Source organism: Vicia villosa, unplaced genomic scaffold, assembly GCF_029867415.1.
Source record: "Vicia villosa cultivar HV-30 ecotype Madison, WI unplaced genomic scaffold, Vvil1.0 ctg.001908F_1_1, whole genome shotgun sequence".
Taxonomy (NCBI): Eukaryota; Viridiplantae; Streptophyta; class Magnoliopsida; order Fabales; family Fabaceae; genus Vicia; species Vicia villosa.
Window position 1 is genome coordinate 61,164 of NW_026705772.1, and position 72,089 is coordinate 133,252.

Here is a 72,089-nt window from a genome sequence, read left to right on the forward strand (position 1 = left end):
GACTTTTTTTTTTTTGCCTCTTTTAAACTATATGGATGGCAGGATCCGCAAAGCTCCTCTCTCTCTCTCTCTCTCTCTCTCTCTCTCTCTCTCTCTCTCTCTCTCTCTCTCTCTCTCTCTCTCTCTCTCTCTCTCTCTCTCTCTCTCTCTCTCTCTCTCTCTCTCTCTCTCTCTCTCTCTCTCTCTCTCTCTCTCTCTCCCCTAAGCTAATGTTTTATGACCTTTCCTATCTATTTTGCCCAATCTGTTCCATTTTTTGGCGGGTTTTTGTGGGGTGACTTTAAACAGGACGATTATGTCAATTTTCTACACCTAAACCACACCACACTTACTAAAATATAAAAAGTATATAATGATATAATAATATTATTGAACACCTCTCAAATTCACGTTTCATTAATAGGAAATATCTGTAAAGAGGAAGAGACAAACAATAAAGTAATTGTCTGATGCAGAAGATGGTGACTAGTGAAGTGACAATCAATCTCAATGTGCGTTGTGTGTTCATAAAATACTAAGTTGTAAAAAAATTTGAATGACAATATTGTTATCAGAATATATTGGAGTTGGTTTAGAAAGAGGGACACATATGTTAAAAAGTAATCAATGCAACCAAATTATTTGAGTAGTGGTGGATGCCATAACATGATACTCAACTTATGTAGAAAAGTGAGATACAATATCTTGTTTATTACTGTACTTTTCTAAGAAATAAAAGAGTCTCCAAGAAAGATATAAAAACTTATGGTAGACTTACGATCCGTGGAGTCACCAACCCAATCAACGTCAAAATAAACACATAAGTCCAATGACTTTGCTGGAATGTCTGAGACTTGTGTTTCGATGAAAAAGGAAGTAGCAAATTTGTATGAAACTCTAAGTAAATTTACCAAGGAGAAAGAAAAACTTGACTTGATTCTATCAAGTCAAATTCCTTCATTAAATAAAATTGGATTAAGGTTTAAATCCGATATAGCATATAGTAAAGAAGTAATTATGAAGAAAATGAATCGACCTGTTCATAAATGCTTGCATTGTAATATATCTGGCCACTTAGAGCCCTTTTATTTTGATGAATTAAAAATTTCTAAAGGTAATAACCCTAGACCCTATAGAATCATTAATGCACCGAGACCCAAGAAAAATTGGATACCAAAGGTGAAACCTTAGTATGTTTTATTAGGATGTTTTGTAGCTTTTAGGAAGCCTTAGCGCATATCAAGTGAAGTTGTGAATTGCAATGAGTATACTCTCAAGTATATAGTAGGGTTTGATTTTAAAAGTCTTTAATCCAATGATTATCCTTGATGGTGTATATAACCGATCATGATCAAAACATGTCTCTTAGTAGGTTGGGTATTATCTATATTATTGTTTAAACAACTCTCGTATTCAACAATCCGTAGAGAAAGACATGTCACATTATGTTGGCATTCCCTCAAAAAGGAAAAGCTCTATCAAGATTTCTTGATGATTAAGGTAGAACACTATTTTAAAGTTGAATGATCGGGAAAATCCGATAAATCCTTTAAAATAGTACACTTAATTTTTTACTCATCAATTAAAATATTTTTGCTAATTCAGTAGACCAGTTCTATAGTGTTTTATAGAAAGAGGTGAAAATAAGATGGCCAGAGATGCAAAAACTAAGAGAACCAATGCCAAACCCAATTCAAGGCCCAAAAAGAATCAAGAACGCCAAATTTGAAAAAGTCCAATCAATTGGAGCTTTGGAGCTTCAAGTTAACCAAATCCACACATTGATGAAAATTGCTCAAGATCTCTAGAGATCTGATCACCCAATCGATTAAAGCCTAAGCCAAATCAGTTGAGGGAGAAATTTTGGAAATATTTGGATTTTATTTTGATTATGCGCAATCTTCATTAAGTTTGTGCAAGGTTTACATTCTAAAATTCCTCAGAAATTGGGCTACAAATAGATAACATTTTTTCATTCCTTTGCATCTCATATTTTATTATATGTTCTTATTTTATTGTGAGTTCTTTCTCTCTCGACATAAGTATCACCATGGCCTCATCAAAAATCCACAAGTATGGAGATACCTTCGCAATAAATGTTTTTACCGCTGGTTTAATAGAGAGAACTCTCGAAAGGAAGATGATGGTCAACTGAAAAGTGATTCAACCCTTCTTCATGGAAGAGAGCTTCATGAGGAGCTACACACCATATATTCATACATGTCAAGCATAACTAAGAGAATTTTTCATTAAGGTACCTGGTCGAATTTTTTCGAATTTTATGAAAGAATTTACTCAAATTTATCAATTGTTGAAACATCCTTGAGATCAAGCGTGAAAGGATTCAAAATAGTTATCCACATAGATTAGTTTGGTAGGACTTTCAAACTACCCTTCCAAGAGACGTCGAACACATATGAAGCATCGTTAGGGACTAAGAATTTCAAGCGCTCCATTGCTTTAATCCTCCTTGTTATGAACCTTATGGAGAAAAGAAAACTTCTTATTAAGCAATTATTTTTGAAACCAAGAGTTTGTGCTATCCACTACCTCCTAAAAAGAATTATTCTCCCAAGGAACATGATCTGTTGTCGCACACGGGTCAAAAATGAGATTAAAATGTAGTATATGGAAGTGACACTCGAGTCGTAATGCAAGGACTCTCGAATATTTTGACCAACCGATTGAAAATGGGGGGGGGGGTTAAGGTTCTGAACTTAAATCAAAGGTGATTAAGGTAAAAGCAATATTGATAAATAAGTTAATCTACCGTATCGATTTCCGACTTATCATCATAATTCCAATTCCCTAAGAGGATTTGATCCTATTCGATTACAATACCCACTAACAAGCGCAATTGATATTATATGATGTATGTTCCTAATTTTCGAGTTAAGAAAATGGAATTAAGCAAACGTGACTTAATCAAATGCGATAACGAAAAAGCTACGCTAACACGATTATAGCTAAGGATCATACAAACAATCGAATTTAATAAAATATATCTTATAAGCAACAATCAAATTAAGAAAATGAAAGAAATCGAATTAAGCAAACAAGTTTATAGGCAGAATTGAAAAAATTCAAAATTAAACGGAAATTTATAAAAACCTCAAAGTGGAATCCGAATACATCAGATCGACTCTTTTGGGAATTTGCTCGCCATAGAATTTGCAATCGCTATTTCTTATTTAGTGAATGCTGAATAATTCATCCTAAAACAACTAACTAGTTTAAATACAACAAGGAAATTCAGTCCTAATAACAACTGACCCGAAAAAAATGCAAAACTGACCTAAAAACTCAGTATTTTCTTAAGTCTGAATTGAAAACGAATTACGCGACTCTCAGCACTCCGAAATTTCTTTTGATTTCAACACAAAACTTGAAGCTTATCCTTTTGATTTCAACACACACACACACACATATATATATATATATATATATATATATATATATATATATATATATATATATATATATATATATATATATATATATATATATATATATATATATATATATATATATATATATATATATATATATATATATATATATATATAACTTTTTTATAAATAAGTCATGTTAGACTTTGTTCGTATGGTTGTTCTTACTCAATATTTTGAAGATCTTCTTTGAATATTATGTGTTGTTGGAGTTTGTTGAAATCTCAATTATTTAGGTTTTATGATGATTAATTGTATAAATATGTGAGAACAATTTCACATTTTTTTGTGCTAATGTTTAGGGTTGAGATCAAAACATATTTAACATAGTATCAAAGTGAGATTATGAACTGCAATGTGAGCATTTGATCCATGCCCACACTAAGCATGAGGGTGAGTGTTTAAATTCGCATTTATGTGTTGGAGTTTGTTTGAAATCCCCCATTATTTAAATGGGTGAGTGTTGAAGTTGATATTTGTCTTGATGGAGTTTGTTTGAAGTCTCACATTACTTATGTTTTCCGACGATTGATTATTTAAATTTGTCAGGATAACCTTTCTCTTAGATTTAACTTTTAGAATTTAGATTTAAACATATTTAACACTATCAACCCTTTAGTGTTTAGAATTTGGATCTAAACATATTTAACACTATTAACCCTTTAGTAGAAACACAGTTATATATCTACTGGATTTAAATGAAATGTTTTTTCCAAACTTGTTCTTCTAAAAATATGTCTGGGAACTCAGTTTCACCATGAAAGTTTTGGTTTTCTATATGTTTAGTACCATTCATGGACCCATTGTTTTAAATTCTTGGACCCTTTTCAAATACAAGTTGTACACTTTCTGCAGAAAATTTGCACGAGTGCGACTTTGACTTTCTTGGACTCTTCTTAATTTCATCTTTCAGATAATGCATACACACTGTTGAATTAAATGCACCCCCTTAACTTTTTTTATCAAATTAAATGCACTCCCTGTATCTCAAGCACCCATGTGAAGTTTTCATAACAAACGTTAATAATCATTTGTCCATGTCGGTATTTGACTATTTTTTTTCTTCAATGTGTTCTCATTACAACACTATTTTCACCAGAGATATTGTAATCAAATTTCAATATTTAAAAGATAGTAAAAATAAATCAAACATTTTTTCTTTGAGTTGGCAAACGATTCTTTGAGTTGATGAGATGATAAGGTGCCAACAAATATTTCAACTTCCAAGTCGGTAAATTTAAATAAATTAAACATTTTTTCTTTATTTAAGCTTATAATAGGTGTTCGAGGAAACTTATATCATGAAGGAAATTATAATCGTTGATCATTTATATCATTGTTACTTTATGTTTTGTATTTTGTTCTTATTTCCCTTTCAATAGAACCTATTTATGTTTGGGAACGTCAGAAATGTCAATTGATTTAATATAACATATTCATACATAATTTTTACATAATGAGAGTACAAATCTACTTTCTTATGAATTTAACATTTATTTTTATTATTTTTAATTAATATGAAACTTAACCACTCAAATTTGAATTTAACAATATCTTTCACAAGTGTTAATCACTGACATCACTAGCTTTGATTCACACAAAGATCTAACTTTCGCTCCTCGGTCAAGCTTAACCATGACTATGATATCATTTATTGAGAAGTTTTGGGAGGATTGGAAGTGTCAATAGACTATAAATTAAGAATCTTAAGAGATCTTGACACCATATCCACAAAAAATCTAAAGGCATTAGGAATATGAGTTATCTCTCTTTTAAAATTCAACATTATACTTGTTCATGGGTGGTGTGAGACTTTAATCACTCACACTTCCACACAATACTCCCTCTCACATGTGTGAGCCCTCCACATTATATAACAAGATTCAACACATGATCCATATCAAGCTCCCCAACCAAGTCAAATCAGGCTTTAAGACCACTTGTTAGAGAGTCCGAAGAGCGCCAAAAGTCTCAATGGAATAAAACTTCAAGATCCAAAAGACTATGACACAACATATTCACCAAAAACTATAAGAAAATGGGAGTACGAGTTCACTCTCTTATGAATCCAACATTCATTTTCACCTCTTCTAGTCAATATGAGACTTAATCACACAATTGTGCTCAACAAAGATTATTGAATTCAACAAAGATTGTTGAATTCAAGTGTGAGGGGTTTCCACATCTACTAGAAATTGAGAAAATGTTATATATATATATATATATATATATATATATATATAAAGAGAAAGAACTCATACACCAATCACCTTAAGGTTTTAAGTGGAGATGTGATTTATTTCTCTCTCTCTCTCTCTCTCTCTCTCTCTCTCTCTCTCTCTCTCTCTCTCTCTCTCTCTCTCTCTCTCTCTCTCTCTCTCTCTTGTGATCCTAGAGCATTGGGCGCTTGTTGGTGTTTCCGCCACTCTCAGATTCTCTAACAAGTGGTATCAAAGTCATGGTTAGACTTGATAGGGGAGCGCAAATGGGGTTCTAGTATGGATCTAGGCTAGTGATATGAGTGACTCACTCTTGTGAAGAAGATAGTTGTATTCAAGTGTGACTAGTTAAGTCCCACATTGACTAGAAATAGAGGAAATATTAGATTTATAAGATAAATAACTCATACACCCATTACCTAAAAGTTTTGGGTAGAGATGTGATCACTTATTAAAAAAATATTAAAAATTCTGGTCAGTACAGTGACCGAATTAGCCACAAAAATTTGATACATTAGTCAATTTTAAGAGGTCATTAAAATAAATCAGCCACCGATTTAGAGACCAGAATTTTGTGACCAAAATTTTGGTCACTGTAGTGACTGAATTAGCCGCCAAAATTTAATATATTTATATATAACTATATGTATATATGTTTAAACATAAAATATAACAATAGATGTTAAGTGGTGTAGTGACAAATTCTTATTAAAATACGCGGAGGTTACAAGTTCAACTCCTAGGTATCAGAATTTTAAATTTTATTTTATGAAAAAGAACATGAAAATCGGCCACTAAAATCGGTCACAAATTTGGTCTCTAAATTCGTCGCAAAAGCTTAGCGACTTACACTTTTTCAACTGAAAAGTAATGGTCGCTAGCTAAATCGGTCGCTAAATGTTTTAGTGATCGATTTTTAAGCTTTTTCGATCCTTAATTCGATCATTAAAATCAAATTTTCTAGTAGTGAGAGGATTATGGAGGATCAACCTTCCTTGTGGAAGGAAACCACCCTAATGGTGTATTGGTCTCATGTTCTAGGGTCTCTATTGAGAGAGAGGAGTATGGGTCTTAATAGGGCCTGTCACTAGTGGAAAGATGTTTCTTTACTTAACTCTAAGTTAGATGAGTTGTCAATTTAGTTTTCCTATTCTTTTAGCAAGGTGGTAGATGATGTGATGCAAAATAGGGTTTGAAACGACATATGGGTCGGGTTAACTTCCTTTAGTATTTAATATGAGCAGTTATTCCTAGCATTATGGTGGGAAGGAGGGGTTGTTGGGTGAAAGGTGTTTGGCTTTAGGATTTTAGGTGGATGCGTACTCTCCCCATTTGAGAGGAAGAACTTCTTTTAGAGCTTATAGAGCATATGAATGAAGGGGTTAAGCAGAGACAGGGGGATGCTTGGGTTTCGAATCTAGAGCATACTGGTGGATTCTTTGTGAAGTAAACTTATTATGTTTTTCTAGTTTGTTTGGATGGAGCGGGAGTAAATCACAACTGGTGATCCATGGGTTGGCTAGGGTTTGGGAAGGGTGGGCTCCCTCTAGAGTTTAGGTGTTTTATTGGATGTTTCTTTAAGACAGGTTGCTGACTAGGAAGAACCTTCTCATATGGCTTATTCTTCCTACCGATAGCTAGGTGGAGTGTACAATATGCCCAAGGTATGTGAAATCGATAGATCACATGTCCGTGCTTTATGAAGATGCATCCACAACCTGCTATAAGGTGTTTAGGTGGGTGGATAGGTTGGTATCCCGATTTTATTTATTGAGAGGTGAGGTGTTTGACATGCTCCAAGTTTTTGGTACATGTAACACCCCATAATTTCTATTATTTAATTTAATTATAATTTAAATTATCTATTAGGATTAATTGGCATTTAGTGGATTGTTGGAGAAATTATGAAAATAGAGCAATTGGGCCAGTGTGATGATTAGTAAAGAGGAGGTGTTAATTATTAAGCCTTTTACTAAGTGGAATTCTATTTTTCATAAAATAAGGAAATTGGGAAAAGAAAGGAAAATAGAAAGCAAAGAAGAGGAGAAGAAGAAAAACCAAGAGAACGTGAAAGAGGAGAGAAGAGGAAGAGGACTTTCAAGAATCTTTGGCTAAGGTAAGGGGTGACTAATCCTTTTAGCCTATATTATCAGTTTAATGATGATAGGACTGATTATGTATGTTGTTTATCTCGATTGAATGTATGTTAGATTTTGGGGTTTTAGGATAAATGGTGTAGATTGGATGCAATTGATGAATTAGAGTGATTTGAGAATGTGTTTGATGTTAATTGACCCCAAAATATGATAGAAATGTGTTAAATATGGGATTTGACACTGTTTTGATGTTACATACGTTTGGGTATGTTGTGGTTTGAATTGGAGAAGAGATGCTGTCAAAAGAGGGTTTTTCTGCTACTGGTACGTTGTAACTGGTTACGCTCAGGACCGTAACCCGTTACAGTAGTGAAAAATAGCTAAAAATTGAGTTTTTGAGTCTCGTAACCGGTTACGCTCGAGACCGTAACCCATTACGGTGGTGTTTTCGCGAACAGGGAAGTGTTATCCGGCAGGTGTAACACGTTACGCCATTTTCGTAACCTGTTACACTGTAGAATTTTTGAAAAGTAAATGATTTTTATCAGGTGTAATGCGTTACGCCATTTTCGTAACCCGTTACACTGAAGCTTTTTGGAAAAATACTTTAATTTCTAAAATCCATATCTTTCAAACCGTATATCCATTTTAAGTGTCGTTTTGAGCTTTGTAAAGATAATTGAATATTTTATATAATACAATGGTGTACCGGGAAGTGGCTCGATTTTATTTTGAAATCCTGATTTTTAATTCGTTAAGGTGTGTTTGTATATCGGGTGCATATTTTGATAAATGTAATAGATGTGGTGATGTTGCAATAACATGACTATGATATTGATGTTATATTCGTTGTGAATATATATGATGTGATTATTGAATGGTGCTGAAACATGAACATACTGAATTCGGTGTGCTATTGGTGAGTTATATTGAGATGATTTTGTTCATCGTACTCTGTGTTGATGGTGAGTATGTTATATGTTATATGTTATGCATGCATTCATAATCATTTTGGTGGTTGTATCCCGGTGTTGTTTGGATCAGCGGAGGCTAATTCCCATTGTGTGGAATTAGTGCTTGGCAGGGCCGTATCCCGGTGTTGGTTGGATCGGTTAGATGGGTTAATCCCATGATGATTGGTACCACGTGCATAGAGTCGTTGCATTTTATGTGTGTTGTTATAACATGATTGGAAGATTTCCAGTGTTATTTCATAGTGATGAGTGTGATTGCATTTTTATAACTGATGGTGAATAATTCTGAAAATCTAAATATGTTACGGTTGGGTGAATAATATGTTTATGATGTTTTGTCGTTATGAACTTATAATATAGTTTAATTGTGATATGTCTCACTCTTACTGTTGATCATTTTTTAGATTGAGGAGTAGCAGCGTTTGTGCTCGGTGAGGATAACTTGTAGGCTAGTCTGTTTAGTTTTCTTGTCGGTGTCATGCTCTGGTCTTGTAACATTGGGGAACGCTTGTTTTAGAGTTAATTGATAAAATCTTATTTTAATTAGTTTGGATTATGTTCAATTGATTGTGAATTGGTGATTTGGTATTGATAACTGAAGGTTTACGTTATTCAGTCTTTAAAATTATTTTCCGCTATATTAAAAATGGTTTACGGAATAATTGTGATTTTATTCCTGGAAAGGGCATGAAAAAATGATTTGATATTTTATTTCTTTTTGGAGTTGTAACATCTTTGTACATGTTTTTACTCTGGATTTATTTAATATTCTGCAGGGTTTAGAAGGGTGTTACAATACACGTAAGAAGGTGACGTTTAGGTTGGTCTCAATTTGACATTCGATGAAATGGGCTATTTGAACGATCCAAAATAAACTTATTTTTTGTCAGAAAAGATTGTCAGTGAATCATTTATGAGTTTGATTAGTTGTTTGTCTTATAAATGGATTAGATCGCTTGCATCAGACACTGATTTTTCATTGTTGCACTACTAGAAATACTCTGCTTTCCTGCGGATTTACCTGCGGATTTTAGCTAAATTTCCGCAGGAAACACGTTTCCTGCGGATTTACCTGCGGTTATTTATTCCCAGCTAAAACCTTCGTGGGTAATATTTTCGGCAGGAAGTTCCGCAGGTAATTCCGCAGGTAAATCCGCAGGAAATATTCCGCAGGTAATTCCGCAGCTAATATGTGTCCAAATTAAAAAAAAAATTAATAAAATTTAATATATAATTGATAAATTGAGACTACATCTTTATTATGCATTTATTCCCAGTGAAATAATAAATGACATACAAATGTTACCAAATCCGCTACAACATTACCAACTTATTCTCCTTGCTATTTATCTTTTTCTCTATATCTTTAACTTCAAATGCTACCAGGGCAAGAAAAATAATCAGGTATATAGATCATAAGCAAACATGTCTAAGGAGCACATGTCTCACTGCAGAGTCAATGTAGTCCTTGACTAACTGTCCAGATGAAATCATTTGTAAGAAACATAAGGAAGTCTAGATTAAATCAAGCTAAAGACTTAATATAGTCCCAAAATTACAAAATCTAAGAAACATAAGCCTCTTATTATATATTGCCTGCGTTAAAAAAGCTTAACTGGATGCAGATTATTTTTACAGCATAAATTATGGGTTTCCACTATATAATAAATCATAGCATAAACATAAGGCTCTTCCAAGCAACTACAATTACATCATTCATATATGTGGCATAGTATCAAAAGTCAAACTAATTAATGATGGATTTAAACATTGATTTTTATTGATTGCACCAAACTGAATACAAGTAAATCTATCAACATAAAAAACTTTTTTTTGTTTGTTATAGCTTAGAGGTGTTTAAACAAAGCTGCACTTGTGGTTGAGGAGAATGAAATAAACAATGATGGATCAATCAAAGATCCATGGAAACTTTGCAGCATAAAACAAATTGAATATGCATGCTCAAAATAATGCCAATATGGGTAACAAGCATCATATCCATCTCACAAGCATTAAAAATGGACAGAAACATAGAATTCCTCAACTTCGAAATCCATGTAGGCTCAAAAAATTGGATTCTTATTCTCTCTAAAAATATAAATTACTAAAAAGCAGTGAATATTGAAATAAAATCCAACACCTAGTACTTCTGCAAGAAATCACTAAAAGCAGCAGATAAATCTAAAATGAGATGAAGAGAAGACATACTTGTGATAAGGACAGAGTCAGTACATGTTACAAGCAAATTCACAATGCTTTTACATATACTTTCTTCATGTGGCCTTATATAATCAGCATAGCTTTTCAACAGATACGTTAAAAAAGTAACTGTCTGCAATAAAAATAAAACATGTAAACATGTGATAGATAATATTTGGTACAGGATTAAGGAAATAACTTATTTAATGATCAACAGATAAAATCTGTCCCTTTTCAATTATTCACAACAAAATAGCCATGATAAAGTAGGATATAACTCCACTTCCTTGTGGCCACTGGAAGGAGGCTTAAAGTTTCTAATATTAGAAACACTGCTGGGTAAGCCCAAGGCGAGAGAAGCAGAAACATATAAAAGGCAATAATTGAGGAATATTTGCTTGGACGAAATGACTATATAATTGAAACAGAAACATCACCGTCCCAGTTGCAGCCGCCGCAAATATCGCAGCTGCTTTGAGCAAATCAGTCTTGGGCTGATAGTTGTCTTCGAAATCTAGCGAACTAGTTTCATCAACTGAACATAGGGGATCACAAGTTCCAGATTCTGATGTCAAATCCTATTACCAAAATTAACCTCTTAGTATGTGAGAACCATATTCCGTAGCTTTGTAATAACAATACTAATAATGCACACAATTATTATCTGAATTAATTGTCGTGAATAAAACTACAGTTCCACTCCTTGCTAACACTCCCACAAGCAAATGCAAAAACCAAGTTGGGAAAAATGAAACATAAGCCAACTCTTTTTTTAGTTATATTCATGGTTTCAAGGTTTTTGGCATGATGTGGTAGATATATAATGTGAGACTTAGTGCAGCATAAAGAGTTTTCATTTTTTAATTAATGTACCATGTTCTTACTGCATAGTCAAACTACGAGTTTTATTACACACACGATGGATATTCTGTTTTTCAGTTGAGTACTTCGATACTCCTTCCTGCAATGCAAAAACCAAAATTAACATCGCTAATTGACAAATGAAGACCTTGTACAGTTATAATAGCTAAAGATGAAAGTTCTATACATTCCTTGGTCAATAGTAAACATTACATTACATCATATGTTTTACCATTCACAGTTCAGAACGATTTATGAGAAACTTTAAATGTTTACTATGAAGGAAGTTGTAAACTAATTACTATTCAAACAAATTCTAAACAGGGGATGAACAAAAAGAGAGATAGATTTTGCGCTGTTCAGGTCATAAAAAACCAGTAAGCAATAGAAAACCATGTCAGAACTCAGAAGTAAAGGTATTAAGTAATAGAAAATTCAATGCATACATTTAGTTCAAGGCACATTTCACATTTATTCCACAAAGTCAACTCCAAACGTGAACGATGCTCGAGCGATTTCCAATCTCTGTAGGAATTGGTCTAGTTAAGTGATTCATTACCAAATCCAACACCTGGGGAGATTTCATCATGCACTATTCGAATCTGTATGAAACATACATGTAGAAATGCACTAGTTTAGAAATAAATGTCATAAATTTTTCTATAATGCATTTCATCAAACAGTATATCAGCAATACACTTCACACAAAAAGTATCAAGACTTCAAAGTTAAATATGTTTTCAACTTGAAATTAAAGAAAAATCAAGGCATTGCAAAACATGGCCAAATTCGGTTTTGAAGAGGAATGCAAAGTTTAGGGTTTTCAGCAGAATTCGGGGATTTTTAGATTAGGAGTAAAACTATTTGATTAGGTAAAAGGAAAACTCACCCTTGGAGGAGATGAAGCTCACGGTGGCCTGAGGAAAACCGGCACGGTGGTTCCGTTTCAAACAGCTCCATTTCAACACTGATTGAAAAGAAAATGGAGTCACAGAGCAGAAAAGGAAAGGAGAAGAGGTGGTGAGGAGTACAAAAACGTTGCTCGCTTGCAGTTAAGAGTTGTGGTGGTCGGAAAGTGGTGAAAGGATGGGTGACGGCGGCGGTAGGGTTTTAGAGAATGGAAGGTTTGTCTCATCGTTCACGTGGGTGTATGAGGAAAATATAAGAGGTCCAATCCTCAACCACAAATAAAATTTCTTAACACTTAATTTATTTCTCAAACTTAATTTAAAAGATTAAATAAATATTTTTACACTCACATTTAAATATAATTATTTATTCTCTCTATTTTAAATAAATATTTTTACACTCACATTTAAATATAATTATATTCTTTTATACTTAAAAAAATCATAGTCTAAATAATATGAATTCCTCAACGAATATTTGGTATATGCTTATATATTACATTCTACTCCTATATATATTAGAATTTTTATCCAAAATATATTTAATTTTTTACTTAATACCCACGAAGATTTTTTTTAAAAAGGGTGTTTCTGGATATACATCTACGAATGCTGGGGGCATAAATGAAATTTTGCGTGGTGTCTAAAAGATCTATGGGATGATGCATTGAGAAATCGTCAACCATATTTGGGGGTATTTTTCACGTAGTCGCCATTCCATATGGCGCCACCTACTTTTTAAAAAAAGTCATTTAATTGCAGCAAAATATTTTAATATCCGATCTGCAAGTAAATTCGCAGGTAAATCCGTAAGTAACAGTAAATTCACGGATTATTGAAATTAAAAAAAAAAATTAGGAGGGGCAATATAGAATGGTCAAACATGGTTATTGGTTATTGAGGTAATATTTTTGAAATGTGAGTTACTTATGTATTTTTTTTTAAAAATTGATTATTAAAAAAAAATCTTCAATAGTCATTCTCAAAATTTTTAATACCTTTTATTTTATTAAAAAATTAAGATGAAAATTTAAAAATAACACAATTCACATTAAAACATTAATTAATATAATAATATTAAATAATTAACTATTAAATATAATGATTAATTTTTATAAAAAAATTAGACAAAAATTACTATTATTTTGAAAAAATAGTTAAATTCGTAGGAAAATCTGCAGGAATATTTCCTGTAGAATTACCTGCGGATTCTGTATAATGGTTTGGTTTTAATAAAATATATATCCGCAGCAAAGTTCGCAGGAAACTTTCCTGCGAATTTACCTGCGGATTTTGCATTAAAGTTTCGTTTTATGTTTGAAATATATAAATCGCAGCAAAATCCGCAGGTATACCTGTGGAATTTTCTGCAAATTCTAGATCCGCAGGAAAATTTATTTTATTTAAGAGAGTCACAGGAAAATCCGCAGGTAAACCTGCGGAAATTTTTCCGCAGGAAATTCCGCAGGTAATACGTGTATTTCTAGTAGTGTTGGACTTAGAGAAAGACTCGCTTAAGTGCTTAGATAAATAAGAATCGACAGGATTGACAATAGTCCTCCTTTCTTTTGTCAGTAGTTCTTGTTGTTATTGATTTTTATCTGATTCGCCTTTTCTTTATTTCTTTTAGTTGTATTTAGCCGTGCTTTTGTTATTTCCTTTGTTTTAAAATATTTTTAACACTAATTGTTTTTTTATTTTTTATTTTATATTTGACTAAATGTTTATAGTTGTATTTGAGTTTAGTTTTTTTTTAGATATATAATGTTAAAAGAATATGAAAAATATTGCATAGAGAGTGGAACTTGCACATGGGAATGATATCCTAGAAGTGTCTAGAGTGGGCCTTATTCTTTAAGGGGAGTGTCTTTTGTGATTTAGGCCATGTTATACACGTGTCAGTGACTGAATAATAGATAAATGTATCTCTCTGATCAACTAGAACTAGACTACTAGAAGTTACAGCCAAGAAGAAGTCTTATAATAAGGTATAACAAAGTTAAAGAAAATAAATAATAGACACACTTTTTAAATAAAAATTATTAAATGACTTATTTATGTAATTTTGTCTAAATATTTTCTATTTATTGTACTAATGTTAGTATTCCTTGTTGTATGGTCAACAAAAGAACTAGGAGCTATAAAAGAAAATTAAAAAATATCTTACTAATGAGACAAAATTTGCATGTGGTATTTGATTTTTTTTTTCTACAAGCGTTCCAGAAACAGTTTGAAGAGATATATATATATATATATATATATATATATATATATATATATATATATATATATATATATATATATATATATATATATATATATATATATATATATATATATATATATATATATTCTAGAAATTTTACAAACAAATTAAGAGATAGTATTATAAATTATCAAAACAAATATAGCATACTCATTCATATCTCTATTATAAAAAAAAACTTTTCAGTTTATTAACTAATATATCTAAATTAAATATAAATAAAATACAATATTTATTCAATTAATTTAAAATAGTAATTCTTTTACTATAGAAACAACTTCTTAATCCGATATTTCATTATTACAAATACAAATTGAAATATAATATTTAATTTTGTCTTCATTCTATAAGATAATATTTAGTTTTACCAAATAATATATTAAGCAGGCGGCGAAAATGAGAAAAATGTATAGAAGCTTGATTCATGCATTTTGCCACAGGGTAGGTAAAGCAGTTGATCATTGTCTTAGTCATTGTAAGATTCTTTGGCCAAGAAGCATTCATCTAGAATGATTGTTAGGGTTACAATTATGGATTTATTCGTAGGTGTTCTAGTTTAATTTTTATAATCTTATTTTAAAATTCCATTTTATAATTTGTTGAAGAAAGTAGTAAACTCCTCCTCATTTTAATTATGCAGAAATTTATGTGATATTGTCCCATACATTATTTTAAGGATTTGATGAAAAGATTTAGATATATTATTTAAATTGATTCACGCGTATATGAGTCACTTGGAAAGAATGATATGACACATGTGAAAATGACTTAACGTTTCTTAAATTTAATAATTAAATCAATTAAAAATAAAATATGTTTCATTAACCTATTTCAAATATAATAAAACAGAGTAATATAAAAACATTAATTTTTTTAAAATCATTTCTTTAGATCGAAAATTATCACACTAATACTTGAACGCAAAACTAATTAGATAGGTATCGTTGAGTACAATGAATGTGAAGGATACTAATATGTTTTTATTGCATCGGACTTTTGAACTCAGTCTTGGTTGCGATAACCATCTTATCATTTCTTTTGGTGGATTTTGTCGATATTTTCTCTTTTCTTTTGGAATAAATAAAATTCGGTGGCGACTCTATTATATTATGAGCGTGCATTGTGCTAGAGTATTTTTTCGCGCTGAGACACATTTCATCTCTATTTTAATGTTGTGTAATTTTTTATATTTGTAATTAGGATTTTATATTTTTATTTTATTTGTAATTTAATTTTGTATTCTATAATTGTAAATTGAATCAACCCTTACACTTAATTAGATTTGAATACATTAATTTGTTTTAAGTTTGAGCAAATTGATCAAATTGTAGATATATGTGTGCCTTGAATCACATGCTAGAAAGCTTGAAATAAGAAATTTTTGAAAGCTTATTAGAATCAATCATATGGCTTATTCAAATCAATAGTTCAATTTAAAATTTGGATTTTAGCGTTGGATTTGTGATTCAAATCAAGAAAGTGTGTGAGTTGAATGACAAAACACTATGATATGAATCACAAGAATGTATGACTCGAATTATGATTAAACAAACTTTTGTAAATCAACTATGATTCTAATTATATGATTGCTTGATTCGAATCCAAGGTATCAAATCATGATCCTAATTAAACAAGTCATTTCTAAATTTTATCACCTTGATTCAAGTCATTCTTTTCTTTGATTCAAATCATAATTTTATGATCTATCTCAAATAAATTGTTCATTTTCTCACCTATTTTGTGTCTTACCTCTAGCACCTATATAATTAATTTTTGTCATTCTATAATAAGTTGATCAATCATTGAAGTTGAACAAATGATACACCATTGTGTATTCTGAAAAATAATCTTAACCATATTTTCACAAGTCTAGAAAACCTTGATTGTACTTCTTTCACATGTTCTTTATTAAATCAAGTCTATAGAAAAACTTCATAGTATGTTGATTGAGTTAGAACCATTTAGGTGTTGTGTGAGTTTCTTCAAGATATTCAATCATCTTCAATCTTGTATCAAAAAACTCCATTATTGTGGTACTCAAATATAAAGATGTATTGTAAGTGACAAGGTACATTAGGAAATTTAATGTTTTTTTTAAAGTTTTTTTGTGTGTATTAGATTGAAGAATCAATATTGTGATTATGGTTCTTGGAGACTAACTTGAAGACTTTGGTAGAATCAAAAGAAGGTAATTATGGAAAAAAGTTGAGAGTTTCCTAGATCCATGGATAGAATAAGGGCTTAAACAAGGAACACATAGAGTCGAGTAAATTTTGTTATAGAACAAAAGATCTTTAGAATTCAGTAGTTTGAGTATTATGCTAAAATAGAAAGAAAATACATATTTAGACCTATGTCGGTTTAAATGTTATTTGACTTTAAAGTTTCCAGCATTGTCTAAATGATCCGTTGTACCAAAAGTTTTTTATATAATTTTGTAAAATAGTGGAAGACCCCATAAATTTTCAGATTTCACCATTGAAGATTGGACTAAGCGCAAAGCAAGGACAGTTGAACCATTATATGTCTGTTGTACAATCTCTATATCCCTTCTGTTTTAAATTTCTGCATAGTTTGCATGTTTAGGTTATTTATCACTTTCGTATAATTCATGATAATACACTTCATCTGCTTATAGTGATTTATTGTATAAGTGTAGATTTGTGATAAATATAATCATTTGGACATTCTTTCTAGTGATTATGACAATACAGACTCTTGTTGGTTGATTGATCATTTGATTAATCAAATTCAATTTGCATCGTTTGTGAAAATTGAATCATGATAATTGATGAATATCTTGTTTAAGAAATTTCATTATTCTTAGTTGTTATAATTCCTGATTATTTTAATTTAATGTGATATTCATTCAATCATGGATTTTATAAAATCTCCTATATATTTCACTTTTGTAAGTAATATATATGCGCATTTGTTTGTAAAATTTTGATTTTTGAAGAAAATATTTTTGAGAATGATTTTTATGGGTATTAAACTCCCTTATGAACCATTTGATTCTCATATTCTCCCCTAACAGTGTATACCACCCTTCAACTTGAAATAACTATGAGCCTAATATTTGGAGTCAAGTGCTTAATTGTCTTTTAAACGTTTCCTGTAGCAAGATGACCACAAACATAGTTGATGGATACTCCACAAATTATGATGAGGAACATGAGTAACATAAATGAGATTTGTCCCTCCTACATATATAGAAGTAAATCTACGACTCCCTTGATTGAGTATGACTTTAAAATGAATGATCATAATATAATATGAGATATCGAACTTATTTGTTATTATCAAGTATACTCGGGGATCAAGGAATATAATATGGGACTATACAAGGATGAAACATTTTATGCCTCATATTCAATATAGTTAAAGGGTAAAAAGATAATTATACACATGATCATTATCATAGACAAATTATGTCAAATCACATGACATTCTTTTTATTTTGATAACAATAAAGTATTGCTAGATACCACTAAATATTCATAATATTAAATAGGTGATTTAATATTATTGTCAACGTTGAACGAATGATTAAATTAAATAAAGTTAATTTTAGTTATATATTAATTTTATTGTTTAATACAATAACACAAATATAAATTATTTGATTGAATAAGATTTTATTAAATAAATAAGAATTTTACAATTAATTGAATTAATCGTGATTTAATTTAATTAATATTTTATCTAATTAAAAGTGTTTAATTAGACATAATTAATATTGAACTTATTTTTCTTATAATTTTTTTAAAAAAATCAGAGCATTAGAGTAGTAGGTGCTCCTTATTAATGATGACAACCAAATTTATCTTCAATAGATATCTGTAGAAAATACTCATAATAGATAGTGTAAAAATCTGCTAGAAGGGTATGAGTATGAGTTCGGATAATTATCCATTAAAATTAGTGGGTATGAGTGCGGGTATGAACACCTTAGTAGTCAATCCGCCCCATATCCGGACATCACATATTTGTCTATTTTACTTTATATTATTTTATAAAAACGTATATCTATTAGTTTTTAAAAATACATCAATGTTAAACAATTACGTAATTTAACATAAATGTTCATTTATTTCATAATTCAACAATAACGCTTTTTAAAAAGTTTTTAATGTTATAAAAAACTTAAAATGATATAATATGCGAGTAACGAGTACTAGTACGAGTATTTACATACCCATAGGGTTCGAGTACGGCTGTCAAAATTGTTGCTCAAACGGATACGGACTCTGGTACGAGAATTTTTTCATACCGCATGTATGGAGACAGATACTATAGTATCATGTTGAAATTATTACTACTAGAAAAACTACTTTTTATGACACCGATTTCACTTCACATATCAAAAAATCGAGGTACAATCCTTGGACGCGCCATGGTTTTTTCTTAAAAAAATATGAATTTATTCTGTCGGATTTTTATGAAAAAACGGGGTAAACTAGTTCAATGTACATGCTTCAAATCCCAATAACTTCAAATTTATGTTTTATTTCATTAAAAATGGAGCCTTCCTGAATATTTTAGTTTTAATAGAAAATTTATTTCATCATTTTTTATGAAAACTGATGGATAAACTAGTTAATTGTACATGCTTCGAATCCCAGCAACTTTAAAGTATATTTTTATTTCATTAAAAGTGGTGCTTTCTTGAGTATTTATTTTTAATCTAAAATATGTCATTTTTCACTTCAGTGTTGTTTTCCATCCGAGGTGAATTTATATATATATTGTACTATTCGGTTTCACTTTTCTAAGCAACACAAATGAAACTCTAATGAAGTGCCCTTAACAAGAAAGCCCCAAACAACGAGAGCCGTAAATATATATCATCTTCAATACGAAGATGATATGTGTTTAGGGCTCCCGTTTCTTCTTCAGAGATCCAAATCATTTTCTTTCAATTCTTATTTAGAGATCTGGTACATCAAACATCACTACTCATATTGTTGTTGTTGAGATCCAAAACCCTAGAGATTTATCTTGTTGTTGTTGTTTAAAGATCTTTATGTTATAGGTTTATTGATGTTGTTGTTATTATTTAGACCCATTATTGAGACTCGAAATCTTAGAGGTTTTATATTGTTGTTGTTTAAACAGATTTATGTTGTAGATTTATTGATGTTGTTGTTGTTGTTGTTTTTTAGACTCGTTGTTGATGTTGTTGTTGTTGTTGTTGATGTTCATGTTGTTGTTGTTGAGTTTTATATTGATATTGAGTTTATATTTTTTGTGATTCTTTGTGCAACTCTCATCTTGTTCCATCGAGTTGAATTTATTTCAGTAACCCCTCTTTGAACATATAACCTATTAAATTAACTTTGGAAATAATCATATGAAAAATTATGTTGTATTAGAAACATATTTTACACTTATTAATGATTATCTAGCATTTTGCAGCTCATCATTTATCTCATGATATTTTATGGTTAAAATCTCTCCAATACTTCTAGTTTCTCTTCAACTTTCTTTCATATTTGTTTATTTTTCAAAACATCAAATTTTATGCTTTCAAGAATAAATTAGTGAAAAAGGAAGTGTTGAATAAAAAACTTGAAACATTAAAGAGATTTTAACCATGAAAGAAAGCAAGAAGAATGATGAGTTACATGATGCTTCAAAATCATTGATTACTATAAGTTGTTCTTCAAATATAACACAAGTGTTTCATATAATTATTTTTTTAACCAATTTTAAAACGTTATGTGTTTGATTAGGGTTTAGTGAAATAACTAATCCATATTAGATTTAATAAACTCAATTGTGTTTTACTCGTTGATTTTATGTCTAAACCGGGGTGAAAAAGTGTTATACTCGTCGGTTGAAAGTCAAAACCAAGGAGAAAGGTGTTCTCGCCATTTCGAAATTCCAAAAAAGATATCTCTGGAGATCGACCCATACCTGAACACATTACTCGTCGGTTGTTTTTAAGTCGAGTTAAGATCCTAAAACTTTTTATTATCACTTCGTTATCTCATCTGAAAAATCAAAGTAAGACCTTTTTTCAACTGAGATAAAGATATTTTCCGTATGTCCATTGCTCTTCTACTCAATATATAAAATAAAGTTATTTTCTTATATTTAATTACATATACTTGAGTTCAATTGAATTTAATCTTTGGTTTGATTGTTTTAATCATGCTATATATTAGAATTGATTGACGAAAATTGTTCTCTATTGTCAAGAAATGACACATTTAGCGGCGGAGTCAGAGAGGGGTTAAGGAACGCATGGCCACCCTAGTGCTCTTCTTAAAAAGTAAATTTCGTACTAGAAAATAATTGGCATTTGATATGAATGAATATTATAAATCAATGCTATCTTGTCCATCTATAAAATAAGAAAATTAATAGTTGTGGAAAATCAAAAATATCCTTATTTATTTTTTTGTTATCACATTAAAATTGTAGTTTTTTGGTTTTTGCACAATAAAGTTCTTAATTTTATTATTAAAATAATACAACCCTCATATTTTATCAAACTTATCAAATCTCTCTTCAACCTCTATTTTTTTTCTCTTTCATCACTTTCTCACTTCTTTCTTCTAAATTATATATATATATATATATATATATATATATATATATATATATATATATATATATATATATATATATATATATATATATATATATATATATATACGAAAAATGGTATTTATGATTGAAATATTTTTTAATAAAAACAGATATACAGGAAATACTTATTCAAAAAATTTATTATTGATCTAAATATTTTTATATACGAAAATTTAATATTGATCCAAATATTTTTATAAATGATACATAAATAAAAATAATATTTGTATACGGAAAAATCTATTATTTACGAAAAATGGTATTTATGATTCAAATATTTTTATCCAAATATTTTTATAAATGATACATAAATAAAAATAATATTTGTATACGGAAAAATCTATTATTTACGAAAAATGGTATTTATGATTCAAATATTTTTTATTCAAAAATGATATACGGGATAAAATCAACTATTGATCTAAATATTTTTATATATGAAAATTACTATTGATCCAAATATTTTTGTAAATGATACAAATATATATATATATATATATATATATATATATATATATATATATATATATATATATATATATATATATATATATATATATATATATATATATATATATATATATATATATATATATATATATATATATATATATATATATATAGACACACACACACACACACACACACACACACACAACAATGAAGTATGTATACCAGAAAAAAATCTATTATTGATCTAAATATTTTTGTATATGAAAAATTTTATTTATGATCCAAATATTTTTTATTCAAAAATGGAATTGACCAAAAAATCTATTATTGATTTAAATATTTTTATATACAAAAATTTAATATTGATCCAAATATTTTGTAAATGATACCTACACAAAAATAATATTTGTATACGGAAAAAATCTATTATTTGCGAAAAATGGTAATTATGATTCAAATATTTTTATTAAAAAATGGTATACGGGAAAATAATCTACTATTGATCTAAATATTTTTATATACGAAATTTACTATTGATCTAAGTATTTTTGTAAATGATACCTAAACAAAAAATGAAGTCTGTATACGATAAAAAATCTATTATTGATCTAAATATTTTTATATACGAGAAATGGTATTTATGATCAAATATTTTTGATTAAAAAATAATATACGGAAAAAATCTATTATTGATCTAAATATTATTTTATACGAAATAATAAATTATTTATCTAAATATCTTTTTTAACATTTTTATTTAAAATAAATAATATATCCAAATACGCGTAACCGAATTGAACTCGTACGTATGCTCAGGTTTGTTACTCGATAATTTTACACAAGTAGACTACACCATGCACAACACTCAATTGTCTAATGATTATTGGAATGTACTCTCGGTTTTAATCAACTATCTAAAATCAATGTTTTCTTTTAAAAAATAAAATCCATATTGGGATGTAATTTGTCAGTCGTTTTAAATAGCTCTCCACACCATACACTTCACCTATCTAATTTGTCGGCAAACAAGTCAACTTATTTTTAATTCTTTTTGGTAACACTTTATTATGTTATATTATTTTTTATAACATATATTACGTATTATATAAAATATTGTTAGATAATTAGTATGATAATCCTGGATATCTTCAAGAATCGTGTTCGTTCACTTTCCGAACAAAGTATTTCGACCCTATACTTGTCTGGGTTCACGAAATCTTTGCGGGGATAATTCTTGAAGAATCAATCTGTTTCTGACAATGGAGAACAGATCAGAATGTAGAGGAAGTATGTAATTTTCGTGTTCCAAATCGAGACCAAAAGACTCCTTATATAGGAGACCAATAATAGAAGCGAACAGACACACCTCTTCGGAAACAATTATGTCTGTTGGAACGGGTGCAACTATTCAAACGAATCGTTATGTCCGTTGGGAACGGGTGCAACTATTCAAACGAATCATTATGTCCGTTGGGAACGGGTGCAACTATTCAAACGAAACGTTATGCCCGTTTCTATTATTCATATTCAATTACGCGTTTGGTTCGACGAGCGTGCACTCCGCACTACCCTAACTCGTTTCAAACTTAACGCATTATTGCATTGGCCTATAGTAAATCACATTACTACCAAAATGCATTGATGATACTAAAATCACCAACAAACTCTCCCCATTTTAGTATAATCCTTGATTTACTTTACAGGTATAACGATCAAACAAATGCATAGAAGAAAATGTCTTACGATTGAATTTTCATCTTAGTACAAATACACATTCCAAATATTCGAAAATCGGGGTGTCATAATGATTGAACCCGTCAATCCATTTGAATATTTAAAGATATAGTACACATATGTTTCTTACAATACTCTACTATTCATACTTGACACTTTACAAGCCATGTGTCCTTATCCATTAATAAGCATATAGGAAGCCAAGTCCAAGCTTCTTGAAGCGGCAAAACTTCATGCTCACATAGGTGATCCTTTTAATCTTGTACCTGCATTTGCAATTTTTCAAAAGAACCATTAAGAAGATATACTTCAACCTAGCCATCACTTGCAGGTCTGAGCACATACCTTGGGAAGATAAACACAATTGCTCCAATCTTTAACTATGATCTTTCCACATTGAATTCTGCTTCTAACGCTGTATTAGAAGGGAATTGGGTATACCATAACTAATAGATTTAAATGGACTTTAATCCCATCCCAATTACCGACTTCTTTACTAAGTCTCTTGCTAACCCCTTCGTCAAGTGGTCAGCTAAGTTTTGTTGCGACCGAACAAACTCAATAGATATCACCCCATTCATGATTAATTCCCTAATCATACTATGTCTAATACCCAAATGTCTAGACTTTCCATTGTATATTTGACTGTATGCTTTAGCCAGTGTGGCACTACTATCACAACGGATTGAAATTGGTGATATCGGTTTAGGCCATATCGGAATCTCATATACCAAGTTCCTTAGCCATTCTGCTTCTTTACCAGCAGCAGCTAATGCTACAAACTCAGATTCCATCGTGGAACTAGTTATACATGTTTGCTTTTTGGAAGCCCATGAGATGGCACCTCCCCCAAGCAAGAACACCCATCCACTTGTAGAGGATGAATCTTCAACATTATTTATCCAACTAGCATCCGTATAACCTTCTAACACCGAAGATAATCCCATATATGACAATCCATAATTCATAGTACCCTTTAAGTACTTGAATACCCTAGTTATTGCATGCCAATGATGTCTACTAGGATTACTAGTAAATCTGCTCAACTTTCCAACCGCATAAGCAATATCCGGTCTAGTGCTAATCATAGCATACATCAAAGAGCCTATAGCTCTTGAGTATTCGAGTTGATCCATAGGTTTACCTGTATTTGGCATAAGCTTTTCTCCTGGATCCATAGAAGTACTTTACTGGAGAACAATTTCCATAATTGAACTTCTTAAGTATTTTCTCAATGTAATGAGATTGCATAATTACAATCCCCCTATTCTCCCGTTTAATCTTAATACCAAGAATAACATCTGCTTCTCCCATATCTTTCATGGAGAACTTTGACGACAAGAAATTCTTTGTTTTATCAACTTGATTTTGGTCGGTGCCAAAGATCAACATGTCATCAACTTTATGTACAAACACTTGTCACAAGAATTAGATGAAGAAATATATTTAGATAATCATGCATGATGATGCAAGAAGGTTTTCAGATGAAGTGAGAGATGAAATTAAGAGCAATTTAAAATAGTATAATATAAATTGCAATGAGTACCTTGGTTATGTTCACTTCTCTCAAATCTTCACTTGAATTTCTATGTTCAACCTTCTTGATCAACTTCATCATTGATGTGCATGAAACTTTTGATCCTTTTTCCTCTTTGATAACCTTTGTCTTCATCAAAATTAGATATAAGATATATTTTTCACAATATCCCCCTTTTTGATGATGACATACTCTTTGAATTCTTGTTTTGATAAGATTGAGAATTCTCCCCCTAACTTGTGTGTCTCCTCTTTAATTTTAAGTTTCCCCCTTAATCGGAGAATCTTAAAATGACAAAGTCAAACTTTTAATGCCATTATTTTGGTGCTTGTTTTAATCCATACAAGGTTTTAACAAGCTTGTACACCTTTTTGTTCATCAGTAGAAAGTATATAACCTTCTGTTTTCTCCATGTAAATCTCCTCATCGAGATCTCCATTTTAGGAATGTCATTTTGACATCCTTTTGATGAACTATAAGTTCATGCAAAAACTAATGCAAACAATACTCTAATTGTTGTCGTCCTTGCTACTAGTGCATATGTGTTTAAATAATTAACACATTCTTTGTCTAAACATTTGGCTACTAATCTAGACTTGTAGGTGTTTAGTGTACCATCTTTATGATACTTTCTTCTAAACATTCATTTGCATCCAATGGATCTTGATCTTTTAAGTAGATCGACAAGTTCCAAGTATAGTTTGACATTATTGAATTTATTTCATCTTGGATACCATCCTTCCAAAAGGAGGGTTCCATTGAAGTTACTACTTCAGTTGAATCTTAGAATAAGAACATCACGAACAAAACTCTCACTATTTCCTTCTGCACAAGAGAAATAAATCGAAAAGTGATTTTGTTCGGTCTTATATCCTTAGCCTTTCAGACTTTGCTTATTCTAAGTTCGATTTGTTGTTCAACAATCATTGACAAACTTTCGATTTATTTTTCAATAAATCCGTAGAGAACCTTCTTCACGAGGTTTTCATTTGTGGGAATTTTGAATTCCTTATCCTCCGCGATAAGATTCTTAAATTCCACATCCCGGAATTCAATAGTTATATTAGACTCTAAGATCCATCTTTGAATGATCTTTATAATAATAAGTCTCATTTAACACCAGCATGTTATTCACATAGAGTACAAATCAAAATTCAATTTCATAGTTTGAAAAATTCAAACAATATTTTTTTTTTTTTTCGTAATTGACAGTGAAATTAAATCAAATGAATAGAATTCAATTTGGTTTCAAATAAACCATGCATATATATTATAATAATATATCCAGATATATTACGATATAGTACCGTTACAACAATAAAGCGGCCACGTGAATCACAACAACCATTGCAATATACATTTATAAATATATTTTCATCTTTTGTTTCCAGTGCATTAATATAATCATCTTGATAATTAACAAACTCTAATTTCCAATATTAAATGTAGTTTACGTAAACTCATCAAATTGATTCAAAATTTTATGTATTGTTCCGAAAATTATAAAACTTGGTAAATGCTTTAAATATAAGCATCACATTCAACAATATAATTTTGAAACAAAACATATAATAAAAGCATTATAACAATATATATATATTCAAAATCTATATATTCAATATAAGTTATATGCTGTACAAAATTGAAATAATATTGATATATAATATATACGTTGCATAATGAAACTTTGTCACCAACCAGTGTAACGAAACAGTATATATATGCAAATGATTATCTTTAATTTAAAATTCTATAATTGCATTTCTAATCTGCAACGGCAATAGACAATATATTGGACTTCAATACATACAATAAATTTATCATGTTCTGGAACTTTCCATTAACGTAAACAATAACGTGTATGAATAGAAACACATGCACATAAATGTAATGATGTTGCAATTTGTTTAATATATTAATTTTGTCCATTTTACTATCTATGAATTCAATCACACTAATTCAATAGAAAAACTAATTTCTTCTGATATAGTACAACAAAATTAATATATATATTTTTTCAAAATTTCAAAAGATTAACAAGACGTACCCGGATTAATAATGTCGATTTCTTCTTGTAATGTCTCTTTTAGTGTACTTGAAACAGAAGTCTCGATTGCCATTATTTGGAATACTGAATTTATGTTGTCGATTATTGTTCTTGAAACTTGTCCAATTTTCCGAAACTTTTAGTCATCTCCTTGACGGTGCTTCCTCCTCCAGCCATGATTATCAAAATAATACTTTGTCCGTTTGTTAGATAATTAGTATGATAATCCTGGATATCTTCAAGAATCATGTTCGTTCACTTTCCGAACAAAGTATTTCGACCCTATACTTGTCTGGGTTCACGAAATCTTTGCGGGGATAATTCTTGAAGAATCAATCTGTTTCTGACAATGGAGAACAGATCAGAATGTAGAGGAAGTATGTAATTTTCGTGTTCCAAATCGAGACCAAAAGACTCCTTATATAGGAGACCAATAATAGAAGCGAACAGACACACCTCTTCGGAAACAGTTATGTCTGTTGGAACGGGTGCAACTATTCAAACGAATCGTTATGTCCGTTGGGAACGGGTGCAACTATTCAAACGAATCATTATGTCCGTTGGGAACGGGTGCAACTATTCAAACGAAACGTTATGCCCGTTTCTATTATTCATATTCAATTACGCGTTTGGTTCGACGAGCGTGCACTCCGCACTACCCTAACTCGTTTCAAACTTAACGCATAATTGCATTGGCCTATAGTAAATCACATTACTACCAAAATGCATTGATGATACTAAAATCACCAACAAATATACTGTACAAAAGAAACTTTTTTCTTAAAGATTAAATTTTAAAAGTATACCAATGATGAATAAATTTAATATTATATTCAATATTTAAAAATAATAATAATTGTGGATTATTTCGAAAATTCTTTTTAAAGTACATATACTTAATAGAAATTTATCTTAAATCTATTTCAATATTTCATTCGAAGTTGAGATAATTTTAAAAAAAAAAATATATGAAAATAAACAATAGCTGTGGTATTTTGTCTAAGATTTATTTAAAGACTCTATATAATTGAATTTTTTTTCAAATCATTCTCAATATTTCACACGGATTTGTAACGAAATTTACATAAAAGAATATATATATATATATATATATATATATATATATATATATATATATATATATATATATATATATATATATATATATAATTGTGTATTATATTTAAAATACATTTAATTATATATAAAATTAAAATTTGTCTCAAATTCATCTAAATATTTGACAAGAATTTGGGACATAATTTTCAAAAAAATAAATAACAATCATGTATTTTGTGAATTCTCGACTTAAAGGTTCTTCATATTTTTGTCTCAAATTCTCTTTAATATTTCACCAAGATTTAAGACGATATATTAAAAATACTAAAATAAATAACAATTTTATATTATATCTAAAATCTATCTCAAAATTTATATATACAATGAAAATATGTCTATGTATTTCACACGACTTTGAGATAGAATTAAAAGAAAAATAGTAAGTTTATTTGTCCTAAATTTTTATTTTAAAATGGAAAATACTATTTGTTACGAAGGAACAAATAGAAGAATGGCAAGAATTACACTAAACCCACCCCATGTTTCCGTATAATGCCACGTTTATATTTTTTTCTAACTAAACATTTTGCCTTCGTGTGTTTCGCTTCGTACCCAGTAGCATAGCTCTTTTAAAATATCAACTTTTGTCAATTTTAATATGTTTGTTAAATGTTATGGCGTTGCTCGTCGAACCAATCTTTTCAGCATGAAATTATATGTATTTTTGCAGTTTCAATCTTTGTGAATTTAAGAACATTTGTTTTTAGTATCTCACATAATATATCTCTCCATGAAATCGCGACATATGATCCAATAATATGATGTTTGACTAAAATCTTTTTTTTTTTTTAAATTGCGGAGATTATATCTAAATAAAATAATTTACAGAATTAAAACTAAAAAAAATTAATTGAAATAACTAAAATCATATTTAATTGGAATTATGTTTTATAATATAATCTTTCGTTTGATTATGAGTTTTTTTTTTCCATCAAATTGACTCTGTCAAATGAATGCAGCTGCAATATAAATCAAAAGAATTAAAAAATAACTTTTTATAATCTGAATATGAAGGAGTAATAATCACTATTAACTTACATATTGAGAATTAAAATTTGAAGTCTGATGTTGGCACTAAAAGTTTAAAATTTAATTAGGATACATATATAACATTGTACAACAAGGCGTTGTCAAAGCTAAAAAAAAATCTTTTATAAACATAAGGGGTAATTTTATATTAGTAGATAATAAGTAATGATTAAAGAATATATAAAACTCCACATCATTTTAAAATGTTTTATTAATTAATTCTTGTTATATAGTTGTAATCATTATGTGTCATAAAATGCAGCGTGACCAAGATTATATGCTTCATTATCATAGAAAAATCACGTAGAAATAATCCACAATAATTGGAATGAATTTATCTAAGGGAGAAGTATCCGGTTTTTGTCTGATTCTGTCATCTAGGATTGGTTATGATTACAATCGAAATAGATTGTTGTCTCATTCTTTGAACCCTTCAACAATATTGAAATCTCTATCAATATTTATTGAGTCAAAAAAGAAACACTTAGTAAATTTTATTGAAAGCTTAGTTTATAATGAAACACAATGTTCAAGTTTTCATAGTTTCTACATTTTATTAGACTTTGAAGTATAATGAATAACATAACATGCTTTCATGTCCTCACAAAATGTGACAAATTTAGAAACCGAGTTAAATTTATTTTTTTTATAAATCACTTTGACTAAATTTTCCAAACAAGAAACAATTCTTCCATTTGCTTCATGTCTACTCAAATTAGTAGATATTTCTTGCTGAATATCCCAACAAAAGATTTCATTGTTTTCTTATGATTGTACAAATTTGAATATAATAAAATTGACAAATGTTGTAAGCAATGTAACATATCTTCTCAATCATTTGATGATTGAAAAATCTTAGTCTACCATCCATGAATCAGAATCATTCATCTCACTTTATGTAACTTTTGGTACAAATTAAGCAGCAAACTGTAGATGGACACCAAAGTGCCAAAGACAATTTTGTTTAGAGTTTACTTTGGATAAGTAATATCCCCAAAAATGTGTATTTAAGAGATATGTAGTATTCACCTTAATTATAAGCCATTTATATAGAAGTAGAGTTTGGATCACTTTATGCCACTCCAAAAAAATTCATATTTTATCTTATAATTCTAAATGAAAACTATCATACTCTATATTTTACTTGAAGTTAAATCAATCTAAAAAATTTACATTTCCATCAAATATAATTATATACTCTATTATGAAGAATATATTCCAGTCGAAATTAAATCACTAAAAAAATTTCACATGTCAAAAATCAGACTGAAACTTAATGGTGCAATTTCCACATTGACATGAAGCAACCATCGACATAATCTTATAGTACACATTGAATCAATTTCTATCAATGATCATGTAATAAAAACTAACTAACACCTTGTGTAATCCGAATTGTATCAACATATCTTTGATTTGAATTTTCCACACGTTAAAAACAATTATTCCTTCAATTTTCTCTAACCCAAAATGCACAATGAAACTTGTGACTTGCAACTCAATGACTCTTTCACAACACCACCCTTCTTTTATGATGTGGAAGATCAGACAAAACTCCAACTAGATAGCATATTACGAACTCCTATACCTAGATCGAACCAAAAGCCCTAATACTAGTTGTTGGGAAAAACTATTTGCATAGATAAAAAAGGAACACAATCACAACACAAAGACATAACGTGGAAACTCCAAAACTGGAGAAAAAACCATGGTTGATGTTAAATGACAATCAAAGAATAATACTATGTGAAAATTATTACAGCACATAGACTGCATTCAACCACCAAAGGCCTCTGGTACACGTACAACTCTCAAAGTAAATATTTAACTACATACTACAACACTCTAACACAAGAGTATAAGAGAACAAAAAAGTCAAATACACTTTTAAATTATTTTTGACTGGTGCATTTTGTAATGAAGAACTTGAATATATTATATAGACTTAAATTACCTCTTCCTCCATAAAATTAAGTGATATGGAATTTAATTAACATGCATATTTTCAACTAATACAACCAATACCTTGATCGTTCAAAGTTTACTTTTTGGTTGTTCAAGAAGAAATCAATAACACTCCTCCTATTTCGAAGAATATAGTATTTTGGTTAATGCTCACGATGCGAGAATATCATGTGGTCTTAATAAAGGAAGTTTGAATAGTTCTAGTAATGAGAATATTATAGATTTTTTCACTCAACTGTAATAGAAATGTCCATACATTTAAATATTGTTTGAAAAATAGCCATTCCATTTTGAAGAAGACCAATTACTTCGTCAATGGATCTAGTAGTGAGGTTACCGAGGACCAAAATACAATTGGCATTAATTACTATTAGGGTTTTTACAAGTCAATGTGTGAGTCTCACTCAAGATATGTATGAAATATTTTTATCCTTTCTCCAACAAGTAAACTTGATTCCTTCAATACTCAACGTGACTAGTTCTAACTCCAATTAAATAGCTTATTTGAATTGGAATAACATTGCCTAGTTTCAAAGAGGTCGACCGATAACATTCCCGACTTAGGAGTAGCATGTGACTTTTCCTAGTTCAACCCAATAAACCTTGTGTATGGATCTCCATGTTTAACCCAATTTTACAATGACGTGTTAACACACGTGCGGGGAAACGTAACCGAAATAACACATGTCCAAGAATAAAATCGCGGCCCCTATGAACAAGGAAGATTTATTCTTCATATTCCTACGATCTAGCCGAGAAATTAGGTACTAGAACTAATTATTTAGCAATGATTTAATCAAATGGACAAACCTAACATTATCATAGCAACATGTTTGGAAAATGATCACTTTCTACATAACCAGAATAAATAAAAATTCCCCTTTGATTCCCTAACGCGAGCAATGATTAAACTATTTTACTTACCCCCAGTACATTATACGTATACTGTGAGAACCGATAAAACTGAAGCGAATCACACATTCATCTTAAACTCTAGTATTAAAAAACATCCTTCAACAACTGTGAGACTAGAAAACACCATCAACAATAATAATGATGATGCCGTTATAGCGGAGATACAAACCACTATGAAAGAATTACGATGGCAATTGAAGCTCTATAAACCAACAACCTTCATCTTCAAAAATAGTGACATGATGACGATCCATTATAAGGCAATTAGATCATAGGTCCCAATCCCCTCTCCGATAAAATATGGGATGCCCCAATTCTCGAAAACTTTAGACTTCCATACCTCTTGGCTATTAATTAAAAGAGAGACCCGCAAGAGCACACTGTGGCCATCAACACTCGGATGGTGATAAAAGGCACCATTGAATCCATGAAATGAAAGCTCTTATTTGGAATGTTCAAGGGGGAAACACAAAGGTGGTACAAGAGTTTCCTTAAACAGTCACTGACAAACTATTAGGACCTGTCGAGAAATCTAATTCTCCAACTCTCAGTGAGCAAATATCACAATGTCTCATCCATAAGCTTGTTTAATATTTGTTTGGGGAACTCTCATCCATAATTATTAAATATTTATGGGTACATTTCAAAATGGAGAAGGAAAATTTGGCGAAAGTAATCCATATCCATGACACCCCACCTTATCCAACCCCAAAGTGGGAAGTCATGGGAACGAACCAATAAAACGTTACAAAAACCACGTGGTCAAGTGTCATCATATTGACAAGTTGATAAAGCTGAAGAGGAAAATAAACTGCCTTTTCAAGAAAACCATTTGAGAAAATATATTCAAAAAGATTCTTAATAGACAAGCGGGCATATCTCTCCCTTATGGGCTTTACCAACCCATAAGCCCGAGTTCAAGAAAGATAACAAGCAGGAAAAAGGAAATGATGATATGTCAATCCACCAAACACTTAACACCATCGCTAGAGGGCTCGCTGGAGGAGGAGAATCCATATCTTTTTGGAGAAGATATGCTTTCCAGTTAATGACTGCGGTGGGTTCACCTCGAAAACCAAGATTATTTGTTGCACTCGATATTCCCTTTTTCCATAGAGATGGTGCATGTGTTCCCCCAAATGAAGATGATTCCATAGTGACAAAGGTATAAATGTTAGATTGGAAAATAAAGTGAGTTCTAATAGATAATGGAAGCCCGAATGAGATCTTGTACTTTCGATAAATTACGATCTGCAATTGTTTAGATGCTCCCTGGTTGAATTTTAGGCGAGCAAGTTCATGTCAACGGGTACATCTTCCTCAAAATCGTATTTGGGATAAAGTAGAATGCAAAGATGATTAAAGTTAGATAACTTGTCATTGAAACCCTCTCGTCATATTAAAGCCCTACCTAACCATGAGATACCCATTGAAGAATGGGCGAGGTGTTATAAAAGGAGATTGAGAGACTGCCTGAAATGCTACCAAGATAATGAGATACCCCTAATGCTTTCAAGTTATCAATTTTCACATTAACGGTTATGCATTTCGTTATGTTTATCTTTAAGTATTATGTTTGAAATATATATTCATTTATTTCACATTATATATTATTTTAAAATACTAACAGGACATTTACATGTTGGTTTACTAATACTCTTATTTTATTATATCTCTACTCCTGTATTAAGAAATACTATCTTCGGTCCTTTTTATAAGAGACATTTCATCTTTTTAGATTTATTGAATAATTAATGTATTTGGTATATAATACTGACTAGATATATTATTGATTTATTAAATTTAAAAAGGTGAAATGTCTCTTATAAAAAAAGTCGGAGGTAGTATACTTTAGTTGACTTAATAATTAAAATTGTTCATAGGAAGTGCAGTCTACCTATCCTGAACCAGAAAACATAACATGTTTAAGGATACATACATTAACCTATTTTTTCTCAATGATGCATTTATTATCAACATAACTTTCCATCATGGAGTATTTTACAACTTCAAGTGATCTCACATGTCATGTTATGGTCACTCGTGAAATATAAAATCGCTATGCATCACTAAATAGAAGCATGCACGCTGCTTATGTTGTGTCTCTTCAACATAAAATATATAGTACTAAAATATAACAATTTTCACTAACTTTTAGGCAATCATAATTAATTGTTTTACTACAAGTTGAAGAAATGATCTTCATCCCAAAACTTGTTATAAAATAAAGCCATGATAACTCATCACCTAGTCTTATTAAGCAGCAATGTCGACCTTGGAGTTGAAAACCCATGATAGCATGTTTTGGTGAAATTTGGTCTTCTTTAGAAAAATCCTAGTTGGTAATGTAACATGTTCAAAATTCAACGTATTTAGATTATTCTAGGAGACCATAGAAAACAAAGGAGAAGAAAGTTTTTTATTTTAGTATGGAAGTTCCTATATATATGTTGACAATGTACTTAGACATAATAACTTCATATTGTTTTTCATTTTTACCCAAATATGTTGATGAATTATGTAACATGGCAACAATTTTGAAGTCAATTTTAAGTTAAATGATGGTTTTATAATAAGCAATTTTGTTTTCTAGGTCTTGCATATATTCTTCTTTTGTCATGCATAAAAGAATACCAAGTGTTGGTGATAAATAATCTCTCTTTTGTTTATAATTGTAAAAATGTGACAGTAGAATTAAATAATTGTAAAAACTTTTTCTTTTCAGATCATGCAAAATGATGCAAAAATAATTACAATGGTATTTCTATGCCTTATATATACAACGGATTAAGGCTGAGTAGAGTTACCAATCGTTAGTTGATATAGTGGTGATTGACGTTGGACTTAGTAGGGAGAACGACGGTTCGATCTCGCACTGCAATCAAAAGGGGGTTGGACCCACTTCAGAAAGAAAAAAAAAAAAAGCTTAATTGAATTACACACATTCTAATCATCTAATTGACTCACACACGTGTGATAATTTTTTCCAATGTATATTAGTTTGCTATAGAATTTCCAAATACATTTCATTTTAATATTTTTGTTGTTATTATTTGATTTTAATTTCTACAAAATTATTTTATGAATTAATCTTTCTAAAATATTAAATAATTAATTTAAACCCCTTTAATATTAATAACATTCCGACTAAAATGAATATTACTTACCTATTACGAAAGAAAGAAAAAAAAAACAGCATGCCAAAACTAAAGTTTGGGCTTAATAGTAATCTAAAGGCATGTGAGGGAAAAGTCCAAATTCTACAAATCCTGCCACTCTCATAATATTTTGGCACCTCCCAATTTTCGTTTGATATCCATATTACTTTTGACAAAATTTTAATTATAAAATGCGCATGAAAATTCCGGTTGATCAAATGAAATTTTCAGTACAAATAAAAAATTCGGATAGTGTATTTAAAAAATTTGACATGCATTTTTATTTTGTTTTTTAAAAAATAAATTCAACACTTTCAAATTTTTTGATAAACTCGGTGTGTTGTAATTTTCTGATTTTTAAAAAAAATTGAAAATTCATATTTGATAAGGAAAAAAATTTAACACTGCCAAATTTTACGAAAACCCGATATGTTTTGTAGTTTTCTAACATATTTGAAAAAATCGATAAAAAATTATATTTTTCTTCAAAAAACCATGATTTTATATGAGTTATTTTGAAAAATTCGGCTTAGTAAATTTGATTTTACATCGACTTTTAAAATAAATCCGGTATCAAATCAAGATTTCTAGAAAAAGATATGATTTCAAATCTATTTTTTTAAAATCAGGTGTAATGCATTTTACATCTATTTTTTTAAGAATTCGATAACAACTCATAGATTCTTAAAAAAAAAAAATCAGTAAAAATTCATAGACATTCAAAAAAATTGGTAAGAGTTGAAAAAATTCCTAAAAATCCGATAAATAAATTTTTTTCTAAAAAAACATAAAATTCACGAAGGATATTAAGGTATAAACTCTACTTTAGTGAAGATGCCAAATTAAATTGGAGGATGACAAAATAAATATGGTATATGAATCATATCATATTATTATTGAAGAACATCATATTTAATTTAAAAAATAAACGTGATACATGAAGGTAACGGATTATACTTATATGAGGTCTTCTTTTTAGGCATGTGATATCATGAAGGACATGGGCCTCAATTAGATGAATCTTTTGTTAACTTATGACATATACATATACATAGTAATGAATATTTAGTTGATGAAATTAAGCAATTTAAGGATGAGAAATATGGGATTAAATCTTTTCAGGATGCATAACTCCACGAGTATAATTTTTATTATAAGTAAATTGTATTAAATAACACAAAGGTACTAATCAAGATAACAAGAAGAGGGAAAAAAAACAACTAACTACGAACTAACATAAATCCTAGAATTAGAGAATCACAAGTTCTTCTCCATATTGCAAATATCTCTCAAAAGAATGGAAAACCAATCTCAACCCAATAATTTAATTAACAATAAAGAATCACTACTATTCCTCATCTTGTCGTTAAAAAAACATTGTTACTACGTGTGAGATATTGGATCGAACTCTAGTATGGTCGAAAGTAACTTCTTGGTTCGATAATTCGACAGGATCTTAGCAATGCCGTCGAAGTTTGTTCGCATGCGGTAGTCGAAGGCCTGCAATGCTGTAGTTAAAGTATGCTCAAGTATGCAGTAGTCGAAATGCTAGGATTGTTAGCATGTCGAATTATGTCTTTTTGTTAAGCCCAATTGTTTAAGTCAGTTTGTTCTCTAAGTTAGCCTGTGTAATGGGTCTGTGTGTAAAATCCCATTAGTTTAGTATGTTAGTTTTATTATAAATAGCATACTAGACTCTCATAATTGCACACTACAAATCCTAATTAGGGTGAAAGAGGTTATTTGTTATTCTGTAACACTTGTAATCTTGTTTCAAAGAGAAAGTAAAGAATAGTAGTTTATAATCAATTACTGTTGCTTCCCTCTTTCCTACCCTTGTGGATTTCTTGTCAACAAAAGAAACCTAATATACTCTATTCTTGGCATCAATTTCACAACAAATTAGTGCGGTGAGCATGGAGAAGATGTCGTCATCAAAGTATGAGATTGAAAAGTTCATCGGAGTGAACGATTTCGGTCTGTAGCGCTTGAAGATGAAAGCCCTACTCGTTCAATAGGGTTGTTTAGAAGCGTTGAAGGGAGTCGCAGCCATAAAAGTTATGCTAACGGAGAAGGAGAAAACGACAATGGTAGAGAAAGCCCATAGCGCCATCTTATTGAGCCTTGGCGATAAGGTTCTTCGACGGGTCTTGAAGGAGACAACGGCATCAGGGTTTATGGGAAAAATCATTTGCATTATTTCATGTATGTGGTATATGTGAGTGCATGTTATCTCTTTGCAAAAGCCTGTGTGTGATGTATTGGTATACGTGTGATATAAGATACTTATCATGACTTGATTTTTCTCTTTTTAATGTTGTCAAAGGGGGAGAAGCACCTGCAAAACGAAGTTGGATGCACACATTCATGGGAGCCTTCATGAAGACACGGAATACATTGTCGCAAGTTTTGTCATCGTCAAAAAGGGGGAGTATGTGAGTGCGCTTTATCATTAGAGATGTTTTTAATGATGTCAAAACTCGGAATACTTTAACATTTCAGTATATTGGACGATATACTATGGGTCTTAATATGCATCTTAGTATTAGGAAGCTTATGAATTGTTTATAAAAGGTTTTACGCATTAAAAACAATATTTTAAATGAAAAAAACATGTCTATTTGTCGATAAATATGACTTATGAGTCAACACATGTGGATGCGTTTTAAAGCCTGTAGGCTCTATAATGCATGCATGTGTCGACACATGAAGCTTTTCGTATGAGTCGACACTTGTGAATACTTTTTAAAGCCTGCAGCTTTTGTTTGCATGAGTCGACTCATAAGGCACTTCAATTCGACACATAGCAAAAAAATTCTGCTATGAATCGACTCATGACTTACATGTCTCGACACAAGTGTCAAAATGAGTCAATTCATAATTACTTTATTTTCTAAATCTCTAGTTTTCTTTTTTGCCTCAAACTTGCACATATATAAATACCTTATACATGTATCATTTCAAAATTGATTAAACCATAAATATACAAAGAGTTCTCTTCATCTTCAATCTCTCATCTATGCATACACACAAATTACACATAATCATATTTGTTGGGTGCCATATAGATTCAGATTGATAACGTCTAATTTAGGTTGTTAAATTGTAAATTGGGTTGAGAATTTTTTGGAGTTTTATTGGAAAAAACCAGTTAGGATTCGTCCTCCAAGATCAAGGTGTTGATTTGGGGGTTTTGCACAAGATTTCGCAATTCAGATGCATCCGAGTGAAAGTTTCGAAGAAGGTGGTCCTGTCGAAAGAGTAACGATAACTGGAGGATCATTTGGAAATCTTGGGTCATGATAATTCACAATTGGATTCAGCCGAGTGAAAGCTTCGAATAAGGTTGTTATGTCAAAGGAGTAGTGGTAACCGAAGGATTAATTGGTATTATCGGGTTACTTGATCGAGCTCAAGATCAAAGGAAGAGAAAGAGTTAGAATCAACATCATGCATTGGGTTTGTAGGGTTGTATTGCTACTTTTCTCTTGTAAACAGATTTTGCAAAGTAAGATTGATATCTCAATTCTATTTGGAATTAGGGGCAGACGTAGTCATAGCGATGATGATTGTTGAACTGCCTAAATAAATCATTGTGCCCTCTCTCTATCTCTTTCTCATTTACTTTATATTGCAAATTGTTAAATTCGTTGATTGTGCAATCAACACGTTTAGATAAACTCTATGTAAATCAAAACTGTGTTGTTGAGTAGATTACAATCCATAAGATTGTAATTAGATTTTAAATCAACAAAATCATAAGAAAATTCCGATCCACTTTGATTGCAGATCAAGTGTTTGATAATTTTCTTTATTATGTTTTTGTTTAAACATTTCTTTGGAAATAAACTACTAGTGTGTTTAGATTCAAATGTGTTGCTTGTTGAAATATATTGTCTCGGTTGCTTATCATTATGATTGCACATAACATTGGTTTAATGCATATCTGAGCTTTTCGATAATGGTTCGGAATAGACGAAAATCGATCCGGGATTTTTCCGCTTGCCATAATTAGCAAAAAAAAATTAAAAATTCAAGCTCATTTTTAACTTGGGATGTATTCACCCCCTCTAGATAAGTTTTCTTCTTCTAAAAGGATTCTCATTAATTTAACCTTCTGACCTGTTATACGCTGCTGATTAGTGAATATCTTTGAAGATTGATGTTTATGAAGAGATACGGTATAATTAGTATTATCTGATGCACTAGGTACTAATTGATTCTCTGTTTTTCTTTGGAAAGCGCACATACTGCAATATTTGACTTTTTCATTTGGCCCAGATCTATGGGTGATGATCTTATTGTGTGTTAGTAGTAGCTTCTAATTTTTTACTACTGACTATTAACTGGCGTGTGTTCATGCTTGACTAACTCATTTTGAAGGATTGCAAGACTGACTGTTTTGGAGCTTAATAATGATAGTGTAGCCGACTCGGTGTGTAACCACCTCATTACCCCTAACATGCAAAATCATAAGTGTGTAACTACCTCGTGATTTTATGTCTATGCTACAAATTGCTGCTTACTTTTGTTGTTGTTGTTACATGCTCTGATGGATTTACTTCTATTGATGATGTGTGTTATGAGTATGGTTTCTCTGGTACTCAGTTGCGATTTTTTGCTTGAAGTGTTGTTTTGCTAAAATTTGTCAAAGGGATAGATTTAAGTTTCTTTTGGGATTGGTTGCATTATACAAAACATCATAGAGTTTGTTCAAGCTAGTTCTGGTGCAGAAGGGAAACATGTGGAACCTGATGTTCCAACATGTGTGTTGTAACATCTGGTGTCTTACAATAGAAATTTTTTTCAGTCATAATTCTGAGTTATTCTATCCAACATTTACTTTGTAAAGAAGGTATACATGTTCATGATGAAGAGTTGATATGGATGTACTGGTGCAACATGTTGAGCACGATACTTTAACATATGTGCAGTGCAACGTCTGGCCTTGACAGCAAGTCATATGGATGTTTCTCTGTGCGCAATTCTAATTAGGATTTATTCAAATTTGTTACAGTTATTTTTGCAATGGTTTGCTTGATTTGTTTCACAGTTGGAGATGTTCAAATCAGATTAAATCGAGATTTAAATTAGAAATAAATTATATTTTATTATTGGAGATATTCGAGGAGAAGATCATATCCAAGAGATTTCTGCTATTTTCTAGAGACAATAAAATTAGATATCCAAAGGAGAAAAAACTCAAAAGACATTGTTACATTGTTTATAATCATTGAGCTAGGGTTTGAGACATTGTAACTTATATTTCACGCCAATGCCATAATAAGGGTTAGGGTTGAATCTTTGTGTACACCACTTTATGTTTCAGTAACTTAGCATAGTTGTTGGCTTGTCTTAGTTGAATTGTAAACTCAATGATTAATAGAGTTGTTATTGAAGTTGATCACTATGCACTACTACAAATAATACATTTCATGACACGACATTTCATTTCACCCAACAAAAATCCGAAGTGTAAACCATAGACGCGTCACATTTTTATTTTTTTTAAATACCATATATTCCTTCAGTTTTGCTAGAAATCGAGGAGAAAAGTATTTAGAGGACGTGTCTTCGAATCTCAACAACTACATTTTATCACCTTTTAATTTTTTAAATTTTTTTAAATGACCTATTATCTCAGTTTTGCTGAAAACTGAGAGGTAAAGTACTTAGAGGACATATCTTCGAATTCCAGCAACTACACATGATCACTTTTTAAAATTACATCAGTAGCGCAGTTTTGAAAATAAAAAAAATGCAGTTGCTAGGGATCCAATCCATGATCAATATTACCTTTTAATTTTTATTTTAAAACTTTTTTGATGACCTATTAGGGGTAAAGTAGCGTATTTTTTTTTATTTGTGACCAATTTGATGAAAAAATTAAGTAACGAATCTTTGTCGTCCATTTATAAAGTAACAATGGTCAAGACATTGCCAACTCATAATCCACTTGAAACATTAGTGATCCGTGTGAAACTCTCACTAGTCAATCAAAACGTGAATGTCACAACTATCCATCTTGGATGTAAAGTGCTGAAATTTTAACTTAACTTATTGAAAACAGTGATAATGAAAGAAAGAGCAAGAAAATGTTTTAAGGTTAGTTTCTTAATGTAATTTTTTATCTAGTAATTCCTTCTTAAAATTGTTTAATGTTAGTTGTAGTTATATCAAGTAAAATGTTTAATATTGTTGTTGTTGCTGTAGTAAGAATTTAGTATTTAACGATTCTATTGATTTTGTTTATTTGACGTTGTTGATGTTGTTGAGATTTAATGTTTAAAGATTCCATGGATTTTGTTGTTGTTATTGTTGTTGTCGTTACTTCTGTATTGAGATTTAATGTTTAAGTATTCTATTGATTTTGTTTTTGTTCTTGTTAAAGGTGTTGTTGTTGATGATAACGAGAAAAATTTAGAATTTGTCAAAAAAATTAGTGCTTTGCATCTTAAAATGTAAAAAAAAAGGTTAAAATTAAAATTTTGTAAACAGAACTTTACCCCTCGCTTATTGTTAAAAACTTAGGTAAAAAGTAATGCAGTTTTAAAAATTCAAAAAATGCAGTTGATAGAGATCGAACTCATGACCAGTGCCACCTTTTTCCTCGGTTTTAAAATCACCGAGGTGATAAGTGGCAATTTTTCATGTCGTCTTTCGCTACCTCGCCTGTGTAACCGATATTATATTCATTCCACATCCGAGGTTAAGAGCACTTTTTGTAATAGTGAGCGGATAATGATTGAGAAAAAGTGAGAGGGATTCTCATATTTAAGGGAAATCCTAAATAGAACCTCATTGGATAATATTAGGAAGATGCGTTGAATAATATGAATTTGTTGCTCCTATAAGACTGAGTATACTAACATCGTGTGTTAAACCTGATTTAATTTGTTGGACCACTTGTTCCAACATCGTGGTCAACATATGTCCCTTCAAAAATAAAATTTTGATTTTTTTTTTAAAAATTCACAAAATAAAAATGTGTTGATTCATTTACGCATAAATTTAGTGTAAAAATACATCCGATAAAATATTTCCAAATTTCAAAAATAATTTTAATTTTTCATTCAAGTTGGGATGCAATCCTTAGGATGATTTAAACCATTTCCTAAATTGTTTTCAACACAAATTCTAATATATAGTCTATATCATATCACTTTATTAAACACTGACACACCTAACACTAAGTATCTTTGATCCTAGCCACATATTATTAATTATTAATATAATAAACATATCAACGGCTGAAACATTACCTTCACCATGACAGATTATTTTTTCCTTCCCCGTGCATGCTCTATGTCACCTTCACATTAACATAGAATCCGATTCCCTTCATCATCTACTGCATTTTCTTACTTGTTATTTCAGCTTCTGATGTAAACTAAACACACCCCATTTACTATTTTTGACGTAACATGTCATAGACAATTACTATAATATCCCCATGCTACAAAATGTTTAATTATTGGCTTCTTTATATTTTTACACAAACATTTTTCAATCTCTCTTGTCATAGTCAACAGTCAACACAAAAACATTGAAGTATGTTGTTACTATTATTCTGTTCTTCTCCTATAGTCCTGTGTTTTCTTGCATGTCCTCTATATTTTTCTTCCTCTCCGAACTGAGTCATCATTCTCTTTAACATTGTAGATGAGCAATATGGCTTCAAATGATGATACATTGGCTAGTAAAGGAAATACCTCAGTTAAAGCAGAAGATGATGGCATTGTTTATGTCAAAATTTCAATCAGAGGTTTGGTATGTATCATCACTCTTTGCATTTTGGATTTGGATTTGGTATTACCTCGGATCTTATTTATAAGAAAAAAAATTATTTTTTAAATTTATTGAATAATCAATATATTTAAAATGTATTATTAACCAGATACATTGATTATTTAATAAATCTAAAAATTGTTCATTAATAATTTAATATTTTTGTTGTGTTGTGTACTTGTCTTGATTGAAATGCAGGATGGAAGAGAGTTGTTCTTCAAAGTGAACCAAGACACATTTTTAGAAAGAGCATTCAGGAAATACTGTGAAGTGATGGAGTTGGAATATGATACCATGCACTTTATGCTTGATGATGGTGAGAGGATTAGAGGGGAACGTCAAACACCAAAAATGGTTACTCTCTTTCTTACTAAAAGAAAAAAAAAATCAAATGAATCATTCATTATTATAAGATACAGATAATATCATTTTGATTCAACTAACTTATAGTTCTATTTCAGTTGAATATCGAAAATGGTACGGAGATTGTTGCTGCAAAACCTCAAACAGGAGGTGGGAGTTCAACTCTGTAAATTAATTGCAATTAAATTGTTTTGTATGGAGTTTCATTGTTATTATTATATATTGACAATTATTAGTAATTTCTCAATTGGAGTATCATCAGCGCTGTTTAATTTTAATTTTCAAGAAAGATTGATTATATTTTTTTTGTTTTCCGTCATTATATCTACCAAGCGTCTTTGTTAGCTTGAACAATTACTATAGATAATTTTTATTTTATTTCATTTCTAAACCATTATAATTATGGGGTGGGAATAGGTCAGACCCACCTATAGTGGTATGTAGTCTAGTGGTCTATAGTACTGTAGTCTACTTTATTTAAGGTCAGATTAATTTAATAGAAAAAAAGTCAAATTTAGATTTTTTTTAAAAGTCTACTTAATTAAATAGGTCTGATTAAAAAAGTCTATAATAAAATTTTGTATGGACTAGCCCAACACAATAATTGTTAGCTGGAACTCAGGACCTTGGAACTCAGGACCTTGAGAGGAGCACACTCTTAAGTAGTGGTGTGTACATGGGTTGGGTCAACCCTCAAAACCTGATCAAATCCTATCAAAAAAATTCACAAAAGAGGGTTGGATCAGGTAATTGGGTGGATATGAGTTTCAAAATTAAAAAACCCATTAAAAAATCGAGTATCAGGTAAAACCCAAACTAAACCCAAAAGACTCATTGAACCACTAATCAAATATTTATTATTACAATTTTAATAATTTCGATAAATATTAACTTAGAAGTTATAAGTTTAGTCTCTAAACATTTAGTATTTTTAGTGAACCATGAGATTAACTAATTTTGAATGTTTCACTTTTTGATTATTTTAACACTAATACAATTTTATGTCTTGCAACTTTAATTTGTTGTTAGTATTTTATGATAATTTTTATTAGTTGACATTATAATTTATTATATAATGCTAAAAGATAATAAAAATAGATTATCTATTTTTTTTAAGAACATATAAATTTTGAGTAACTTTTATGAAAAAAAATATGATGACTCATTATTTTGTCTTTTAATGTTAATAAGAAAAAAATTATTTGGACAACCAATATCCAACCCAATCCAACCTGAAAATTAGTGAGTTTGTCCAAAATGGCCAATTGATATAATGGGTGGTTAATTTACATCACTCGGACTAGAGTGTCTAATATGGGTTGGGTCTTGGATTTGACTAAATTCAATCCAAACCGATCCATGTACACCACTACTCTCAAGACCCAAGCCTCCACCGCTATACTAACCCTTGGATTTCCATACAATTTTAGTGGAGAAAAATATGGACCTAACAATTATAACATTAGCATGTTAATAAATATTTTCATTATTCATGGCAGAGTTATGTACTAAAAATCGATCTTATAAATTTAGATTTTAGACTAATTTTTTAATAATTTAATTTTTTTTAATTTTTATTAGTCAATTACAGGCGCGGGAGCACGAGTAAATTTATTTAATACAGTATAAATTATATTTAAATACGTGTTTAAATTTAAAATTTGCTATTAATTTTAAAATGAACAATAATTATATAAACTCAATTGTATTAACTTACAAAGAGACAAAAAAAATTAATATTTAAAAATAAGGGTTTTATCTTTTAAATTAAAGTAATTATTTGATTAAAATAAAATACGAATTGTGATAATAATGACTTGTGAAATAAAAAATTTATTTGATATAATATAAAATATACTTATATACTAATGTAAATTTGAAATTAGTTACTTAATTATAAAACAAAAAATAATTAAATGTAAAAAAAAACAAAAATGATTGATGAGAAGAAGAAAAAAAAGAAATTTTAATATTTTGAAATAAAAATTTTGTCTTTCAAATCAAGGCAAATTATCAATTAAATAAAATAGACATTGTATTGATAATGATCTGGAAGATAAAAAATTATTTGATACGATATAAAATATAGTTAGATATACTTGCAAAATTTAAAATGTTACTTAATTGTAAAATGAACAGTAATAATATAAATTTAATTGTATTAAATAATAATAAGAAAAGAAAAAAAAGAAACCGTGTGATGGGAAAAGAAAAAAATTACTAATATTTAGAGATAAGGATTTTGTCTCTCAAATTATAAAGTAATTGTTAATTAAAATGGAATAGATATTGTGTTGATAGTCACTTCTGAGATAAAATAAATTATTAATTTTATTCAAATTAAAAAATAGATTATTAGTATTTTTAGTGATAATAAATAGATAGAGCAAAAATAAAATGAAAGTGAGAAAGTGTGGACAAAAGAAATGTGAGATATTTGAAATTTTAATCAAGAAAGAGAATGTGAGGATGTAATATTTAAATGTGATTTAATTGGTGAAGTTTGAAAAATGAATGCCACATGTCAATCTTGAAAAGACTTATATGGTAAGTCTGCAAATTGACTTCTTTGAAAAAGTCATTTTTGTTGACCAATCAAAAAAGTCGTCAAAACCCTAAAATGCCATGTCATCGTTACCATGCAAGAAATCTACCATAAGCCATTTTATATGAAATTTTTATTCATTACAAATCAGTCCTTCATCAATTTAATAATAATTATCAATTAAAAAAACTTTGAATTAAAAAATCAATTTTTTTCAAGTGTTTTTTTTCTTTCAATTAAAACTCTAAGTCCCTAATCAATCCATTCGTCCTCCATCTTCTTCTTCCTTCTCTCAGATCATCATCCATATTCCATCAATGGTAGACTTGAATCGTATCTCCTCCATCTTCGTTATTCAGTTCTCTCATCCATCCTTTGGTTCAAAGTTATTTCCTCCTTTCACAAGTAGTTGTTCATATCGAAATCTTATATTTTTCCAAAATCAAATTGATGTGTTATTATATAGAAACATTTGATTTGGGTATTAGGGTTTGTACTTTAGGTTGAAGTTGATTTGAATTCTTACTCATAAACGATCGATTTGGTGATTAGGGTTTGTATTTGAAGTTGATAAATTCTTCTTACCAAGAAATAATTGATTTAGGGATTAGAGTATGTATTTTAAGTTGAAATAGTATTTCGAATTCTTACCCAGAAACAATCGATTTCATGATTAGGTTTGTATTTAAAATTGAATTTTATCTGAATTCTTACTTAGGATTTATAAAATTGGGGATTAGGGCTTGTATTTTATCGAATTCTTACCCATGTTTTATGTAATGGGATTTAGGTTTCAATTGAATTGTTAGCGTTTATGTTGCTGTTAGCTGAAGATTTCGTTTTATGTTGTTTATCCATCGAAGGAGTTGAGAATCGAAGGAAAGATGGTTACTGGTGGCCATCCCTTAAAAAGTAAAAGAATGGCTACTGATGGTCATGCTTTGAAAAATAAAGACTTCTAAGTTCGATGAAGATAAGTGAACGTTGAAAGATTAATGAAAGCATATGTCTTCGGGACTTAGACAAAATTCATAGAATATGTATTTAAGTATTACTACTTAGCGTGTTTTTAGTAGTGTTTGTTTAATACACTGCCACGCGTCGAAGATGGACTCAGGCGGGAAGATTTGAAATTCGAAGACGGTTTCGTAACCGTTCAACAACAGATGGCTTCGCTGGAAGTTCTGATGAGAAACGTGGCAGCAGATTAGTGTAGGACCGTTAAGGTCGAAACTAGTATAAATAGGAGTCTTAGTGTTAGGATTCTGTGTGTTCATTTTGTACAAATCACTCACATATTTACTCAAGTATCAAGCGTTAAGAGAAAGAGTTCGCTGAGAAAATGTACGTATGACACCACCATTTTAATACATGTGTATTATCTTTTTGTTTTTATCTGTCAGAATTACTGCATTTCGTTTACTTCTTGCCATTTACGTTTCTGCATCTTTACTTTAACGTCATTTACTTTCGAATTACTTTCATGCTATTTACTTTCAAAGTCTTTTACATTTCTACAATTTAAGATTCTTTACGTTTCTATTGTCCTTTTAATTTTTATGTCATGTCACTTCGTTGAAGTCACATTTCTATGTAACAAAGTGATTGTCAAGACTATTTGTCCTGTTAATCGAACAACGCTTATTGAAGAAGACAAATAATGAATATGGTTCGAACAAACATTGATAACAATCTTCTTGACTATGTGTCCTAGGATCAATCTAGTCGATCCTGCAAGTAACCAAATCATATTTATTATAGTTTGGAAGACTAGCGGTTGTTTACCGGAAATCACCGTAAACAGTTGCATAAACAAAAATCTATATTATGATATTATTCAAATTTAAGTTGTGCGTTATTGTAAATTATGATGATGATTTATTCTTAAAAAATCATGTAGTTAAGTAACGACTAAACACAGTTTTGTTCCGGACCGGCCCAATGGCTAGCTTTGACCCAATCCGTTTCTACACCCAGAACGATCTAATAGTACTGACCCAGCCAGCTAAGGGCAAAGGGAAGCACTTTTCCTCCTGCCCCTCTATCGAGGATGTATTTTCACTTGGCCAAAAAGGGCCATCAAACCATTATTGTCCTTGGCCAAGCCTCCACTTGTGCCAATATTAAGACATCTATTATGTCCCGCAATCGGGGACAAATGGTCACCTATTCGTTGGGCACCATCATAACCAAGAAGTAAGTATATGCCCGCCCCAACGACTAGTTTCGGGAAGCCTTCCAGGATTCTTAGTTTTACGCCTATATTTCTGGCAGTCACATATGTTGGATTTGGATCCTCGATCCAGCCCAAAATATGGATCAATGGCCAAGCACTCGGGGAAATATAAAAACCATATCATTTGAAAGGGTCAGGTAATTCAATTCAAACCATAAGAAACACTTAAACGTATCTTTGCTCCTACTTACTTTAGCATCAGAGTGCCTTACAGGTGCATCCCGCTCCTATTCATCACCAACATTGTGCTCGATCTCCTCTTCATCACCAGTATTGTGCTCGAAGCCTCTGGCCCACTTCAAGTTTTGATCCACCTTAGTGGCGCCGTATGTGGGAACTTTTGTTCTCCCAGTATCTTCCTCCTTGGAAATCAAAGACCAAAGCAGCTTCCAAGAATCCTATTATGGTTAGTTTAGATGACGACCACAATGTTCAACCTACCATCATTTTCCCCAAGCACAAGACTAGCCTCGACCACATGAATCCCTTTTTGGAGGACACAGTTCCCCAAAAAAGGGACGGAGCCACCATATCTCCCTCTTTGGACTATGCGCACAATCTTGGCCCCCAGTATACTGACACTGACAAGATCAAGAAAGTCCTAGAGGCACTTTTAATGAGAGGAGAGAAAGAGAGAAAATAAGAATTTATATTCACTTAAATGGTAATGGTGTGTACAAATAATGATACAGATTATGACTATTTATATACAACCCTGATTGAGTTTCAGATTATACAACTTAGATTATATTTGATATTATTATATTAGATTATATTTGAAATTATATCTAATATCTCAATAATATATCAATCTCAATAATATCTCAACAATATATAAGTTTATTTTTTTATTAATAAATTTTTTTTGTCAATCACCTTTCCATTTTTTTTATTTTAGGGTTAAATAAGTTTTTGGTCCCTATAAATGTTGCAGTTTTCATTTTTAGGGTCTGTTTGGTTCAAATGAGGGGGAGGGGAGGGATTTTAATGAAGGGAAGGGGAGGGGAGGGAAGGGGAGGGAATTTTATTAATTATATATATGTTTGGTTCAAACAAGGGGAGGGGAGGGGAGAGAATTTCGTTAAAAATATGTTTGGTTCACGAGGGGAGGGGAGAGGTTTTATTAATAGTTTACGTTTTTATCCTTATGATTTTATATAACTGTTATGATATTCGAAGTTGAAAATTTCATAAATAATTTTTTGAAAATAATATTCGTAATATTTAATGATTAAAAATTTATAACTTACCACATAATATTAAAAAAATTGAATACACTTGATACTTGATACGTATTATAACTTTCGGCGCAAAATTATCTATATGTTGATAACAACTTTTGAATACATAAAATAATTTATCGATATAGATATAATATATAAAATAAACAAAATAATTGAATGGTTTAAAATGTTATATATATATATATATATATATATATATATATATATATATATATATATTATATAATAGAATATATAACGAAGTTAGAAAAAAATTAATATAAATAAACATAAAAATAAAAATTATAATAAAAAATTAAAAAATTTAATTATTATAAATTTTATTAAATAAAAATAATAATTTAAAAGTAAAAAATAATTATAATAAATTGATATAAGCAATATAGAAAGAAAAAAACAGACGAAAGAAAATAATAATTTTGAAATAATAAAATAAAATTGAGGGTATTTTAGTAAATATATTAATTTATTAAATATCAACAGTCATCCCTCCCCTCCCCTCCGAATCCCCCGATTCGGGGGAACGCAAAATGTGGATTTGGAGGGATTTTGCTCCCCTCCCCTCCTCTCCCCTCCTAAAAATTGAACCAAACACATTTTATTATAAACATTCCCTCCCCTCCCCTCCCCTCCCCTCCCCTCCGTTTACCTCGAACCAAACACACCCTTAGTCCCTCACTGCCTTTAGGCAACGGTTTTTACAAAAAAAAACCGTTGCCAAAACCAGGTAAAACCGTTGCTAAAACCCAAGAGGGACTAAAAATGAAACTGCAATATTTATAGGGCCCAAAAACTTATTTAACCATTTATTTTATTTGATTTTGGGATGTTGAGAGCGAAGAATTCTCAACAAATTTTAATAGAAGAAGTGGAAATCTCAATTTATCAATAGACACAGGCTAGGCCAACATCCAATACAAAAATTAAAAACTTATTTGAATGAGTTTTAGTTTTCAGTTTTTAACAACTACTTTATAAATCAATTTTTCTGAAAATAAAATTATAAACTTATTTGAATGAGTTTTAGTTTTCAGTTTTTATAAACTATTTTATAAACTTATTTTTAAAAACTCTTTCTGTAAATTAGACTACCAAACAACTTTCATTTTAATCAAACTTTACATTTTTTTCATAGACTATTTATTCGATATGAAAAACAAATATATAAATATATGATAAAAAAAACCGATCCAATTTGACCTATTTTTAATATGGTCAAATTCAATTCAATTGAATTTATTGAATTTCATTCAAATCCAACAAGATATAGTCAGATGAATTTATCCATTTTGCATATCATTGATATTTATTTTCTAAATACTAATATATAACCCGCACGTTGCACGGTTGACCTATAATATATTATTGTTATTGTTTATGATATTTTAAACTTCATCTAAATTTTAGATTATTGTTTTGTTTGTGGAGTGTTTTTTAAATGATGTTATTTAAGTAATTGTTATATTTAGTTGTATAAACACATATCTGAGAAAAATTTGAATTTTAAGAATAATATAGAAGATGAATTAATTATGTTTATAGGATTTTTTTTCTAATGAGTTTATTTAAATAATTATTATATATGAGTTTATTATAATATTTGAGAATATGTTTAATTTTAAAGAGTAATAAAAAAGATCAATGTAATTGTAAATAATATAGGAATTACATTAAATTTATTAATTAGTTTGTATCTTAAAAATTTAATGATTTTAATGAATAAATATTTTTAGATAATAATATATTAATAACTTTCAACCACTACAAATTTATAAATTAAAAAAAAAAATGTAAACTTGAAGAGAGGGAAATGAAGAATTCCTTATGTGTCATCCTAACAATGCTTATAATTTTTAAATTGATTTTTAGTATTTGTTTTATCACTTTATTTGTATTTATTTTAGTTATCATTTTTCATATTAAGTCTTTAACTCACATGTATTAATTAATAGTAATATCATATAATATATTTATATTCACTTGTAAGTAAGTAATCATAAGTTTTACAAATAATGTTGCAAAAATAATGTTATACAAAAAAACAACAACAAAAGTTATAAATGTGTTTTTTTTTAATTGATAATCTTTGTAATAATATTTCTCATCCATCCAATCAAAAGTTATTCTTTGTCAATTAAAAATTCTATCTTATAATCACTGGTGGCTCGATCACTCTTTATCGTCTGACAAAATATATGATTCAACTTGGAAAATAAATTATAATTGATCAAATCTCCTATGTGATATTGTTACCTATGAATTTCGACTATCCTATTCATAGTAAGATTTAAAGGCATGTGAATCTATATTATGCAGGACTAGTGCTGGAATATCAAGTCTAGTTGTTGACCAAATTACAGGTCGAAATGGTCCAAAGAAGCTCTCTGGTCGAAGGACCTTCGACAGGGCAAAAAGAAGGTCAAAGTTTCATAGGTATTTTGTACTTAGAAGAAAAAATTTAAGAGAAACTTAGTTGTTTGGTAGTCATAATTGATCGAAGTCGAAGCTTGTGGATAAGATTAGACAATTTCTTCTAAAAATATGTGGAAGTCCAATAGGCGAAGGCTGCATGGTATGGACATGTGGTAGCCTATGCTTAGACAACCGCTAGGGCAGTTACTAGTTAGGATATCTATATAAGCACCGTTGTTTGTAGTTTTGGAGGTCCGCATTTTTACATTGTTCAAGAAAAACTCTAATCTCAGTGAGAAACGAGTGTTACCTCTGAGAGTGTACGTATGTGTACCATTTCTTTTTCATGCAATATATTTACTTTACTTTGAAGTTTGTTACTTTTAAGTTTCTGCATTTTCTTCAAGTTGTTTCCTTGAATTCCAAGTTACTTTCTCCAACATTTTATCCCTTTGTGTATTAAATATAAGCAAAACTACTATGAAACACATTTTAGCACAATAAAATCTTAGGATTCACTAGTCGATTCTGCAAAATAATCTTTAATAAGAGACTAATGGTTGTTTGCCAAAATATAAGATAAACAGATATATCATTAAAAAAGATAACTAAAAAATAAAGACAAAAAAGAAATATACTTGAAATTTCATATATTTTTTTATTCTTCCAATTAATTATATCAAAGAAAAAGAGAATTCAAATAACATATTAACCTAATTCTATATTACACTTTGTCAATTCAAAGTTCAATCTTATAATCAAATATGATTTAACAACTCAATTTTTCTCGATAAAAATGTGATTCAACATGAAAATTCAAAAAATAATGAAATTATAACTATTCAAATCACATAAAAGAGATAATAAAATTGAAATATAAAAAGTAAGAAGGAAATGAAAAATCTTTAAAATTACATAAATTACGTATTTTTCCTTTAACTATACGAAGGAGACACTAAATTCAAATAATATATTACACCAACTCACAAATAACATTGTCAATTCAGAAATATGAAGGAGAAAGTTTTTAAAAGAAAAATGAAAAAAAATTAGATTGAAGATATTTTTTTAGATATTTATAACTAATGCATAGAATTTAAATTAAATAAATAATAATTGGATAGTAAAAAATACACATTAAAGTATATCTTTTTGTATTTTCAACTGAAAAAGTTAATAGTTATTTTTGTAAAGCAAATGAGTGGAGCCAAACTCTAATATTAATATGTAACATCCCAAATCTACCCCTCAATTAATAAGAGCAACAGAGTATAAAACATTGAAACAAGCAACAAATTTGAGGCATCACATATTCGACTTAAACAAAACTACAATTCATGCTCAAAGTACATGGATACATAACACTTATATCGGAGGAAACTCATAATTCATCAAACATTTAAATCCAACAACTTCATCATATTGCAGCGGAATCCAAATAACAACACAATATCTAAATCTTATATTCTTGTCAACATGGAACAATAGGTCCAAAACGTTTCCACAAGACATAACATCAAAGTTCAAGAAAAGATAATCAACATAAAACAAGACACAAGCAAGTATCGCAAACATTCCCCCCGAGTGCTACGTATCAGAGCATTGACACACCGACTCGAGCTATAAGGTACACGGCTACTCCACGTTGTTACCTGCACGTTACCAACAGAGGGTAACATTCAAACATAAGGGGTGAGATATCATTCATTATAAAGAAATGTATGATAATATTCAAAGTAAGAGAAAAGATCATACATTGGTCACCACTTCTCATCACAATACTCAATACAATGATTTCACATCACATAATCAACTTAAGAAACGACAACAATGTCATCAATTCAACTATGACAATATATACAATCCGTAAGTAAGATTCCACACAATCGCAACAAACATCTCATCATCAAGTCACCGCATCATAATCAAATAAGACTCGAATGCAATTCACATGTGACTAAACTTATGCAAATGCACGTGGTACCATTTGGAGTAAAACTTCCACGTCTCAAGATTTTCCATTGGGCACACCGTCGCTAATTGCCATTAAGGCCACCGTCACTTTTTACCATTAAGGCCACCGTCACTTTATGCAATGGTTGTGACTCAATGAATGCAACATCCAAACAAACACGACATTCACAATACATCACAAATACCGACTAAACATCATTACTTTTATAGTAATTCACCACTTCCCAATCAAGTCGCTACGTTGCATCATCATACAACAACACACCACTTCACCACACAAATCATGACATCAAACAAATTCATTTAAAGGAATATTCAAAAAGATTTAAAAGCATTCTTAGATCATATTCGTTAGAAAGGTCTCAATTATAGCTTCGCATAGGTTCAAACGGCACTTAAAAAGGAGTTACGGTTCAAAAGTTACATCATTTCAAAGTTTGGAAAAGGTTCTGCAAAACAGGGTTCGCGGCGCCAATAGGGTTCGCGGCGCGAACTGAGCGAATCCAAAAATTCCTAACTTTCTGCCAAGCAGTTCGCGGCGCCAACAAGGGGTCGCGGCGCAAACTGGGCAGATCCAGTTTTTCCCAAGTTTCTGCCAAGAGGTTCGCGGCGTCAACAGTGGTTCGCGGCGCGAACTGGCGATTTTCAGAAAACCCCAAACACAGAAAACAGCATACAAAACCCATCCAAAAACCCCTAACTCAACTCAATCAAGTTGGAAAACACTAAGCATCACGAATATCAATAGAATACATGTTATAGACACAATTATAACACCTATTATGGGTCTTCTAACATCATAACATCTTCAATCATGCTTAGATTCACAATTTCATAGAAGTCTAACATAAACCCTAACAATCTCTATTCAACTTCTACACAATCATGGATAACAACATACAATCAAAACCCCACCCAAAACATCATCATACATCCCTTTAGCATGAAAGAATCTCACCCTTACCTTAGGTTTTGGATTGAAGCCAACTCTATCTTCAACCTTGAGATTCTCCTCTTTCTCTCCTCTCTTCTCTTCTTTCACCAAAAATCTCAAAATGAACTTCTAATTTCTATTTCCTCTAAAACCCTTGTTTTAGTTAAACCCTTACTATCTTAAATTACTAATGGGCTCTAACTAACACCCCTCACTTACTAATACCAACTTAGGCCCAATTATCAACCACACTTACTATCTTACATTATATACCAATAATTCTCAAATAAAACAACATAAAATCAATTAAGCATATAATTAACACATAGATCACAATTAATTCACATAAATAAGGAATTAAAGAAAAACGGTCGTTACATAATACATTTATATATATATATATATATATATATATTTTAAAAATTGATTAGTCAGCCCAATATTTATAAAAATTGTGATTGATAAATAATAATAATAAATATTGCACAAAAGACTTATTAAAATAATATTTTTATAACGTCTTAATTGAAGATAAAAAACTTGAAAAAACAACCAATAATAGTAGAAAGTTATGTAATAGAAAAAATGTTATATATTTATAATAATTCGAACCAAAATATATTATTAGTCTTAGAATTATATTGTATTTATAATAAGGATATGTAAATATATACCTAAAATTATAATTTATATAAAAATATCTAATTTTTTAAAACTTTCCTTAATAAAAATGTGACACAAAATTAGGCAAAACGAAATAGTATATCAAATGATACTATAATTTTATTTAGTATATCAAAGACTAATATAATTTTATATTATATTAGAATATTTTAAAAGTATTTTTTTAATGGTTCAATAATTAAATTTAATTACGAATAACATTTTAAATTATTTTTATAGTTTACTATTTTTTTAATCTTACCAAAAATACAAGGGGAAATAAGACAAAAAAAGTATTATATCAAAGACTATTATAATTTATATTTCATTAAAATATCTTATTTTGGCAATGTCATTTTAAAAATTTCAGAATATTATATTTTAAAATTTTTAAAATATATTATATTTTAATTTATACTTTATTACTATTAATAGTGGTAGTTGAATATTATATTATTATTATTTATTTTTAATGTAGGATCAAATTAATAAATAATATTATTAGATTTTTACTAAGAGTTATTATCATGATCGATGACACGTGGTTAGAGTTTCCATCATAACACCCCTTGATTTTATATATTAAGATTAGGATTTAACATCAAAATCAATTTAACTCATATCTTACCCACTTTTAATATTTAATTATTATCCTTATAAACAAATATAAATAAACAACATTAATAAGAAAATTTTATCTAAAAGGAAATGATTCAAACATAAACTAAAAAAATTAAAAAAGAAGAAGAAAAAAAAGAAAATTTTACCTAAAAAACAGAATAGAAGAGATATGCATCTAAAGAAAAATTAAGAATAGGAAAAGTGGCATATTTATAATTAAATAAATTAAAATACTAATTGTGTAATGTATCTTTTAATTAATGGCATGGTTAATGATAGAAAATTGCAAGATTCTGATTGATGCATATTGGGTAAATATTTATGAAAAATGCTAAACAAATGTATAAATATACTTTTGTAAAAGTATAAAGAATCCAATTTAACCTACTTTTAATCGGGGCAAATCCAATTTATATAAATAGATTACACTTCACTCTCTATTTTCATTATTTATAATACAAATTCAACTACCCATATTTTTTTCTTTCATTATTCCATTAATATGAAAGAATATTGGGGTTCTCTAGCATCAATTCTTGGTGTATTTGCTTTCTGTCAAACCATTCTTCAAACACTTTTCCCACCAGAGCTTCGTTTCGCTTCAGCGAAGCTTTTCGGCAAAATCTTCAACTGTTTCTCAGCTTACTGTTTCTTCGAAATCACCGAGAATGACGGCGTTAACACCAACGAACTCTACAACGCCGTTCAGCTTTACTTAAGCTCTTCCGCCTCAATCACCGGTAACCGCTTAACCCTAACACGCGCCGTTAACTCGAGCGCTTTCACTTTCGGTCTCGCCAACAATGACAGCATCGTCGATATGTTTAACGGTGCTAACGTCGTTTGGGAGCATGTTGTTACTCAGAGAAACTCTCAAGCACCATCATGGCGTCCGGTGCCAGATGAAAAACGCAGTTTCATTCTTCGGATTAAGAAGAAAGATAAACGGTTGATTTTGAATAGTTATTTGGATTACATTATGGAGAAAGCCAGTGAAATTCGGAGAAAAAACCAGGACCGTTTGTTGTATACAAATTCTCGAGGTGGATCGTTTGAGCCTAGGGTTCATCCATGGGAATCTGTGCCGTTTAAACATCCAAGCACTTTTGATACGTTGGCTATGGATCCTGTGAAGAAGAAAGAAATTATGGAGGATTTGCAAGATTTTGCTAAAGGACAAGGGTTTTATGAGAAAACTGGTAGGGCTTGGAAAAGAGGTTATCTTCTTTATGGTCCACCAGGGACTGGAAAATCTAGCATGATTGCTGCTATGGCTAATTTTCTTGGTTATGATATTTATGATTTGGAGTTAACTCAAGTTCATAATAATTCTGAACTTCGAAAGCTTCTTATGAAAACAAGTTCCAAGTCTATTATTGTTATTGAGGATATTGATTGTTCTATAAACCTAACTAACAGAAAAAACAAGAAAAACAATGTTTCTGGTTTGGGTTTGGGTTGTGGTTCAGTTTCTTCTAGGAGTTACTATGAGTTTGGTGTTGGTGAGATGATGATAGGTGGTGCTGGTGCTGGTGCTGGTGAAGAGAATGGGAATGGGAATTCGATAACGCTTTCTGGGTTGTTGAATTTTACGGATGGGTTATGGTCTTGTTGTGGGAGTGAGAGGATATTTGTGTTTACAACAAACCACATTGAGAAGCTTGATCCTGCTTTGTTGAGAAGTGGGAGAATGGATATGCATATTTTCATGAGTTATTGTTCTATACAAGCTTTGAAGATTTTGTTGAGGAATTACTTGGGGTGTGAAGAGGGTGTTGATTTGGATGAGTCTATTTTGAAGGAATTGGAGGAAGTTATTGAAATGGCAAGGATGACACCCGCGGATATAAGCGAGGTTTTGATTAAGAATCGGAGAAAGAAAGAGAAAGCTGTGGATGAATTGTTGGAGATTTTGAAGGTGAGAGCAGAGAGGAATGCAAAAAATGGTGGTGTTGTTGGGAGTGGGAAAAGTAATGGCGAGGGAGATGAAGATGAGGAGGAGGAGGAAGAAAAAGAGAAAAGGGGACTTGATAGTGATAGTCCTAGAGAAGAATATGAAGTTGAAGATGATTGCAAAGAAGGTTTAGAGGAAGAAGAGAAAATTAAGTGATTATTATGAAAGTTGTGTTTTATTGTTGTTTATGTGGTTATTTTGAATGATTATGATAATTATTATTTTGGTTTATGTTGTTATTTTGAATGATTATGTTGTTATTTTGAATGATTATGATAATATATATTTACTTTATTTTATAAACAAAATATTGCATTAAGTTTAAGCACAAAGGGGGTCTAACCTAATTACAAAGATAAAGAAGAAGAGTTTTATATTACACAAATAATAGGACCCTAACCAAACATTTAAATCGACCATAAGCGAGTCATTCACTAATGGAATTCGCCCCAAATCACTCCTAAGATAACTTCTTAGCTATAGAGGATATTTCCACCACGCATTTCTGCCCACCCTTGAAAAGAGTCTCGTTTCTAGCCAATCAAATAGCCTAAACAGTCCTTAACCAAAACAAAACCCTAAGTTTCTTTTTTGCGATTCCAACCAAGCTAGCTTCGAAGGTAAGAATAGGTCTGAAATCTACACAAATGAAGGTAACATGTAGAAACCAATCCAAACAAGAATGTGGTTCCAAAAAAAAAAAGCTATTGGATAAGTAATAAAGAGATGATAAAGAGTTTGGTTTGGCTCATATGAGGTAGACGAGATTATGTTTGTCAGATAAAACACCATGTTTGTCTAACTCATCTTTGGTTTGCAACTTGTTCCAAATTAATCTTCACGGGAAGACTTGAATATTAGAAGGCATGTTCTACGTCCAAATTAATTTGAAAGCATAAAGCTTGTCCGCATTGCAAAAGAAATATGTATAAAAATTAGCGGATAAAGTAGTATATGCGGATTTGATTGAAAAACCACAATTGTCCCGCCACCAAATAAATGAGTCTTTCGAATCCAAATTCGGCCTAGCATCAAGGAGGATAAGTTGGAGCTCCTCACACTTATAATGGATATTAGAGCCTACTGAAGGTTTAGAATAAAATTCCGGACACCTAGACATATCTCCATTATTACCGTGCCCCGCTTCCACCATCATAAGCCTAGATTCTTGAAAATAATCAAATAGAGCCGAAAATTGCAAATATAAAGGCGTTGAGCCTAACCCCTTATACTTCCCGAAATCAGTATTGGAATCGTCACTCAGTTTGCAAGATATGCTATCTCCAAAACAGCTGACCTTAGAGCCCCAAACACTCATAGTTAATCCCTCCATAAAATGGAGGATTTCCTATTATTGAGTGCACATGACGGATCGAGCAGTTGTAATTTCGTGTTGCATTTTTTGAAACCCAAGAGAAACCTCCAAACAGAATCAACATTTGATATAGTTCCCCAAGCCCATTTGTCTAGTAATGAGATATTGGTCAATTTCGCAATGTCTCACTCCTAACCCACCCTTCGATTTAGGCTTGCAAATGGTGAAGCAACCAATCCAATTAATTCTCTTTTTGTTTTCTTCACCATTCCACAAAAATTCCCATTGGATTTTGATCATATCTTGAATCACCTTTTTTGGAGCTTTATAAAACAAAAAATAGAATAGAGGGGTGGAATTAAGAAACTGAGTTGATTATAGTTACCCGACCACCAAGTGACTTATTTATTCTCCGTCAAGAAGAGAGTATGGGTCTCATTTTAGTCAACAATGGCTTCTAAGAAGAACAACTACAGGGGTTGATCCCAACTTGAATCCTAAGGAAGGTGAACGGGGAAACAATAATGTCGCATGAAAGGAAAGCAGACGCAACCTGCAAGAAATCAGAATAAACATTTATCCCAATTACTTTGCTCTTGTGGAAATTTACCTGTAAACCTGAAGCAAATTTGAACCCGCAAAAAACCGATTTAATTTCCCAAAGGTTGTCCCAATATGCTCTTCCCAATAAGATTGTATCATCCGTAAACTGAACTACGTTGAAATTAAGATCATTCGAAATTGTGAATGAATGAAAAGATAGGAAAAAGGCAAAAGAGGATCCTCTGATGTAAACCTCTTTTGGCTTGAAATTCCTTTGATGGACTCCCATTGAATGGTACCGAAATGTAATTAGAACTAACAAAAGCTCGCATTTAATTGATCCATCTTTTCCCAAAGTGCATACGTTCCATGACATAGAAAAATTACTCCCAAGATACCGAGTCAAACACCTTTACGAAATTAACTTTGAAGATGAATAGTTCATTGTTATTACGCTTGTAGAATCGACTAATTCATTGACCACAAGGACACCTTCAAGCATGCTTTTACTTGAGATGAAAGAAGATTAATATTTAGAGACGAGCTTCCCTACTACACGTTTCAACCTTGATGCTAATAATTTGGAAATGATTTTGTAGATGCTTAAGATAGGGCTCATAGGCCGTTAATCACTGATTTCTTGCAGACTGTGGATTTTAGGAATCAACACCAGGAAGGAGGAAGCAATTGCCTTTGGAATGTGACCCTGCAAAAAAAATCAGAAACGTAATCAAGTGAATCTTCTTTAATTACATCCCAGCAAACTTTGTAGAACTCCATGGTGAATTCTCCGGGCCCGGGATTTTATCCCCCAATGAGTTCCAGATAATTTCCTTTGGTTCCAACATTAATTACATCCCAACATACTTTATAGAACTCCATGGTGAATTTGTCAATCCCCGGGCTTTTATCCCCCATTGAGTTCCATATAATTTCCTTTAGTTCCAACATAGATATTGGCTTTTCTAGATCAGAAATTTCCGAGTCATAGAACTCATGGAAAGAGACACCTTTAAGCTTGGGCTAATTGAAATGAGGTTCTAAGAATATGTCTCTAAAGTGATTAGCTGCTTCATTTTTTATGCCATCCACGTCTTCAATAATAGTGTCACCAAGCTTTACAGCATTGATTCCATTACTCCTTAAACGTGGTTTGAATAGAGAGTGAAAGAATTTGGAGGTTTTTCCCCTCCCAAATCCATTTGCAACGAGCTTTTAGCTTCAACATGGATTCCCTAAACTGAAGTTTCTGCCACATATGCTTGCTAGATTCCCCTATAATTATATCTAACTCCTAACTTACCTTAATTTGTATCATCCTCCACCAATAATTTATCCAAATTACTGATCTCATTGAAAGACTCCTCCACACCTAGGTCATTTTTACCAAATATCTCTCTATTTCACAACTTTAACTTGCATATCAACACCTCTAATTTTTCTTTAAAAACAAACATTTCTTACCAACAAAAATAGTAGATCTCTAAGTTTCTTCCACAAATTGAATAAATTTTGGATGGAGAACCCAAACTGAGTAGAATTTAAAGGGTTTAGGGCACTAATTCAAGTTACTGCCTCTAAGAGAGATAAGGCAGTGATCCGAAATTTCTCTCCTCCCGATGAATTGACCTTTAAGCTTCCAATCTTCAATTAGACCATCGGAGACAAGGAAACAGTCTAATCTACTCATTTCCATCCCTGATGTTTTGAACCAAGTAAACATGTTTCCCAAAGCCGGGAGATCTCACTACGCCAAATTTAAGCTGTAGCAGCGCAGCTACTAAAGCGCTTTTAGCAAAAGCGCTCTCGTAGGGCTCGCTAAAAACAAAATTAATAAACAAGGAAAAATGATGCAAAAAAAGCGCTCTGGTAGGGGGAGTTATGAGAGCGCTTTTAAAAAGCGCTCTGGTAGGGGGGGTATGAGAGCGCTTTTAAAAAGCGCTCTGGTAGGGGGGTTATGAAAGCGCTTTTAAAAGCGCTCTTATAGGGTGGGTGCTACGAAAGCGCTTTTGGGATAAAAGCGCTCTGGTAGGGGGTGTTATTAAAGCGCTTTTGAAAAGCGCTCTGGTAGCCCATTTAAAAAATTATATATTTTACAAACACACGCGTTTTGTTTCAGATCTTTCTTCTTCCTTCGTTGCTCCGCCGTCCTCTCTCCGAAACCCTAGCAACCTCCGCCGTTCTTCTTCCTTTCAGATCCAAAACACACGAGTTTATGGTGAGTTGAGGTTCGTGTTGTTGCTGAGTTCGGTTTCGATTCTGAATCTACAAACCAAAACCGGGTGAGACCTTTCTGAGTTTATTTCTTATTCTCTCTTCCTCTCTCAAATTTCTGAAGGGTTTGTTTGATTAGGAAAGTGATGAACAAATGTTTGGGTTTGATGAATGTTTGTCTGGTTATGTTTGATGATGATTTGTGAATGGTTTTGTTTCTGATGAATGGTTTGCGTGTATCAGAAAGATGAACAATTAGGGTTTTGGTTAGTGTTTGCGGCTGTGTATTGTGATTGTTGTTGGATGAATATGAACAATGTATTTACAGTTTCTGGAGAGGTTTTTCGAAGATGATGAACAGAATTTTTTTTAGGGTTGTTGGTTGTTGGCTCTACGGCTCTACGGCTGATTTTTTTTAGGGTTTTTGGTTGTTGGCTCAATTGACTTGTTCTTTTATCAAAAACTATTTTTATGTGCATGTGGTTGTTAATTGATTTCTTATAAATTGGTTTCTGTTCTGGTATAGCACTATTTTTATTAACTATTTTGTCTTTTGTTCGGAGATGAGGAAATTTTTGGTTGATAGAGAAAATATTGAGAATGTGAATGTTGTGTAATTGGAAACTTAATTAGAACCACCACTAAATAATGTGGTTAATGAGACCTACAAGGGATATCTGTTTCATCAACTTTTACATGATTCAAGATTTTCTATATGTAGTTAGTAATAATCACGTTTTTCTATTGTAGGTTGAGCTTCAAACAGTGGATGGACTGGTAAAGGATAGAACACAATGTGCCCCTGCCGATTATGTTCCACAGAATATGAATCAAGTAATGTACCCCGAAGTCTTCTGTGGCAGGATCGTTCGGGGTACAGTTATTTGATTCATATTCTGTGACACAATACAACATAGCTCAGGTGACTACTGGTTCTCCACTAAAGCATCAATACAACATAGCTCCAGATAATACAGGAAGCGTACATTGGTTGCATAAGAACTCGGAAGTTGTTTCCCATTTAGTTGTTTTGGTTTAGAAATATGTGAATTGGTTTAGTTGTTTTGGTTTAGAAATATGTATATATGTATTTTGATTTACATTAATGGTATATAATATAATACTTTTTGTATATAATCGATATCGATTATAATGGTATATATCGATTAGAAATGATAAATTATAGGTTCATGAAAAAATACTGCCAAAAAATAGTAAATTACAGGTTCTGAAATATTGCTGCCAAAAGTGCAGGTTTAGAAATAATAAAAAGCATAAAAAAAAAAACACAACATACGAAAGCGCTTTTGGAAAAGCGCTCTTATAGGGGTGGCTATCAGAGCGCTTTTTCCAGAAAAAGCGCTCTCATAGGGGGGGTATCAGAGCGCTTTTCTTGAAAAAGCGCTCTTAAAGGGGGGCCTACCAGAGCGCTTTCTGAAGCGCTTTTGTTACCTACGCCAGCGCTGGCTTTCACAGCGCTTTTAAGCGCTCTTAAAGCCCATAAAAAGCGCTTTAAAAGCCCTTCCGTGTGGTAGTGTCTATTAATTCCATTTCCTTCATGAACCCTTGAAACTCGTTCATTTCAGTGTTATGAAGAATGACAACCTTCCATTTTCTCACCAAGTCCTCTTGGTGGCGTCGAAATTTCCCCTAACACACCACTGACTGATAAGTGCCAAAATGTTGTTATTTTGAGTATATAATTGTGGCACTTATCGATTCGATTCATTCCGTTTTTGTAATAAAATCCCCACTTTTGTGTATATATTCACATTATTTAGTTTTCATATGTTTTATATACCGTTTAATAGTTTTTTCTTTGTTTTTATAGGTATTCATGCATATCGGAGCCTCGAGGAATAAAGTGTCGAAGGCACGACTTCGATTGCGCAATTTTGGACCTGAATAAGGAAGTTTTGTAGCAGAAGGTCCGCTTAGCGGAGTTCAAGCGGAGCTTGGCAGAGATTTGAAGCATTTTTGGGTCCGCTTAGCGGAGGTAGCCCGCTCAGCGGAGCTACGTATACTGTTGTAGATATTTTGGGGAATAAGTGGAGGCCGCTGAGCGGAGGGGGTCCGCTGAGCGGACCTGTGCAGATTTGTGTTTATATTCTCTTCATTTGTACATTTCTAGGTTATGGTTTGGGTATTTTTGAGTCCCAACACCATCAACTTCATTCTTAGAGTAGAATTGGCTTAGAAAACATCTTCGGAGGTTGCATTTGGATGATCGGGGGTGGATTGAGCGTCGAACGGAGCTGACAAACCGGGAGATTTTCGGTTCATTTCTCTTCTTCTTTGTGTATTTCTCTTTGGTTGGGTTTGTTTGTATATTTACTTGAATCTTATGTATATTTACCGGTTATAATGTTATGTTTAACTTGCTTTACAAATTTGTGTTGATATTATCCTGGATTTTTGCTCTATGCTGGGGATTTGGGGTGCTTTAGAGATAAACTTCTTGAATCCTTATCTAGGATGATAATCTGTTGGTTATGAACTCTAGAGATAGATTTAGAGCTAGCATTCACTGTTTGTATCTGTTCTTAATGCTTTCGTGTTTGAGCGGCGCGCGAGAGATCGCCGACGCGAGAACACGGATGTTCTCGTGACTTTGCGTTAGAGATAACCTTAGTTGTGAGATGATCTCGTTTGTGCTCCAGAGATGGACGCTTATGTGAGAGATACGTGATAACATAGATGAGTATCGTAGATTGAGTATAACGGGTTAGTAAGTGTATGTTTGTGAAGAGTGAATATATTTACATTCCTGATAAGTTATTTCTCTTCTAAGAATGTGTTTATTCTTTTCCTGTCTATATCTTAGTTTACTTTTTGCTCATTCAATCCCGAGCTCGAAACCGTAGAAACTGTTGAATGGCATCTCTCCATCTCTGAGGACGATAAATCCCAGATCAATATTTCCAAATCTTTCTTTTGTTGCTTGCCCTATACTGCATTCAACAAAAATGGTGCCGTTGCCGGGGATGGTTTGATTGCATCGCACTAGTTTTCGTGGTTTTGAGCTTTGTATATATCGTATATATTGTATATGTTTACTTGTATAATCTCACTTGCATATATACTTACTTGTTTATGTTCACCATATAAGTTTACTTGTATATGTTACATATAAGTATACTTTTATTGGAGAATGTTGGTGAAACATGTTGATCTCGGATGAGCTCTTTAATAACAAATATTCACTTTTCAACTTGTGAATCTTACATTCACCAATTTTCTCTTTTTGTATGATAATAATTGTATTTGTTCCATACTTGTGCATATGTGTTTGTTTGTGTATATAGTAGTATACTTTTGTTTTTATGTTCGTTTAATCATTGTATATATTTGTACTCGTAACGTTTGTTGAGTGTTTTGGTTAGGACACTTTCTTTAGGCTTGTGCGGTGAGACGTCACCATGGCATGACGGAAGGAAGCTACTTTCCAAACACCTAAACAATAAAGGCGTCGAGCTAACGACGTAAAACAAGCGCTTGTTGGGAGGCACCCCAACGGTTGTAAAGTTTTGTTTATTTTTATGTTTATGAGGTATTTAGGTGAAGTGGCGTGTGATTGGAACAGCTGGTGCAATTCTGATTTTTCTGGTTTTTCTGTCATCCGCTGAGCGGAGCAGAGCTCGCTGAGCGAGCATAGCAGAATTTTGTTTTTCTGCTCTGCACCAGCAGGTTCTAATTCCACTTGGTTCCATCCTTTTTCCCACTTTCACCAAGGCTAATTAGTAGTATATATTAGTTTTGTTTTGCTAATTCTTTTGTTGGTTGTTTGTACTCAATTTTTTTTCGGTAATTCGAAGATTTTTGAGGTGATTTTCCAAAGCTTGAGTGTTTCAACTTGCGGATGTATGGTAGGATATTGTTTTTGAAGTTGTATCATTCAAGGTACTCATTTATCGCTTTCTATAGCATAACATGTTTAAGAAACTTTTCATTTGTACAATTACCATACAATTCATTCTTTTGCATTACTTGCTTGTTGATTGAATCACTTTAGTTAGGGCTGGCAATGAACCAAACTAACTCGAAAATAGTTCGGAACTCGATTCGAAAATTAAATCGTTGAACTAGGTTCATGAACCAAATGAGCTGAATATGAGCTAAAAACTAAGTTCGTTAACTGAATGAGCCGAACTTGAACTATACATAGTTCGACTCGTTAGGTTCATGAGTCAACTCGATTATATATGAGATAGATTATATTGTCTTTAAAAGTAAGTTTAAATATTTGCTCTAAATCTTATTATCATATTTTATTTTAATCTAACAGTTTTAATTGATAATTTATATTCTCCAGTGAGCAAAATATTTCTACAAATGATTATACAAATAAAATTAACATCGTATAAATTTCAATCTTATAACTTTTATTTTATTTCTATATTTTATATTTAAAAAATATTAATTTAAAATGTCAAATATATATGTAAAAAAATAGACTTTAAAAAATTACTTTTAAGTCCGTGAAATAAGCAAGTTGAACCTAACAAGATAAACCTAACGAGCTGAATCTAGATGTTCGTGAACTTCTAACAAGTCGAGTTTGACATGAAAAAAAAGTTCGAGATAAACTCGAACTCAAACTCAAACTCGGCCAATTCTTAACGAGTCGAGTTTGAGCTGGAAAAAAAGTTCGTCATGAACTTGAACTCGAACTCGAACTCGGCCAATTCTTAACGAGTCAAACTGAGCTGAGGCGAGTTCGACTCGACTCGACTCATTTCCAGCCCTAACTTTAGTTCCCAAACCATAAATGTGAGGAAGCTTTCCATTGTTCATATATGCTGGAGGCCACAATCTTTGTTTTAACTGGATTTTATTATGCTTAATCTTTTGTTTATGTTGATTTTATGAAAGCATGAAAAGGATCAAGGCATTTTGTTTCATTTTGAGCACAACTACCAAAACCAAATAGTCAATTCACCTTGTGAGTGTGTGATCATTTGTTAACCCTTTTGAGCCTTTTTGTCAATGTCCATGTTGTTTTTGCTAAATGCTTATCTTTGAGTGTTTAGTTCTCATTTTTGCATGGATGATTGATTCTTTGTTTTCTTGAACCCTCAACCATGATTTTTGGTATGAATTTTTACCTTGCCTTAGAAAGTAGGGAGTATTCACATTATGATGTGGTTGAATTCAAGTTGGGGAGAGAAATGGTTGATACTTACGTGGTTGTTGCTATGAGGTTGAAAAGAAAGAAGAAGAAAAAAAAAAGAAAAAAATGTGAAAAGAAAAGAAAACGAAAGAAAAAAATAAAAAAGTTTTGAAAAAAAAAAGAAAAAGAAAAGAGAAGTGAATAACTGTGCTAATAAGTATTGTGATTGGTTTGAGAAACTTGTGGTTAAGGAAGAAGTTTAATCGAGATTTTGTTGCTTAGGACTTTGGTGGATTGATCACTCCCTTAGGTTTAGGCAAGTTTTTGTTTCGATTAGCCTTAGGACTTATCCTTTGTTTGTTAACCAAGCCACATTACAACCTTGAAAAGTCCTTGTGATTCTTGCTTTTGTATCTTCAATGTGATTTTTGGATGAATGCATAACTTAATCTTTTGTTTGCAAGATTGTTGGATGAGTGTTAAAAGTCCTTCACCTTTGTGTGTTCTTCATCCATTGATGAATTTTTGCTAGGTGTGATTCATGATGTGAGCATGTATTATGTTAGAATGTTTTGTATGCTTTTTGTACTTAGGATTCGTTTCGTTTACATGTTGTCGTTGTAGGATAGTGGTAAGTATTTACTTTGTTTATACGTTTTTGTATTGAACCATACATTTGTTTTTGGTTTTCAAAACTTGTTGATTCACAATTCTTTGGTTTATTACTTTTTATTCTTTGATTTATTTGACATTGTTTGAGGACAAACAAAGTTTTAAGTTGGGGAGAGTTTGATAAGTGCCAAAATGTTGTTATTTTGAGTATATAATTGTGGCACTTATCGATTCGATTCATTCCGTTTTTGTAATAAAATCCCCACTTTTGTGTATATATTCACATTATTTAGTTTTCATATGTTTTATATACCGTTTAATAGTTTTTTCTTTGTTTTTATAGGTATTCATGCATATCGGAGCCTCGAGGAATAAAGTGTCGAAGGCACGACTTCGATTGCGCAATTTTGGACCTGAATAAGGAAGTTTTGTAGCAGAAGGTCCGCTTAGCGGAGTTCAAGCGGAGCTTGGCAGAGATTTGAAGCATTTTTGGGTCCGCTTAGCGGAGGTAGCCCGCTCAGCGGAGCTACGTATACTGTTGTAGATATTTTGGGGAATAAGTGGAGGCCGCTGAGCGGAGGGGGTCCGCTGAGCGGACCTGTGCAGATTTGTGTTTATATTCTCTTCATTTGTACATTTCTAGGTTATGGTTTGGGTATTTTTGAGTCCCAACACCATCAACTTCATTCTTAGAGTAGAATTGGCTTAGAAAACATCTTCGGAGGTTGCATTTGGATGATCGGGGGTGGATTGAGCGTCGAACGGAGCTGACAAACCGGGAGATTTTCGTTTCATTTCTCTTCTTCTTTGTGTATTTCTCTTTGGTTGGGTTTGTTTGTATATTTACTTGAATCTTATGTATATTTACCGGTTATAATGTTATGTTTAACTTGCTTTACAAATCTGTGTTGATATTATCCTGGATTTTTGCTCTATGCTGGGGATTTGGGGTGCTTTAGAGATAAACTTCTTGAATCCTTATCTAGGATGATAATCTGTTGGTTATGAACTCTAGAGATAGATTTAGAGCTAGCATTCACTGTTTGTATCTGTTCTTAATGCTTTCGTGTTTGAGCGGCGCGCGAGAGATCGCCGACGCGAGAACACGGATGTTCTCGTGACTTTGCGTTAGAGATAACCTTAGTTGTGAGATGATCTCGTTTGTGCTCCAGAGATGGACGCTTATGTGAGAGATACGTGATAACATAGATGAGTATCGTAGATTGAGTATAACGGGTTAGTAAGTGTATGTTTGTGAAGAGTGAATATATTTACATTCCTGATAAGTTATTTCTCTTCTAAGAATGTGTTTATTCTTTTCCTGTCTATATCTTAGTTTACTTTTTGCTCATTCAATCCCGAGCTCGAAACCGTAGAAACTGTTGAATGGCATCTCTCCATCTCTGAGGACGATAAATCCCAGATCAATATTTCCAAATCTTTCTTTTGTTGCTTGCCCTATACTGCATTCAACAAAAATGGCGCCGTTGCCGGGGATGGTTTGATTGCATCGCACTAGTTTTCGTGGTTTTGAGCTTTGTATATATCGTATATATTGTATATGTTTACTTGTATAATCTCACTTGCATATATACTTACTTGTTTATGTTCACCATATAAGTTTACTTGTATATGTTACATATAAGTATACTTTTATTGGAGAATGTTGGTGAAACATGTTGATCTCGGATGAGCTCTTTAATAACAAATATTCACTTTTCAACTTGTGAATCTTACATTCACCAATTTTCTCTTTTTGTATGATAATAATTGTATTTGTTCCATACTTGTGCATATGTGTTTGTTTGTGTATATAGTAGTATACTTTTGTTTTTATGTTCGTTTAATCATTGTATATATTTGTACTCGTAACGTTTGTTGAGTGTTTTGGTTAGGACACTTTCTTTAGGCTTGTGCGGTGAGACGTCACCATGGCATGACGGAAGGAAGCTACTTTCCAAACACCTAAACAATAAAGGCGTCGAGCTAACGACGTAAAACAAGCGCTTGTTGGGAGGCACCCCAACGGTTGTAAAGTTTTGTTTATTTTTATGTTTATGAGGTATTTAGGTGAAGTGGCGTGTGATTGGAACAGCTGGTGCAATTCCGATTTTTCTGGTTTTTCTGTCATCCGCTGAGCGGAGCAGAGCTCGCTGAGCGAGCATAGCAGAATTTTGTTTTTCTGCTCTGCACCAGCAGGTTCTAATTCCACTTGGTTCCATCCTTTTTCCCACTTTCACCAAGGCTAATTAGTAGTATATATTAGTTTTGTTTTGCTAATTCTTTTGTTGGTTGTTTGTACTCAATTTTTTTTCGGTAATTCGAAGATTTTTGAGGTGATTTTCCAAAGCTTGAGTGTTTCAACTTGCGGATGTATGGTAGGATATTGTTTTTGAAGTTGTATCATTCAAGGTACTCATTTATCGCTTTCTATAGCATAACATGTTTAAGAAACTTTTCATTTGTACAATTACCATACAATTCATTCTTTTGCATTACTTGCTTGTTGATTGAATCACTTTAGTTAGGGCTGGCAATGAACCAAACTAACTCGAAAATAGTTCGGAACTCGATTCGAAAATTAAATCGTTGAACTAGGTTCATGAACCAAATGAGCTGAATATGAGCTAAAAACTAAGTTCGTTAACTGAATGAGCCGAACTTGAACTATACATAGTTCGACTCGTTAGGTTCATGAGTCAACTCGATTATATATGAGATAGATTATATTGTCTTTAAAAGTAAGTTTAAATATTTGCTCTAAATCTTATTATCATATTTTATTTTAATCTAACAGTTTTAATTGATAATTTATATTCTCTAGTGAGCAAAATATTTCTACAAATGATTATACAAATAAAATTAACATCGTATAAATTTCAATCTTATAACTTTTATTTTATTTCTATATTTTATATTTAAAAAATATTAATTTAAAATGTCAAATATATATGTAAAAAAATAGACTTTAAAAAATTACTTTTAAGTCCGTGAAATAAGCAAGTTGAACCTAACAAGATAAACCTAACGAGCTGAATCTAGATGTTCGTGAACTTCTAACAAGTCGAGTTTGACATGAAAAAAAAGTTCGAGATAAACTCGAACTCAAACTCAAACTCGGCCAATTCTTAACGAGTCGAGTTTGAGCTGGAAAAAAAGTTCGTCATGAACTTGAACTCGAACTCGAACTCGGCCAATTCTTAACGAGTCAAACTGAGCTGAGGCGAGTTCGACTCGACTCGACTCATTTCCAGCCCTAACTTTAGTTCCCAAACCATAAATGTGAGGAAGCTTTCCATTGTTCATATATGCTGGAGGCCACAATCTTTGTTTTAACTGGATTTTATTATGCTTAATCTTTTGTTTATGTTGATTTTATGAAAGCATGAAAAGGATCAAGGCATTTTGTTTCATTTTGAGCACAACTACCAAAACCAAATAGTCAATTCACCTTGTGAGTGTGTGATCATTTGTTAACCCTTTTGAGCCTTTTTGTCAATGTCCATGTTGTTTTTGCTAAATGCTTATCTTTGAGTGTTTAGTTCTCATTTTTGCATGGATGATTGATTCTTTGTTTTCTTGAACCCTCAACCATGATTTTTGGTATGAATTTTTACCTTGCCTTAGAAAGTAGGGAGTATTCACATTATGATGTGGTTGAATTCAAGTTGGGGAGAGAAATGGTTGATACTTACGTGGTTGTTGCTATGAGGTTGAAAAGAAAGAAGAAGAAAAAAAAAAGAAAAAAATGTGAAAAGAAAAGAAAACGAAAGAAAAAAATAAAAAAGTTTTGAAAAAAAAAAGAAAAAGAAAAGAGAAGTGAATAACTGTGCTAATAAGTATTGTGATTGGTTTGAGAAACTTGTGGTTAAGGAAGAAGTTTAATCGAGATTTTGTTGCTTAGGACTTTGGTGGATTGATCACTCCCTTAGGTTTAGGCAAGTTTTTGTTTCGATTAGCCTTAGGACTTATCCTTTGTTTGTTAACCAAGCCACATTACAACCTTGAAAAGTCCTTGTGATTCTTGCTTTTGTATCTTCAATGTGATTTTTGGAT

General features: G+C 31.2%; 2 protein-coding genes and 1 long non-coding RNA gene across 6 annotated transcripts; 2 read left to right on the plus strand and 1 right to left on the minus strand.

Moving 5' to 3' along the window:
• Positions 1-9,967: 9,967 nt before the first annotated feature.
• Positions 9,968-12,946, minus strand: LOC131637076 (uncharacterized). Of its 4 annotated transcripts, XR_009294270.1 has the most exons (5): positions 12,667-12,946; positions 12,224-12,379; positions 11,790-11,877; positions 11,354-11,494; positions 9,968-11,049 (listed from the first exon to the last, which is right to left on the minus strand). It is a non-coding gene; the product is annotated as an uncharacterized LOC131637076 (long non-coding RNA). The 4 variants fall into 4 exon arrangements; XR_009294269.1 differs by having other exon boundaries at positions 11,354-11,877; XR_009294268.1 differs by having other exon boundaries at positions 9,968-10,193; positions 10,926-11,049; positions 11,354-12,379.
• A 30,180-nt stretch (positions 12,947-43,126) lies between these two features.
• On the plus strand, positions 43,127-43,883 carry LOC131637079 (small ubiquitin-related modifier 1-like). The gene is made up of 3 exons (XM_058907640.1): positions 43,127-43,275; positions 43,492-43,647; positions 43,755-43,883. The coding sequence occupies exons 1-3, from the start codon at positions 43,168-43,170 to the stop codon at positions 43,824-43,826; spliced, it is 336 nt and encodes a 111-aa protein (XP_058763623.1). The 5' UTR covers positions 43,127-43,167; the 3' UTR covers positions 43,827-43,883.
• Positions 43,884-56,787: 12,904 nt separating this feature from the next.
• Positions 56,788-58,395, plus strand: LOC131637080 (AAA-ATPase At5g57480-like). Its single transcript, XM_058907641.1, has one exon. It carries the CDS (start codon positions 56,788-56,790, stop codon positions 58,393-58,395), a length of 1,608 nt encoding a protein of 535 aa, XP_058763624.1.
• Positions 58,396-72,089: the final 13,694 nt, after the last annotated feature.

What these genes read in the sequence shown, in the direction of transcription:
- LOC131637079 (XM_058907640.1), top strand. Translation starts at nt 43,168, where the DNA reads ATGAGCAATATGGCTTCAAATGATGATACATTGGCTAGTAAAGGAAAT. An exon ending in AAATTTCAATCAGAGGTTTG is followed by an intron (nt 43,276 to 43,491) that starts GTATGTATCATC and finishes ATTGAAATGCAG; the next exon opens with GATGGAAGAGAGTTGTTCTT. An exon ending in AACGTCAAACACCAAAAATG is followed by an intron (nt 43,648 to 43,754) that starts GTTACTCTCTTT and finishes GTTCTATTTCAG; the next exon opens with TTGAATATCGAAAATGGTAC.
- LOC131637080 (XM_058907641.1), top strand. Translation starts at nt 56,788, where the DNA reads ATGAAAGAATATTGGGGTTCTCTAGCATCAATTCTTGGTGTATTTGCT.